The 72,089-nt window shown below is 41.9% G+C and overlaps 1 protein-coding gene across 1 annotated transcript; it reads right to left on the reverse strand.

The window, feature by feature from the left end:
* Positions 1-545: 545 nt before the first annotated feature.
* sall4 (spalt-like transcription factor 4) lies at positions 546-40,071 on the reverse strand. Its single transcript, XM_078555354.1, has 4 exons — positions 39,942-40,071; positions 11,942-14,563; positions 5,104-5,417; positions 546-3,248 (listed from the first exon to the last, which is right to left on the reverse strand). Exons 1-4 carry the CDS (start codon positions 40,006-40,008, stop codon positions 2,805-2,807), a joined length of 3,447 nt encoding a protein of 1,148 aa, XP_078411480.1. The 5' UTR covers positions 40,009-40,071; the 3' UTR covers positions 546-2,804.
* Between the last annotated feature and the right edge of the window lie 32,018 nt (positions 40,072-72,089).

Raw genomic sequence — 72,089 nt, forward strand, 5'->3', positions numbered from 1 at the left:
TCTTATTAGCAATAAGTACAGTCAGGTGTAACACTGATCCATTCAGGAAAGTATAGTTAACAATTGACTATTCATCCTGTGATCAACAGTCATCAAGGGCTGGTGAATGCTCTGAGAAGCAGTAGCTTACTCAAGCATGAGCTTAAGCATGTCAGTCTCCCCCTATGCAGTGATCAGTGCTGCTGACCTCTGAATGAACACTTACCTGTAAAAAGGTTATGATGTCCCACTGAATAGCCAAGTCATATTCCATCCTCACTTTATGGTCATTCATACATACTTTCCAGCAAGACCAACCAAACAGTGTTTGAAAAGTGCAAGTCTTTGCTAATTGTTGTCTCTTCCTTTGCCCAGAGACACTGAAGCAAACTAGTGTTCACGTAACTATTTCTGGCGAGATCAGGTCATGCAAAGAATGAAACCTACAACTTTCTACTAAAAAGATATCTTTACTATGATGATGTAATGGTGAGTATCAATTGCTGGTTTGAATGTTCTCATTTTGAGATCTGTAATTTTGTATATGAATAACAAGGATAACCAGATGACTGTGACAATGCTATCCTGCATTTATTCCCATATGCCAGAAAGAAAATCAAGTTTACATTCAGTAGATGTACTAGAGAGCCACTAACACATTCATGAAAAGACAGCATATTCAAGGCATCAGCAACACGTAACAAAAGATCCATTTTTCATGTAAACCATATGGATTCTGCACATTCAGTTACCATTGTCAGTCCATTTACATGTGAAAGCACCATGAAAATCCTTGTGGTAAACTGAAATCACAAAGGCCAAAGTGAAGCAGTCATTTCAGAACTTTATGAAAACACTGCATTGAAATGGTAGCTTATTCTTCCATGCTGGCATTGAAATTTTACTCCGGCTACCAGGTCCAAAGTATTCCATCTGTAAAGCAAGAGGCGGTGTCCATTTTTCCAGCACTCCAGTTATACATTCAGTGTTAAACTATAGCACGCAGAAATGTCCTTTTTTTAAGAAAACTGGTTATGTAATGCTGTCAAATCCCTGTCGACAAAAGCTTGGTCCATTTACTGATGTAACCATTGTCCAACTGCACAAGGTATCTACTTCAAGCCAGTTCATTTTACAAAAATGGTCAGATTCTACAAAAGTAACCAATATGACCAAAACAAAAAAACTAAAATTAGAAAGTGAGGTAGTTAACAAAATTTCTTCAAGTTCTGGGGCCCACCCTCCCCACTTCCCTCATATGCTACACGTGGGTCTCCTTTGGCTAAAGCATAAATGGTGTACCATCCACAAATCAAATAAGTAACCTGGTTAAAACCAACCAAGGTAGGCAATGTTTTAATCAATCAAGAATGCACTCTTGTTTTATCAGTATTAAGCCTAAGACAGATAATGCATCTTATTTAATGCTGCAACCCTTTGGGTTTTTTTAATGGACTTTAAAAAGAGTCAGAGTCCCATAGACATCATTCTTTGCAAGATGAGTGGTTTCTGAATTCTCCCAAATCTCAACTGTAGCAATTGTGAAAGTTGTTAAAGTGTCTGGGTTTATGAATGAGTTGCATCTCATTTCCCCAACCCCTCTCCTTCAAACCAAAAATATAGAGAACCAAATCTAATTTAGAATATTTAAGCCAGTATACTATTTTATTATAGAAATCCTATTTATTTGTTTGTCCTTAAAGCATCTATGCAGAAAGGATAATTGTGTTTTGATACAAATACTTTTTCCCTTTTCTCTTGCTATTTCTCCCATCTTCACCTAAAGGCATGAATTTGAGATGGATGATGATTCTTTTGATGCCTGCTGGCCTCTGTACTTTAACAGTTCTATCTACTTGTCTGGAAAGTTTTATAGCTGATGCCAATTCTGCTCTCACCCAATCTCTAACCATACTCCTTCCAGCAAATATTACTGCACTGTGATCAGGACTCATGACTGTTTTTAGCTGCCTCTTCAGCCCAGAGGCAATGAGGCCCATTGTTGTCCTGCAACTAGTACTACTGCTAAAAAAAAATCAGTTAATTTATTCCTCCACCACCCCTAGTTATTTGGTTTGAGTCCACAATTGGCAGAGCATTCTCAGCTGAACAGGAATCTCCAAATGTTTCATTGGCTTTAATGATCTTTGACCGAAGTTAATCCCAAGTAAAATTAAGCAATTTAATTCACTGAATTATAGTTCTACAAATTTATCTTTTATCTGGGATTTTACTTAAAACAAGAGTTCATTCCAGATTTTTTTAAAAAAAGGAACAGTTGTCATTAGAATTCTAAACAGATGGCACCAATTGACATTCTAGAACAGTTACCCGCATAAATGGTTTTAATGTATAAACAGTAAATACAATTACACACACACTCTCAAAGACAAATTTCTATAGTAGTTTATGGAAATGATTCATTTCAATTTCTACTCAATATTTCAAAACTAGCACTAATTACAGAATTTGTTTCAATCTTTGGATTCATAAGGATTTTGTAGTAAAAATTCATGAGAAAGAGGCTGTACACTTCAAATATTGTAAACTCAAGTCAATATTGTAAACGCTTCACTTTGCAAGACCCGCTTTATTATTTTATTCTTTTAGATAAATCCCAGAGTTTTATACAATAAATTTGCAAAGCAATGATTGTACTCATAACATAAATTCAGGAGGTACCCAGCAGTTTTGTTAGAGACAGCTACAGTAAAAAAAATCTATTTTACATTTTTGGGATTATATGAAAATAGTAGCCCATATTGAGGTCTGTGGTTGTTTTTCATAAAACCTAAGACTAAAATGTACTCTACTCTGCACATTTGCTACAGAATGTCATTTTTCTTTAAATTAACAGCTATTTTGCTTTCTTCCACAAAATGGGGGATGTGAGGCATAGCAACACTTTCAGAACTAGGTTTCTCTTCAGTGATTGCTGGACTAATGCCAGACTGGGATGCATCCACTTTGGAAACTGTAGTGCTAGTGCTCACAACAGAACCGCTTGCCACACTAACTGTGATAGGAGGAATACCACCATTTTGAATCACCGAGATCTCATTGGTTTTCAAAGCCAAGCCATTGGCAAGCACAGTGGTGTATTGGTTCCAGATGGTTGGTTCAATATTCGTTGCAGGAGCCATTAGATCCTTTGGGAACATCTCTGAGATCTTCTTTGGGTCATTGCCAATCAGTATCATAGGACTATCTAGTGAAAGACGTCTCCCACGTCTGGCTGAATTATTCCACATGTGAGTTCCAACATGGACCTACAATATGAAAGTAAAAAGTGATCAGGTTGTGCAAAAAACCTGAAAATCTCAGCATCAAGCATTCCCTGGTCAGGATTAATTGGAGTTAATGCAGCTTAAGCGTTCCCCCTGGACTGCAAAAATATTTTCTCCTCACTCCCCAATAAACATGAACAGAGGAGCTATTCCTATGTTGATCCATTTCCATATTAACTACATCAGTTACTATATTATAATTGACACTATGCATTACCCGCTCAACTTACACCAACAGGCTTTTTGACTATGGGACTGGGTGAGGAAAAGGAGGGGGTGGGCATTTCCAGGGATGAGTGGATGAAGTTTGAAAATTGTGTGACAAGGAATCATGTACACATCATAGCGCAAAGCAGAAAAGTCACTTTAGCCTTTGGGATCGGAAAATTATAGCACTTTTTATGATCTACAGTGAAATGCAAATGCTTCTAGGCCACTTCAGATGAGTGGAATTATTAAGCTTCAACTGGGTAGAAACATTAGTTTTCCCTTTCTTTACCTTCTATTAGAGTTAAGAGTATGAACCAATGCATTTGTAACTAATCACCAAAGTGACCTCAGCATTTCAGCATTCAATACAGTTAGTGCATGTAATACAGGGTGAAATTCATACTGGCAACAGAACATGACCTTCCTAGATTTATGTATGTGTGAAGCAAAGCAAAAGACCACAGAGAGGGGAAGGCAGAGATCAGAAAAGCATTTCAAAAGACAGAAATTCCATAATCAAAGTCAGAATTTTACCAAAAGGTGGAAATTTCTCATCCCTGCATAACATAGCTGAACTATAACTCACTCTACATCCACACAGGTACTTTCTAGCATTGATGATCAATAAGAAACAAAAACTTTGAATGATTCCTCCACACTGCCAAGCACTGGAGCACAGAATCAAATGTTGGTGGCTTTACTAAAACCACATTGGAGATCAGGTAATTCAGCCAGACCAGAGATCAAACCTGTGACTTTTTCTGTCCAAACTTTCCAGTATTATATTATATTAGGCAGTGCATTACCCACTGAAATATTGGCGTGAAATCTGCCAAAGATTTTAAATGAAAGCGTTGTTTCAGCAAGATGCAAGCTAACCTCACGCGAATCATCTGCTGCTGCAACTAGTGGCCTGGATTTTGCAACAAGGCCAACGGCACTCACCATTATAAGAGAAAATCTGACAGCAGCTTCTATAGTATACATATACGTGCTTAAATCAGAAATCCAGAAGTTACTGTCAGAGAGTAACAGTCTTTGCAATAGACTCAGCACTGAAAATCGCTAATAGAATGAATTTGGGGTACTTGCCCCCTAGTTCCACAGAAAAAACTAAGTTGGGTTTGGTGCATTCAGGAGTAAGTTACTTTTTTTTTAAAAAAAGATAGCGTGCAAGTGATAATTACTGCCAAACAACCTTTCCAGCCCTGGAAAATTTACATCTGTGGGGCTTCATCACTTGAGCAGTTAATTAACATGGGAGTTCTGTCTTGTATTTTTCCTTTAATCCACCTGTCTTTCTTAATCTTTATTTTGCTTTCTGTACGTGTTTTAAATCGGTTTTGCACTTTGTGTGCTTCAGTGAGGATTTTTCAATCTGATTTGTTGAAGAGCCTGGCTATTTTTTGTTCTGCTCACAGACGCCATAGATCCCCTGTAGAGGGCACCACATTGAATCAGGCGCTGGATTAATGCAAATCTACACTGAGAAACGTGGGCTTATTTTCTGGGCAGATGTCAGTGAGGTGAACAGCGATTGTCACCCCTTCTTCACTGACCACAAAACCCTGGTCATTACTTAGAATTTAAATGTACTGTAGCATTTTTCTCAATCTGAATAAGTTACCTTGAGATTTCCTTTCGTTGTAAAAGCTCTTCCACAGATGGTGCATGCAAATGGCTTTTCACCAGTGTGCGTGCGTTCGTGAATCTGCAGAGCACTTGCTGAGGAGAAGCTCTTTCCACAAGTAGGGCAGTTGTGTTGTTTAGGTGTACGACGGGGTGGAGGTGCCAAAATAGGTGGCATGATTGGAGCCACAGCTGATGGGGCAAGAAACTGTGCAGTGGTTCCTGCTGGTCGTTCTCCATGGTCGCTTACTTCCACTTTAATCAGACAAGGAGGAGCCCTGATAAAGGAACCTGCAGGAACTTGAACAGCACCTAAAAACATACAATGGTTTTTCACTGTTTAGTCTAATAGGGTTGTAAATTATACATGGTGGATCCCTTACTAGAATTAATTCTCAATTGCCATGCCAGACTTTACAACCTCAGCTCCAAATACTAGTGCTTTAGCAGCAGCTAGATGAAATGGGGAAAAGCAGCCAATTCATGTCGACTAACAGTTGCAACACACAAATCCACTCATTCATTCCTTCTACGCTTGTACCTGTCCTGGCAGTTGTTTATTGAAATGGACTGGAAAAAAAGTCAGCATAGAACACTTGCCTAGTTAACTGCAAAATTAGTGAACACCTGGGTACATTGCTTAACATACAGTAAAACCCCACTGAAATAAAAGAAAATCTGCCAACTTTGGGAAAATCCATAAAATGGTCTTTTAACAATGAAAGTGTACAAAAATGGAAATATCCATTAACTGATCATTGCCTATCTCACTGTATGGTCAGAAGCAAGCCTGGGAGTAAAGCTCCTTCTAAAAAAAACCCCTCCTGTTTGACATCATGAGTTTCTACTCTAATGATGTGACAAAATGACAAATGAGAAAGGTGAAGTTCTGCTCCAAGATATAAATTTGTTCTCAAACTGCCTATAGCCAGCACTTCCATAGCATCAAAACATGACAGTGGGCAAACACTGAAACATATGGAGGCATCTCCCTTCACCAGTTCAATTCTGTAGCATAATTCAGGCCCTTTAAGCACTGTATTAATACTTTGCATTGATCTGAGGCATGCTCGACTTTTACAGATAAAGCAATAGATTTGCAGGATACTGTTGGCATTCCACAACTGGATGGACTAGCCCTTCTCTAACAGGACTCACATTTATCCAAATTCACTGTCATCTATCTTTCACCTCCCTTTAAATGTAACAGGTCTGGCAGCATCGGTGGAGAAGAAAAGGGTTGACGTTTCGAGTCCAACATGACCCTTCAACAGAACTGAAGGATAGTTAGGAGAGGGGTGAAATATAAGCTGGTTTAAGGTGGGGGGTGGGGTGGGGAGAGAGAAGTTGAGGGTGGGGTGGTTGTGGGGACAAGCAAGCAGTGATAGGAGCAGATAATCAAAAGATGTCACAGACAAAAGGATCAAAGAGGTGTTGAAGGTGGTGATATTATCTAAGAAAAGTGCTAATTAAGAATGGATGGCAGGATACTCAAGGTACAGCTCTAGTGGGGGTGGGGTGGAAAGACTAACAAGGTATTAGTTGTAGATTTAAAAATAATGGAAATAGGTGGGAAAAGAAGAATCTATATAAATTATTGGAAAAAAAGGGGGGAGGGGGAAGAAACAGGGTGGGGATGGGGGGAGGGGGAGTTTAAGATCTAAAGTTGTTGAATTCAATATTCAGCCCGGAAGGCTGTAAAGTGCCTAGTCGGAAGATGAGGTGCTGTTCCTGTCCCCACAACCACCCCACCGTCAACTTCTCTCTCCCCCCGCCCCCCCACCTTAAACCAGCTTATATTTCACCCCTCTCCTAACTATACTTCAGTTCTGTTGAAGGGTCATGTTGGACTCGAAACGTCAACTCTTTTCTTCTCCACCGATGCTGCCAGACCTGCTGAGTTTTTCCAGGTAATTCTATTTTTGTTTTGGATTTCCAGCATCCGCAGTAGCTTTTTGTTTTTATCCCTTTAAATGTGTTCATCAGCATGAGAGAATTGGATACTTAATCATTTAGTACCCCACATCAGAATCAAATACTTACAGGTCAAGCTTATTATAGCATAGTCCTTTTAAAGAGTCCAACAAGCAATAGTGCAAAGTTTACATTTTTTTCAAAGAGCTATTTATTTGGCAATGTCAGGGACAATGCATCTAGCCACTGCACCACACTGTTGCTTAATATCTGGATCACAACTTTCTTACTGTCTGAAGTTAGTAAAAAGAAAAAAAAAAAATACAAAGGCTACTCCCAAAAAACTTGGTAACATGAACTTTGGTTGGTGGCAGGGTGGGAAAGAGGGAGGATTGGTGAATGTCATATTTTGGGATTTATATCTAAAAGTGAGAAATGGTTTTGATTTAATTTAGCTTATAATACCATTAAGTTAGATTTACCTTCCACAAAAATTAACTCCCACAAATGTACAAGCTCTTTAGATGTTGTTTAAATCATTTCTAGGGATGACACACCAGTCAACATAGTTTTGACATGAAGTTAAGAACCTGATTTTAGTTTTGAGATAATGGGCTTCATTAACAATGTTCTTGGATATTTGTGGCTATTATGATAGAATGATTTTCATTTATTGCATTCTGGAAGTGACTCAAATGGACAACAGAATTGCAAGCTTCCGACCCAAAAATTGAATTTTTGTCTTTAAGATGGTAACTTTAGCAGCCAGACAGACAAGCATTCCATCTGGAATGAGTCTCAGTGTAGCCAGTGAGAGGCACTGAAAGATCTCACTATCCAGACAGTAAAAGGAGATAAAAGATACTCCAAGCCAAGGTATGAATCTTGTAACCCATCACAAAAGGAATTCAAGGTTAACTAATTTTTGAGTGAGTTTAGACTCTTAATAGGGGCTGGGTGCCTAGTTTGTTATACAAGAGTGGCAGAAAACAGATGCATCTCATTCATACCCATGCTCTGCTCATTCATGCATTGCATGTGAAATAAACCAGTTTGTTTGCCAATCAGCTTCATCTCACTAGAGTGCTTTTTAGTTCTTCTGAAGTTGCAGAACACATATGGTATGTGCAACATCATAATAAGCATACAATAAAGGGATCTACTGTTATGATCCTCAGATTGTACCATTTTGTAAACAGTAAAGGCATGCTCCAGATCTTAGAGGAAAAAGTTTGTTTATAGAATTAACTGGTGATGCTGGAACCAAGTGAAAATCTAAATACAGATCAGTGAAATTTGCAACAGTTACGGAGAGCACAAGAAGCAATGGTCAGTAAAGTGATGAGATCAGACCAGGCTGGGAAGAAAATAGCAAAATTGTATGAGGGATGTCGCTTTTTAAAATCGGGGAAGATTTGACTTCATGTGGGTCATGAGGGAGGGCAAGGAAAAGGCAGATTAACAAAATGTGCTTGGGATTTCCATTTGTGAGAAGTATCTAAATCACTAGTTGTGGATCTGGGGTGCCCTATGTCAAAACGTTGGATATCTATAGTGCCCTATACCAAAATGTTGGATACCTATGGTGCTGTTATTACTATTTATGGCAGCACAACAGACTGATGATGTACAATTCAGGCTTCAGCTTCAGATACAAATCACTCTGCACTGTATTACTTGTTCAGGCAGAACTGCCAGAAATATCACTCCGTGGCAGAGCAAGAAGAGCGTACTTTTCTTATGGACCACATTGCTACATGGGTCAAAAGAAATAATAATTTGGTTCGTAAAGCTGAGTTATGGATTTTTAAAAATATATTCAAACAATTAAAAACATAGCCAAAATTATTTCAAATTAGTTCTGGGAATCAGTCTGGCATTACTGATCCAGCTCAGAAATAACAATCCCAAAATTAATGTAAAAGCTCCCTCCATTGGGAGCGAGAGTTTGTGGTCAGGGAGTAATAATGTGATCAGCAGTACAGCACTCCACTAATCCACATCATGAAGGGTGTAACAAGCAGGGTGTGTACAAATTATCTGAAGAAGCTAGATAAAAACAAAAAATATAAAATCTAATGGGATTTTATGGGACCACAATTAAAACTTGCATTCACTGCCAGGGAAAGAGAAAGACAATCTCTGAGGGCCATGAATGTTATGGGATATTTTTAAACTGACAATTTTTAAGTAAATAATGGAGTGTATTGATAAAGGAAATGCAGTCATGTTAGATACATATTTTATAAGGTATCACATAGGAAAATGATGATAAAATTGATTAAACTAAGGCGCAAGGTATCAAAAGACCATAGGTTCAAGCCCCAATCCAGAGACTTGGATATAATGCAGTCCAACACTTCCAGTGCAGTTTCATGGGAGTGCTGTGCCATCTTTTGGTTGAACCAAACATTAAACCAAGGCTCCATCTGCCCTCTCAGGTGGTCATCAAGATTTAATGACACCACTTGAAGAGCAGTAAGGGAGCTCTACCAACTTCTAGGCCGATGTTTATTCCTTAACCAACACCCAAACGATCTGGTCATTTAATTCTTTGCTGTTTATGGGACCTTGGTGTGTGCAATTTGACTGCCACATTTTCCTATGTTACAACAATGACCACACTTCCAAGGTACTTAAGGACATCCTGATGTCATGATAGGTACATACACTCAAGTTCTTTCTTTATAAAGGGGATTTGACAGCATGATTACGCACAGAAAACAATTGGGAGTAATGGGTGCATTTTGAATTGGTGTCATTCAGGATGCAGGGTGCAAACAAACAAAACAAAAAGAGGAGCAGAGTAACTTGGGACTTAAATAAGTTTCATTAAAAGTGGGAGAACAAGCTATTAAAAAAATATGAAATTCTAAGTTTTATAAATAGATGCACAAAGGAGTACAAATGTAAAGCAATAGAAAGAAAGAAGGACCTGTACTTATATAAACAACTGCACAAACTCGAAGAGGTTTCAAAGCATTGCAGCCAATAGAAGTACTTCTGAAATATAGTCACCATTGCAATACCAAATTTGTATCAACCATTAATTAGGCTGTAATTCAAATATTATTTCCACTTTTTGGCACCTTTCTTTTAAACACGGGGTTAAGGCCATGGAGGGGATGCAGAAGAGATTAATTATGACACCAAGGGTTAGGAGTATTAGTTGTGAAGAAAGAACTAGATAAAAAAAGGCACTTTTTGTTAAAAAAATCACAGAAGTCTAAAAACAAAAATCAGGTAAAAGGCTTCCCCTCGTCAGCAAGTCAGCAAGATATTTACATGAGGTTTAGGATATGGAAGACCCTGCCAAAACAGTGGTAAAGATAGAATCTATAAAACATTTAAATGGGAAATATGCAAGAGAAGAGAAATAAAGCTAAAAGGATGCAGGGAAAGACAGTGGAATAGACTAATTGGATGTACATTTACTGAACCACCATCGAGAGCAATCATTACTCACAGCGTGTTCGAGCACATATCAGAGACACCAAGAACAGCTTGCAACAATGAGCATCAGCAACCTTCAACTACAAGGGACAAGAGATATCTCAGCGGACCAAGGTCATCAAACACCCAAACGTATGCCCTTCCTGCTGGAGCGACATCAAAAGCAGGAGCACAGATCAAATTTCACCTAACTTAGGGGTACTGAAGCCAGTTGTGGCACCCCTAGTCTATCAGCTTCTGGCTGATATAAACTAACTCAGCACACATCAGCAATCAAGCCTCTGGCTTTAAGGGTTGTCAAATGTACCATTGGGAGGAGATGGGCAATGGGGCAAATTCATAGATTTTATTCTCTTGCTCAAGTACAAACCCAAAATATACTTGGGTCCTGATACTACTGCTCAGGCTAGCAATAATTGAGTACACCAACTGAAAGTTAGAAGAAAATTATGCAATTCAGAACATGGAATTTTCACATATGGAGCTCTAGCTCCATTAATCCCCTGTGGATTTGAATCAAGATTCTCTGCTGTAAGCCACAACGTTAAATTAATTATGACATGTGCATCCAGTTAAGAATATTTTTCCCAAATTTGTGTCCATCACCTTCACTTTGAAAAGCTACTGGGGACATGAATTAAAAACAGTGAACAAGAAGCAGTTCTTCCTTATGGCAGAATTGCAAATAAAGCAGTCAGCAGTTACAAGGCAAAACTACAGCTGAAAGAGGTTATTCATCACTGACCACAAAGTATATAGGCCAGACAACTGGGTAGCTGCATTTTGCAAAATTCTCAGGTTTAATCTCTGATCTCATGAGTTCACTGATCTCAGCCTACCCAGTGATGGAGGGGCTAAAGTTGGCTCTAAAGCCCTTGAGAAACTGGAGATAGGTGGACATAAAAAAGAAAGAAATCAGGCTCCTGTTCATTATCATCATAGTTCAGAAAACCTTTCAAGTTCATGTGCATAGCACTAGTAAGTGCACGAATAGCTGTGGACACTCAATAGGTTATACATGAATGTTGTCAATTACCTCCCCGACTCAGTGCCCATAAAACTCTACTTTGAGAGGAAAGGAGACGATTGTCACTCTTTCCCCTGTTCTAAAATAAAATGAGAAATCAGTCACTCGCTATTTTACACCATAGGCAAAGGTCATGCTTCACATATCTGAACTTAATCTCAACACAGAAGCTCAATGTATTTTATATCTGCTAAGATCCTTTAACTCTTTAATTCATTAAAAATCAAGTATCTCAAAATTATTTTTCTTTAAAGCTTCAAATAAAGGCTCCAAGTAACTATTACTAGGGTCTATTCTGATGAGCACTCAATTATTGCAAGTTAGTCCTTTTAGCTGCATTTATGAAATTGCAGCTTGAGACTCAAACAATAGACTGGAGCTGCTGCTGAGGTTATTCACAAGGTTTAAACTATATATATATATATTTTTTTTTCATACTTACTGCAGTCCCCATTAGTAAATGGTATACTAGGCACTTCTTCCTTAATTTTGCGATGAATATTGGCAGATGTTAAATCTAATGCACCGTCATTTGGTAGTTCAGATGTCTCAACAGGCTCAATTTTTGTTCCTGAATTTTCACAAGGAGCAGGAAATCCTGGTGACTTGGACAGATGACTACCATTATAGCTATTAGCAGGAGACGAAGCTTGGAACAATGCAGATTCTGAAGCACCTGGACTCCTATTATTCTGGTATTCTTGATCCCCTACTGCCGAAGAAGAATCATTAGCCATACCTTCACTTTCTGGGGAGCCATTCTCACTAGATTTCAAACTGCTCTGTCGTTGCAAGTTCACACTAGAGTTGATCATTTTCATCTGACTCTCCAAAGCCGCTATATTTGAGAATACTAACAAAGGAGAGTTAGCTGGCAAGTCACTGTAAGGCAAAACTGGTTTTGAATACTCAACTGTAGGCACCTTCGTACCCTTGTCCCCTTCCAACTCAGATTCATCCATATTTTCATCAGTAAAACTGCTGTCTAGTTCAGCAATTTCATCAGCCAAAGCTGGCTCTGGATCAGAACCGTCGTAATAGCCCTCAGGCAAAGGTGTATTCGGGATCTGACCTCCCATGTGCATTCTGATGTGCTGCTGAAGAACAACAGCATTGGTGAATCTCTTGTGGCAGATAGGACATGAATGCTGCACTCGCAAAGGTGGTTTTGCCCTATGTACCCCATAGTGAGTCTTGAGGTTGCCTTTTGTGGAAAAAGCCCTGCCACAAACTTTACATTTGAATGGCCTTTCACCAGTGTGAGTACGGTAATGCATTTTTAGTGAACTCTGGCAACTTAGTATACGATGGCACACAGCACATTCATTTGGGTCAGTGGCTGTTTTGTCTATATTTTCTACCAGCTGTTGTAGTTTGGACGTCTCAGATGCTTGGCTATTATCAAGTGTGTTACCAAAAGCTAGCTTAGGTTTTGAGGTTTCAGACATTATGGAAGTAGCCAAAGTAGGTGCACTGCCATTTTCATTTGAAGATTTAATTTCTAGGTTAGATTCATAGTTGCTGACATTTGATGACATAGAAGCAGTTTCACTTACTGCTGGAGATCGTCTTTGCAGAAAATCACTCACAGGTACCTTGTCTGATGTATCCTCAAAACTAGTTGACAGCTTCAAGCCAACTGAATTGGACAATGTTTGTAAGACAGGCTTAGTGTCCACCCAGTTTGCCGAATTGTCAACAGGTATTGACATGCCGTATGGAATTCCGCTGCTAGTTGGAATGTTGTCCAGATGTTCAGGAACAGGATAGGGATTCATTCGGATATGGGGATACTTCTCCTTATGACGCTGGAAATGGACCTTCAGATTGCCTTTGGTTGTAAAACGATTACCACAGATGTTGCACTTGTAAGGTCTTTCCCCAGTGTGGGAACGGATGTGAATCTGCAGAGCGCTGTCATTTCCAAATACTTTGCCACAAAACTTGCACTTGTGTTTGAAAAAGGACTCTTCTGAACTGGACTTGGTCTCAAATACTGCAACATTTGGAGGCTTGCCTTTCTGATTTCGTGCAGCTGAAGCTGCAGATAGTCCCATTAGCGGGCTGTGGATAGTTGCAGAATTTGGAGACTGAGGTAGCAAAGGATTTGGAAATCTTGCAACTGGGCTTGTAAGGTTGCCATGTTTGAGCCTGGAGGGGTTTTCAGAGCAAGAAATGGAATCAGGCTTGGAGGTTAATGAAGCTAGAGCACTAGTAGTTTGGAGGGACCCGGATTCAGAATGGTGTAAACTCTTGTTAAAATGAGTCGTACCAATAGAAGAATGAGGTAGCTGTACTGGTTTAAAACCATCTATAGTAAAGGTTTGGCTACCAACTTTCTGCCCAATTAAAGCAGCAGCAGCAGAAAGCTGTTGTGACAGGTGAGCCCCCAGTGTTTTAAGAGGGTCTGCAGCTGCAACGATGGAAGGATGCAGAGAATGAGGTGCCATCATTGCCACCTGAATGCGGATTTGCTCAGTTAACTGAATCTGCTGAAGTTGCTGCTGCTGCAAACAGACCAATTGCTCAAGCAATATAGGAATGACATTGACATTTCCAGTTGCATTTGAATTACTGGCAGGCACATTATCTGGAACATGCTGAGTCACTGCCACTTTAGTGTTCTGAATAGTCTCCAATGTGACATTAGTGTTTGGTATTTTAGATTGGGGGACATAGGTCACGTCAGAGGCTGGATGTAAACTTGAGGCAGCATTTGAGGCACATGATTTTTGAGATTCTACAGTATCAACATTCATCTCAGCAGTTTCACTTTCTTCATGCATTTTTTCTTCAGGGCTATCATTGCTTTTAGATTGATCGGTCAGTTGACCATTTGCAAAGTTATCTGGACAAGATTCTGGGCTGTCTTTTGGAGGCATTTCCCTCTCGTCTTCATTCATAATCAAAACTGGTGGGTTTTTAGTGCAATTTTTCCTGTGCTCAAGGAACTTGGAGAGATCAAAGAATTCTGCACAGCATTTCTTACAGATGTTGGTTTCTTCAGTCCTGCATTTCTTTGCATTTACTTCCCCATCTCCATCATCCTGACAATCCTGAGAACCTGTGAAAAGATTTTTAAAAAAGCACAGTAAGTACTTAGTGTAAAAGAATAGTTATGTAGATGCCCCTTGCAGTTTCTTAGCTCCACACAAATTGATTCTACATCTTGATCTTTCGATCGAAGATCCTCTCTCACTAATGTACTGATCCCATCCTTTATTAACAGTGCACAAATAGAAGTGAACAGATATATCGAATTGCCATTACAGAGAAGTGGCTGCTGGTTGATCAAGATTGGGAACTGAAAGTTCAAGGGTATTTGATATTTAGGAAGGATAGGCAAAAAAAAAAAGGGAAAGATTGGTAGGAGTTGTTTTTTGGCCACCAAATTATAGTGGTAATGTAGGGCATGGTGTAAATCAGGAAATTAGATGTGCATGTAACAAGGGTAACACAGTAATCCTGGGGGATTTCAATCTACATATAGACTGGATAAACTTAGTTGGCACAATTGCTGAGGACGAAGAATTCCTGGAATGTATACGCAATGGTTTCCTAAAGCAGCATGTTAAGGAACCAACTAGAGAACATGCTATTTTAGATCTAGTATTGTGCAATGAGAAAGAGTTAATTAATAAGTTTGTTGTAAAGGAGCTTTTAGGGAAGAATGACTATAATATGATAGAATTTTACATGAAGTTTGAAAGTCATGTAGTTCAATCTAAAACTAGAGTGTTAAATCTAAAAAAGGAAGGTATGAGGGGCAAGTTGGCTGAGGTAGATTGGGGAACTACATTTAAGAAAAAGGGTATGATGGTAAAGAGGCAATGGCTAGAATTTAAAGAACTAATATATATTGTTTACAACAAATTTATATTCCTTTAAAGTACAAAAAGCCTGCAAGAAAAAAAGTGATCCAACTAACAAGAGGAACTAAAGATTCTATTAGATCAAATGAAGAGGCATATAAAGTCACTAATAAAAGTAGTAAGCCTGTGGATTGGGAGCATTTAAAAAATTCAGCAGGAGAAACAGGTTAGTAAAGATAGAATGGGTCCATTGCAGGCAGAGAATGGAGAGTTTATAATGGGTAATAAGAAAATGGCACAGAACTAAACAAATACTTTGTGTTGTCTTCATGGAGGAAGATATAAAAAAACCTCCCTGAAATATTGGGGAGCAAAGGGACTAGTGGGATTGAGGATCTGAAAGAAATTAATATTAATAAAAAAGTAGTGCTGGAGAAATTAATGGGGCTGAAAGTTGATAAACCCCCTAGACTTGATGATCTACATCCCAGGGTATTGAAAGAGGTGGATGCGCATATAGTGGATCCATTGAAGATCATCTTTCAAAAGTCTGCAGATCAGAAAGTAGCAAATGTAACCTCACTATTTAAGAAGGGAGGGTGAGAGAAAAACAGGGAACTACAGACCGGTTAGCCTGACACCAGTTGCAGGGAATATGCTAGAATTTACCATAAACCATCTACCATGATAACTAGGCACTTAGAAAATAAATGGTAGGATTGGGCAGAGTCAACGTTGATTTATGAAAGGGAAATCGTGTTTGACAAACCTATTGGGAGTTTTTTTTGAGGATGTTACTAGCATGATAGATAAGGGAAAACCAGTGGATGTGGTTATTTGGATTTTCAGACGGCTTTCAATAAGGTCCCACTCAAAAGAAGTTAGTAAGCAAAATTAGAGCACATGGGACTGGGGGTAATATACAGGCATGGATTGAGGATTGTTTGACAGACAGAAAACAGAAAGTAGGGATAAAAGGATCATTCTCAGGTTGACAGGCTGTGACTAGTGGGGTACCGCAAGGATCAGTGCTTGGGTCCCAGCTATTCACAGGGCAGAATTTTACGTCCCGTGGGCAGGCGCAAGTCCAACCGGGCATAAAATAATGTGCAATGACGTCAGGTGATCGTCCTGATGTCATCACGCATTTGTGTGATGTTTCAGTCAGTGGGTACCCACTAACAATTAAGAGGCCTATAAAAGGCCATTAAATGTATTAATTGCAATTTTTTGCTGCCTGTCCAACGTTACATTTAGTGGGGGTGGGCAAATCAGCCATACGGTCTCTGGTTTTTAGAGGAAACCTCATCCACAGGTGGAATGAGGTTTCCAATATTAAATTTTAAAAAAAGTTTTGACAGGTTTTTTATAATCTATATGTTCATGTGAGGGAGTCTGATGTGTGGACAATTTTTTCCTGCATTTCCAAATCTTTATTTCATGGTATCAAATTCTTCTGCTCCCTGAGGCAGCTCTCTGCCTTCAGAGAGCTTTCATTGCGCACTCGCCCATACTGATTTCAGCACTTGCCCTCTTCCCGCCTCCACCCTGGCAGTGCTGAGCCTTTCAGCTCGCATTTCGCACTGGCTGGCCGTTAATTGGCCAGCCAGCGTGAAATCGCAGTTGGGGGCCAATTACATGCGTCAGCCTGTTTCCCAGTAGCTCCCGGGCCCACCCAGCGACCCGAAATTTCTGCCCACAATCAATAATCTGGATACGAGGACCAAATGTAATACTTCCCAAGTTTGCTGATGACAAAACTTGGTGGGGATGCAAGTGGTGAGGAGGATGAAGAGACTTAAAAGGGGATTTAGACAGGGTAAGTGAGTGAGCATGAACATGGCAGATGGAATATGATGTGGAAAAATGTGAAGCTATCCACTTTGATAGGAAAAATAGAAATGCAGAATATTTTTTTAAATGGAGGAGAGATTGGGAAGTGTTGATGTCCAAAGGGACCATGGTGTTCATAAGTCACTGAAAGCTAACATGCAGGTGCAACAAGCAATTAGGAAGGCAAATGGTATGTTAGCCTTTGAATACAGGAGTAAGAAGCCCTACTGCAATTGTATAGAGCCTTGGTGAGAGCACACCTGAAGTATTGTGTGCAGTTTTGGTCTCCTTACCAAAGGAAGGCTATACTAGCCATAGAGGGAAGGTTCACCAGACTGATCCCTGATATGGTGGGGTTGTCCTGAGGAAAGATTGAGCAGACTAGACCTGTATTTTCTAGAGTTTAGAAGAACGAGGTGATCTCATTCAAACATAAAATTCTTAGAGCTCAACAGGGTAGATGCAGGAAGGACATTGCCCCTGTTTGGGGTGGGGTTTAGAACCAGGGGACAGTCTCAGAATAAGGGGTAGGCTATTTAGGACTGAGAGGAGGAGGAATTTCTTCAGGCAGAGGGTGGTGAATCTTTGGAATTCTCTATTCCCAAAAGGGCTGTGGAGGCTCAGTCGTTAAGTATGTTCAAAGCAGAGGTCGATAGATATCTGGATACCAATGCCATCAAGGAATACGGGGATAGTGTGGGAAGATGGCGTTGAGGTAGAAGATCAGCCATGATCTAGTTGAATGGCAGAGTAAACTTGAGGGGCTGAATGGCCTACTCCCACTCCTATGTTCCTAACACCCATCATGCTTCCACATGAGCACATACAGGGGTCACAATAGGGAGGATTTGGTCCATATTTTCCCCCGGAATTGAAATGGTTAACCCTTTAATTACTTTGCTGCAAACAGCGTACAAAGCAACCTTCCAATATGATTTATCTTATTCTATTCATTAAAATTGGACGAAAAGGTCCAGAATATTAAATAGAAAATTCAGTTTTTTTATGGCTGAAACTGCTGGAAAATATAAAAACAGCTGTAGGGAAATTGGCAAATATAGCAAAAGCCAAAAGGGTAAACCATGCATAAGGAAAACATTTCATACTAGTCTTTTTTTTATTTCTAGGCAAAGACAGCATTTATTATTTGAATTTTTGACCTGGTTTTAGTCCTCTGATCACATGCCATACCCAGACCACAAGAAAAGACATGCCAAATAGGGTCAACTCTTCCCCAATTTGCCAATCAGGCAAAATTTCTATTCATTTATCATCATACTTGTCTCTAGTGCCACCTCTGGAGACAAACTTCTCAGATCAAGACCACACCATTTTATATTTAAACAGCCAGGAAGGGACAAACAGTGGTCCCAATCCTTACTAGCTTCTTTTGAAAAAAGACTGGCTATAAAACAGTTTCTCTTCTCTATTTTCCTTCCAGCTCCCCCTGCCAGTTAGATTAAAGAAGGTGATCAACAAATACAGGCAAGCTAAAAAACAATTAAAATTCACTTAAAAAAAAAACAAGCAATCAAACTTCATCACAGTTAATGGATTAGTTTCAATCTGCAAACATTGCAATGGCAGGAAGTTGTACTTAAAATTAAAATCTGTAATAAACCCAAAGTTGTTTTTCAGGAATTCAGCTCCCATCTGCCTGCTATAAACAAAGAATCAAATATCATTTACAAATCCTTTGTGGCACCAAACAAGATGTGCAAGTGCTCTCAGCAGGTTTGGCTCCTCAAAAATGGATAGTAGCATGTCCAATTGAATACCGAGTCCTGTTTCACATATACAGTGAAACAGCTAGCTATTTAAAGAGTCTTAGATATGGATGCAAAAGCTTCAAAGACAAATCAAAACTTAAATTTAAAATTCAAAAAGGAGAAAACTACATAAATATTTAAAGGGAGATATGACAAGAGGCAGAATCAGGCACTGCAAATAAATTCTTTCCACTTTCCTTCAGAACGATTCAAATAAATTAGGCAATGAGAATATACGAGAAGGAAAAAACAGAAGGATCAGTAAAGCAATTGAGTAGAAAACGGGAGGTGGTTAAATGGCACATGTGGTCAACATGAGAAACAAATACTTTCTAGCAGGGGTCATTAATGGTGATTCAACTGTAGCACCACTATCACCTGGCTGAAATCAACTAATTTTACACAGATGAGATGCTACCTTAGGCTCCTTCGTGCTCTGCTCGGCTCAGTGCTATCCTATCAATTTACCTAAGGCATCAGGAGTGCATTAATGCAAGTATAATCCCAATTAGAAAGGACTCCCGCTCCTGCCACCAGAAAAGGGGTAAAAACTGCACAAGCTTTCACAAGTCCCAATAAAACTCCGTCCCAAGTTGCATGCTTATCATATGCAGTGCATCATATATCAGAATTGAAATTGAAGTTAGCAGGTTCAGCTTGGAGTGTTTGAAAGTGGTTACAAATTCCTAAATATTTTAACTAATGGAATGCTTTTCAAGGTAAGTTTTACAAGGGATGACTGTTTCTGTTTACAACCGTTAACCACTTGCTTGGAATTTCATTCAAAAGGAAGACTACATGCCTTTAAATGGAAGAAACTAAAAATTAAAACGACAAACAGATCAACTTAATTACTGCCAGTTAAGTCCGTTAGGAAATGCCTGAAGGTATTGTCAGTAACACTAAATTAACCATCTGGGCATTTAAGTTCTTTATTCTCTCTGTTAGAAATGCCCATAGATCTTTTAAATTCTCTTCTCTCCTCACCTTTCTCTTCTACAAAGAAACACCTAAAAAGAGCAATCCCCCCATTTAACTAGCAGTTTTAACTTAGAACTTTAAGTTAGTAAGATCCTTACTGTAGAACCTTAAGTTAGTAAGAATGGCCAGCTGGTTGAAATAACACACAAACAGACAGAGACAAAGTCTCACCTTCCAATGAGAAACATAATGTACAATTTGCACTGAAGATTGCTCCATAGCCATAAAGCATTCTTGGTCAAAGCTTACACATGAATTAAAAAAAACACATGTGGACAACCCCTGAGATGGTACTCAACATCCATGGAATTTTATCCTGGCATGGGAGAAAAAAAAGAAATAGATAATCTGGTAGAAATCAGTTTGTAATGGACCAATGAATACTTTGGTTTGGGTGGGGGTGTGGGGGGCTGGTGTTGGTGTGTAACTGAGAAGCAAAGTGTCTAAAATGTTTAAAAAAGTTAAAAAAAAATGTACAGTGCAAAAAAAGTGAAGAAAAGTTTAAACGCAATATGACAGGTTTCTTTTTACTGCATTCTAGTCAAGGGTCCTTGCAGTGAATCCAAATGAAATTCTGAACAGCAAGATTTGTATTCCTAATTTACTGTAGAGGGAGCAGTAAACACGTTGGACTGGTTAAATTTCAAACAGCAGGTTAGCTACTAAATCTTTGAGGCAGAAATTAACTCATACAAACATTTCATGGTTTTTTTTATTCCTACGGCTGGGGAAGCAGTTGTGGTTCGGTGCTGAGGTCCATTCAACAGCTTTTTAAAAAATTATTCATGGTATGTGGGCATCGATGCCTAGACCAGCATTTATTGCCCATCCCTAATTGCCCTTGTTCAGAGGGCATTTAAGAGTCAAGCACATATGCTTCAACTGACGCAATGCAAACGCTGGTGATGCCACTAGGAATGGATTTCTCTGCACAGAAGTTCAGTATATCGGTGATGGTCTGATTTGGATGGCCACAATTTGAGCTGTTGCTCATGTTCCACTTGTGGAGCGAGTGGCCACATTTTTCCTGGCCCATCCTCAAGAGCTGAGGGTTGCCAGATTTTCAATAAGATTGAAACCTGGGACTTCACCATTCAAGTCAGTTACCAGGTTGCAGTTGGTGATGTTTGCAGCCAACTAGGTACATCATTGAGGGGTGAAGCGGTCATCAGTTTGTAGGGCAAGTGTGTTCCAATAGGGAAGGGATTTCAGACGAGTGGGTGCTTTTTTTTTGAGATCCTGCGTCAATGGGAGTATTTCATTCGCTATCACCCTGCGGTGTTCTTTGAGGAGGATGTTTTTCCTGCAGACATCAGGAGGTTCAATACATGCTAGCAAGCCACATGATCGGTGTTGGTCTCGATGTCCCAAAAATAATTTGCATGACTTCTCAAAGGTGGATAACTACCACATTTGTGGCGGAGCTCCTGAGCCAGGTTGAGCAGCAGTAGTCTACTGTTGGGTAAACCAGGGCAAGTCAAGCAGTGTGGAATGCGTTGGCTTTGCTGCCCCAGGTGGTATCCGGCAGTTTCTGTATGAGATTCACTCACAGCTTGACCTTGGCGGTGTTGGAGGTGTTGCTGCAAGTCAAATTAAGACCAAGAATGATGCCAAGGTATTTTGGGATGGAGGCAACAACCTTCACGTGTCTTACTGTTAAGTTTTTCAACCGGTAAACCTGTGATCTAATGCTGTCAAGAATGTGACTGAACTTCAGCTACCTGGCTCCCACACCATGCTGTAAAAACTCACTGGAAAATGGACTCATGGACTGAAACAAAGGGAACAGAAAAATTGTAAAATGATTGAGGTTAATTTAATGCCACCTGACGAGTTATAACATAGTTGTACCAAATTATCTACCATGATAAAAAGTAACAGTAAAAGACAAAAGTTGCAGTAAAATCCTGGATTTTAAGATAATTAGAGCAAGAAATATTTGGCTGTGAGGGTTAGGGAGTACTGATTTCTGTATGCAGATGCTCAAGAAGCTCAGCTCTGGTAACATGGCATTAAATAAAAGATGCCTCCCTGCTTCAGCCTTTCACCCTTCCTATACTTCAGCTCATCCAAAACTCTGTGCCCATATCCTAACAAGCACCAAATTCCGTCCTATATTGGCCCCTGGTACAGCAATCCCACAAAATTTAAAAATCATTATGGCTTCAAATCTCACCCTGACCTTGCCCATCTCTAACCTCCTTCATCCATACAGCAGCCAGAAGTCTCTGCACTCCCATCACCCCATCAGTACAGCTGCACCTTCAGCAGCCTACATCCTAAATTCTGAAACTTGGTCCCTCAACCTCTCTGCCCTTCTGCTGGTCCCTCCCCCTTAAAACCCATTACTTGGTAACCAAGCTTTTTTGTCACCTGCTCCAATATTTCCATACTGTTCAGTGTCAAGTTTTCTGATAAATGCTCTTGTGAAACACCTTGAATTATTTTATTACATGAAAGACATAACCCCAAACTTTTTAATTAAGGGATTGACAGCACCCAGATCATGTACAGTTTGCACAAGGAAACATCCACAACAATTAAATCATAACTGCCTTTGTATGTGGTCAGATTCAAAGCAATAATGAAAACAAAAGAAACAAGTAACAGAAGCCCACTTCCCAGAAATTATCCAAAGTGTAGAAACTGCATAAAGTAGGTCCATGATACAGAAGAAAGAGGTAAGGGTTGACTGTCAGTCACATCAATCAACTCTAGAAATAAATGGTGGCAGACTGTCAGGATGAGATAGAGGTGCAGAGAGAAAAACAACATTAGGCTCTGCTGTGATAACTCAGTCAAAAAGCCTGCCAACACACTGTCATTTGGCCAAGATGCTATATACTACCAAACACTTAAGTAACTATACCTCAGGAAGGGGAGGAGGGTGGAAAAAGAGGAATAAAAGAGTCAGTCCACTCGGAAATGTACAACGCACAGATCACAATTTTCAGGAACAGGAATGTGATAAAGAAAACCCCACAAATCTATACATCACACACGCAGTTTAAATATGGGACTACACTGAAACATTAATGTTAAATCAAATCATTAGAGAGTTTTACTCTGCAACATTCTTATCAAGGCAAATATTCTTTCTTGGGAGATGATGATCCTACATGAACACCCAAAGAGGGTTTGACATCAAAAAGGTCATTTCCCATGCACTTTGGATTTTCAAACGCTGCACTTTGACTCTTCAAAATATAAATAACCATTAGGAGATTCTGTTTGAATACAGCGCATGTTCATTGGATTTTAATTCTATCGGGAAGTGTTGCAATTGTGTGTTACCAAACTCTTCTCCCACCATCATTAGAAATCCACACAGAACCTGAATGAAGAAAGCCATCATATTACAACTCTATCTACCCTGGAAGTCTGCAGCCTCATCTAATCAACTTCTTTCTTTCTTTCTACCAACTTAATATCCCAAGGAGAGGTCTAAAGCATTTGAAAATGCTGCAAATACACAGGTCAGTCATTGTTTATAAAAAGAAAAAAATTGTTAAAACACTACAGATGTGCATGCTTCAGAGCAAAAAGATACACATTCACATGGTCAAAACCTATCTTTTTGCTCTACAGCATCTTGCTTTGTCTCTCTCTAGTGAAAAATGTGAACAGTAATCTCAAGGAAAGAGCTTGCATTCACAACCTCAAATGTTCCAAACACTACAGTCAATGAAACACTAAGTGTAATCACTTTTGTAATGTAGGAAATGCTGCAGCCAATTTGTGCACATCAAGGTCCCACAAACTGCAAGGAGATAAATGATCAGATCATCTGTTTTTAAGGAGATTGGTTGAAGGATAAACTTCGACAACTACCCTACACTTCTTCAAATCATGCCATAGGGTATTTTACATCCATCCAAGAGCACAGCCAGGGCTCCAGGGTAAGTGTCTGATCCAACAATGCAGACTCCTCAGTACTGCACTGAAAGTGGAAGGTTAGATTATATGCTCAGATCTACAGAGTAGGGTTTGAACCATTGTAAACAATGTGACCAGATTCCTGCATGTCTGCTCGGAGAAGATATCTACAGCCACGTGGTGGTGCTCTCCCCAGAGATTATTTCAGTAATTGTTTTGGTAATCCAGTAATTATGTTTGCAGTAAAGACAGAAGTACAATTAGCAATTTTTAAGTTTTGGTACAAAGTCAATTTCCTCCAGCTCAATTTTCTCTAAGAAGATGGGTTTCCTAATTGTGTCCTATTCAAAATGGTCATTACTCATATATATACAAATCTGGTCTTCAAGTATGAGCAAGTTATTCAAATCATTTGGGGGGGGGGGGGGGGGGGGGGGAGAGAGAGAGAGAGAGAGAGGAGGAAATAAAAGGGGCTTTATCAGAGTAGGCCCAATCCAGTCCTCAACCAACACCCATACATGCACACTTCAGCCAGTCAGTGTGTAGTGATCAAAGTGGTAATCCCTTGTAGATTTATTTTACTTAAATCCAGGGAAGGAAGCAAAACTAAAGACTACTGAAGAAGTTATTTTCTATGTGGACCTCTCAGTACAGCTTAGAAAAGCACAGACTGTAAACTGAATAAAGACAAACACCAAAATCCATAGCAGTAAGAAACTACCTGCAAAGTGTAAAAATAGTGGAACAAATTAGGTTAGCTTTAGTTACCAGTTCACAGCAATTACTCTGCAATTGATTGCTTTAATAGACCTGAATGAACATTTGGAAAATGACTGTGGCAAGCTACTTGGCTACTAACATTCCTATTCACAACACCCATGCTCATTTTCCCACCTTGCACTGAAAAATATACTACAACGCACCCAGGTGAGCTTCAACAACTTTGCAGTACAAGCCAAAATTACCACATCATGAAAATTGGCTTTATATAGCAACCTGTGCTTTACTCCAAATATACCGAGCATTTCATTTTTTGCTGAGGATCAAGAACAATTTGTTCACATGGAGAAATGTAGTAGTGACTACAAAGGACTGTAAGCAATGCAATGAGCAGCTCCTATTTGTCATCAGGCAAGTGTTGTGTGTTCAAATCTGGAACATTGTTCTTCACTCATTATAGTCGAATGACAGGATACTTAAGAGGCATTGTGGAAAAATAAACTTGATCGGAATTACAACACAAAATCAGGACCTCCAAATGAGGAGTGGTTCCAATTCCATTTGCCTGCTATGTTCAGATAGCCTTTTATGCCTCAAAGGCACCTATCTAAACTATTTTTTAGGAAGAGGAGAAACACATGCCCAGTAACATTACAGGAACCAAGTAACATCATAGGATGCCAATTCTTAGATTACTATTCTGAAAAAGTGTAATTTCAGAAACAAAAGCATCCTGTGCTAACTATTGCAGTCAGGGTTTAATGTAAATGTACAGGGTGTGGCAAGCGTTCCTCTATCATAACTCAATTAGATCAATTACTTTTACTGGGAAGAAAATGGGTATCCTGGGAAGTCTTTGAAGAATGTGCACATTACTTATCTGATTATAGAGATTTTCCCAGCTTTAGTACTCTATTTGAATAGTAACACTGAATCACAAACCCTGCACTGTTGCAGATCTTGCCGAATTCAACAACAAGGTGCAAAAATGTGTCCAGTTCTGGTTGGGCCATGTATAGACTGTGGACACGATAAAAAAAACTGAATCACAAAGTCAGATTTCATTAACAGATCCAGTAAAATGCAGATCGATTCAGGTTTCTCAGTCTCTAATATATCCTGTGTTACAACACAAACACACAAAGGAATTATACTCTTCCTACGTAAAAGGAGACCATAAGATGAAACAAAAACAGAATTACCTGGAAAAACTCAGCAAGTCTGGCAGCATCGGCGGAGAAGAAATCAGTCAACGTTTCGAGCCTCCATGGCCCTTCGGCAGTTCTGCCGAAGGGCCATGGAGGCTCGAAACGTTGACTGATTTCTTCTCCGCCGATGCTGCCAGACTTGCTGAGTTTTTCCAGGTAATTCTGTTTTTGTTTTGTTTTGTTTTGGATTTCCAGCATCCGCAGTAGCTTTTAGCTTTTTGTTTTTGAGACCATAAGATGCTCAAGGTTCAGCCTACAATTCACCATGCAGGATCTCAACAACCGTTATGGGGCAGCACACGGCAGCATTTCTATAAATATATGGCTAAAAAAGGCAGAGACAAGTGTAGATTTTGAAAACAGATCTTATATTTTGACGGTATATCCACCCTCACACTTCATTAGAAATTTGGTGAAGACCTTCATGGTAGAGTTCCTCCTTGGTAATGTCCAACAATGCTCAAGTTACATGTTCAGGATTTAAAATGTACGTAGAAACAGTATTCTTTGGAGTGGGAAATCCAGCCGATTTAATTTGGTAGCGAGGCCAGGAGATTTATATCTAACCATGGCCATACTATCCAAATCAGGCACATGGCAAAAAAGGTCAATTTAAAAAGGAAAAGAAACTTGCATTTTTAAAAAAAAAACACCTTTTGTGACCTCAGGCCATCCCAGCCAATTAAGCACTTCTGAAGTGCAGTCACTGTTATAAATGTAGAGAAACATAGCAGCCAATTTACACATAGCAAGGTTTCACAAACAGCAATGAGGTGTCAGAACACCAATAGAGCACTTCCGTTCCCCACACAACCATCCCCCACCCTTCAAAACAGGGCCATGGATAAAAAAAATTTCAGAAACACTTTCTACTCTATTAGAACCCCAAGTCCACACTGCAACAGATAGCATATCAGCAAAACCAGTCAGTCACAGCATAAAGAGAGGCTTTAGAATCAGAGAAATATTGAACAAATAATATTCTCATGCTTCTCTACAATAGTGGATTACACTTAAATGTACTTCATTGGCTGTAAACTGCTTTGGGACATGAAGTTGTGAAAAAGTTCAATATATATGTAACTTTTTTTTCTCTTTTCCTGGTGCTGGTGATTGGCCTTAGTGCCGCAATCTAGAAGATGACAAAGGCCATCAATACATGTCTCTAAAAACTAGTAAGATGAATATTTAAATAAGTTTGCTTGTTTAAAACTTTATCACTTACATGCTGCATTGCATTTGTGGTGGATACAGAACATAAAGACTACCTCTGGGAAGAATCAATTGCATTGCAGCCATGTATTGTTGTGCAAGCTCCACTAACAGCTGTGAGCTTATCCAGCAAGTAGCAAAATCACTCATAAGGTGCTTCCAAATTTCACTTTGCTCTGTGCTAAGAGATTGTCACAAAACTACACTTAGTCTAACATCTTTGCTCTAGCCCTGGCTAGGAAGAGAAAAAAAAAATTAGTGTTGTCACTCCTGATTGCTATCCAATAGATCTAGCTGGAATTATACATACATTGGCATCACTAGAGAAAGGAAATAAGTAATTCCCCTGCTTTTTGCAACAATTTCTCAATACCTACTGTCTTAATTTGCATGAAAAATAATGAAGTGCCAGAAGGTTCATGGAACTGAACCTAGTAATGCCCTCAAGAGTTGGAGGGCAGATTGGCAGAAAAAAAAAGTAGGCCCAGGAAAGGAGAGGACTGTTTTGCAGAACTTCCCTCGTACAAATATTGGATGTTACACAGATTTATGATCAGTGCAAAAGCCACAGTTCCCAGAGTACAGTCAAATTTGTGTTAAACAAATTGCCCAATTATATCTAAATGAGAAGCAGGCCATTTAGACGTGCAAGAGATATTCCAGCCATTGCAATAATAGCACCCTCTCTCTTCCTTCCACCACCCTGCCGGCAACACCCCTCCCACCCCACTCCCCAACCCCAAACAAAAGCTTTCCCATTCTGGCAAATAATTGTACCATTCAATAAGAGCAGTTAACACATCACCACATTCTCCACTCATACACAACACTGAAGTGGACCAATCAAACCTACTTCGTTTTAACCTCCTGTAACAAGATACTGTATTCAGGCCCTCAGTTCTCCAATATATAGACGCTTACAGACAGTCAAAAGGAAAGCAGCTGAACACTGTAAGCCAGTTAAAAGCCTGAGAAGAAACAGTTGTCTTTGTCTCATTAGTGAGGCTCTCTGAACTTCCTGCACAGATTGTAATCAGTGTTCTTACCCTCACTGGAGGCTGCTGGTCTGGTCCCTGTTGGCTTCAATTTCTCAGATAAGGTCAAATAAATTAAAGCACTTCATTGATTTGGAAACTGTTAAGTAGAACAGACAGACATATTCTGGTCTTGTACGGTATACATCAATCCAGTACATGGAGAACAGCAGAAAGTTTCACAGTGGAAACTATGTATCACAAGAACAGGGGCATAGGTTTTCAAATAAATTAAAATCTAGATTTGGGAGTAGTAGCCTTTTCCTCACAGGGAGTCTGCATTAGTAATCATGATAAAAGTAGAATAATACTGCTGTTGAAAAGCTCGTCAGCCATCTCTCAAAAATTATCGTATTGTTCATATCTAAAACCTTCCAAGTTCATGTCCAAATAGTTAGGCACCCTGGCTTCTATTTTTTTTAAAAAACAAAACAAAAGTTTGTATGTTGCTAAATAACTGAGCCTTAGAGACACTACCTAATTGTGGTGTATAGTGCATTAAGCAAACATTAACAAGGTTTCACAATAAAATCACCATGAGCTTCTTAAAAATTGTTATTTACAGGACAACTATTAAAAAAAAGCCAAATCAGGTTGAAAAAAGCCAGAACCAAAGAACACTTGTTGCTGTCATAAAGTTTTTCTTTTTTGGATGAGAGTAGCAGGCACAGCACAGCACTGACGAGTGTTTCATGCTCCACTTCACACAGAGGTCAAATGCCCTCTAATAATACAGGTTGCTTTCAGAAACTTAAGGAGCATGCCTAGCTTTAAACAATTAACCAGTAGTGCAATTTTCCAACAAAAAAGCAGTAATACCATTTTAACTATTAAAAACTAGAACAAATTAGCCCTACCTTAGACCAGGCCACATAGCTGTTACTCAGACATTATTGCAGTGGGGGGGTGGGGGGTGAAGAGAGGAGGAGGGCGGAAAAAAAAACAAGAAAAAAAACTTCAAATCATTGTTTTTTCCCTTATTCTTTTATCTAGATCCTAGAATTTCAAGAATGTAATCTCCAAGCATCCTGTAATCCAATAAATGTTGGGAATGCACCAAGCTCAGCAGGGAATTGAGATCCAACTGTTGCCAAATGGTATTAAGACAAAAAGAAAGCATTAACTGATTCCAACAGGGCAATGCAAAGATAAGAGCAGCATTATACTTAGTCAACTCACAGAACAATTAAAAAGATGTTCAAATTAACAGTTTAAATACCCTTTCAATCGCATAAACCTACATTTAAAATGCAAACAAAATGCCCTCAAGAAAGGGAAATAAGTAACCTTAGTAATTTGAGAACAAGAGGAGGGGGGGGAAAAAGGACACTTAAATATATGATGTACATAAACCAGATTACACAAACTTTCAAAGGAAACAAACTAGATAACTTAGGACATTTAATACAGAGCAGTAATTCCTTAAGTGATTTAAGTAAACCAGCAGTCAAAGATTGTACATTTACTATAGTGTACAATAATATTTCTAGAAGCACTTCATGATTGAAAAATTGTCAACTTTAATTAGGACTCAGCAAGCTTTTAGGCAAAGTATTAAGATCATGTCCAAATCCTTGACAGGAGAAAAGGTTATATTTCATTCATGAAAGTGGCAGCATTTCCCATTTGGAACAACAGAAAGCTCTCCTTCCAAATTTCCATTTATAATACATATTATTTTGCACCAGAATACCTGACCAATACTAACATTTGACTTTAATCTCCTGGCTAAAACGCAAGGATATAATTCAACCTCCCTTACTCTCATCACTCAGCTGTCTTACCTTTGGCATTAGTGAATAAACTACAGAACTTAACCGAAGACTTCTTTCTTTTAAAAAAAAATTAACATTTTGATACTTTAATTAGAACAAGAAGCACTTTAAGTGGAACATTCCAGTTAATGAAGGAAACATGACTAAACATTGCCTTAGGTAAATACAAAAGAAACGCAACACATTGTGCTCCAATGCTTGCATTTCAAACACACTACCCCTTTTCATTTTGAATTCTAAATTCTACCCATAGAACACTATGAAGAAAATGCTGCCCTTCCCAGGGGCAAACTAAGCAGAATTTAAGTCTGCAAAGTAAAACTAACATTAACACGCTACTTACCAAACTGATGCAAAAAGTTGGTATTGCAACTTTTAGCAATAAATAATTTATTTTTTCCTAAAAAAAAATTAAAAATTGTGGAAATACACTGACAAATAGCACATCCAATCTCTGTAAACAGAGACCGGATCACCTGCTGAGGGCAGAATTCTGAAATCTCTCTGATAAACATCTGTTTTACTGTGTGTCGCTTACACAATGACTGCAACTAGAAGGATTAACACAGGAGGGCACCCAAGTCAAGCAAACCGTGCAAAAAAAAAGTGTTCACAGGTATTGATATGGTCCTGAAATTAAAAACTACAAGCAGATATTGGTTTAAATTCGAGCTTTTCCATAACATCTACTCTTGCACAATGTTTGAATCTGGTTTGGGGCAGCATGTTAAATCACTGGCCTTTTACCCTGGGACAAAATCCAGCTTCGATTGATTGGATCAAAGTCTTCTCTGTCTACAAGGTGACAATGTGAAACAAGCTTGGACAGTCTCAATTTGGTTCCTAGAGGCATGGGTCTACAGCATAAAATCACCTCTAACTGACAATCTCACACATGATGCTGTAGGATGGCTGATGTGGAAACAGAGCTCTTCTTGTGTTGAAGCATATTGTTGTGAGTAAGGGCAACTGTACAAAATGTGCTGTACTGTAACTTGGGTGTGCCCAATCAAGTGACTCAAATGGGAAGACTTCTATTTTCTCACAACAACATCCTTCACTTCGATGAGTATAAAAATTTTAACAGGTGGGAGGGAAGAGAAAATGGGAGGGGTACAAAAAGAGAAATGGTGTAATCTTGTATATGGGAAAAATCACTGACGTTCAGAGCTCAAGCTTGAGTAAAAAGATGTACAATGCAAAAACACAAGTCGGGATACTCAATTATAAAGAGTCTCAGCAGACATTGCATAACACGCAAAAGCAGTCACTTAGATATCTTACAAGTCACTCAAGGCAAAATTATAGATATCACCATCAATGGGTTAAAATCACTAGACTGGGTAGTTATTCAGTGTAGAGGCAAAAAAATGGAGGAAATAATTGAGGTAAGAGAAAGCTCCCAAAAACCAAATATCTATTGCACTTTATTCACAGTATTCCTATGCAAACCTTTGGTCAAGTGTTAACACTTGAACTCAAGGTGGACAAAGTGTGTACTCATTTCATTTGAGGTTACAAGAAATGTTCCACAAGTAAGGCCAGCAATTCAACAACAGTTTGCATTTATATAGTGCCTTTAACACAGTTAAAATGTCTCAAAGTGCTTCCTAGGGGAATTATCAAAACAATATTTGACACCAAACCAAACAAGGAGATATCAGGAGGAATGACCAAAAGCTTGGGCAAAGATTAGGTTTTAAAGTATTGTCCTAAAAAGGAGAGAAGAGTAGAGATGTGGAAAGGTTCAGGGAGGGAATTCCAGAGCTTAGGGTCAAAAAGGCTAAGAAAGGCACATCTGACAATCATGGAGTGAATTAAAAAGAAAAAAAATTGGGAATGTGAAGAAGGCCAGAATTGTAGGAGCACAGAATTGTTGGTGTGTGAGGGGGGGGGGGGGGGGGGGGGGGTGCAGTGGGGGGGTGCTAGGGAGTGTTGTAGGGTTGTTGGAGGTTACAAGGAGATACGAGGCCATAGAGGGATTTGAAAGGTAGAATGAAATTTTTAAAATTGAGTTGCTGCTAGAAAGGGAGTCCTTGTTCATCATGGTGATGGGTGGAAGGGGCTTTGTGAGAGAGTCTGGATACAAGCAGCAGTTTTGGATGAGCTCAAGTATATGGAAGGTTGGAAGTTCAAAGTTCCACAACTTGTAGTTTAAATTGATTTCTTTCCTCAATTTGCTTACCTCTTCTTTGGTGCATTGACTCTAGCTGGGGCAAAGTTTCACAGCTGCCTTCAACACCTCATCCAGTAATTATTCTTCATGCATTACTATCACAGTGAGAGTCAGAAGGCTATGCAGCCAACGGACGAGCAGAAAAAAATGTCAAATCCAATCAGATGATGTCCACATTTTCAGTAGAATCAATGAATGGCAATAGATGTTAAGGCCCTAAATTCTTCCCTCCCAAGCACTAAAGCCAATTGTAGCACCCCTCAGTGTAGGGATAGCAGCACTGGTCAAGAATCAAGCTGGGGACCTTCTGGTCTGTATGGTGCAGTTGATGAAATGTAACATGTTGCTGAAGCAGCTCTTACACTGTCAGCTTGTTCTGCTAACTCCTGATGACATGGACCTCACAAAGCCAGCAGCAAACACAAAATAAATTTATTAAGTTGCCAAGGCTTGCAGCAGAGAAACAGCCTTTCCAACAGCCAGCTTCAGTGAACCCAGCAGGTTTACTGGGGCGGGGGGTTGCTTCTGTTGTGCAAGGATACACTTAACCCAATGTAAAAGCAGCTCAATTCATTAGGGGAGTGGACAGGAGTGAGTTTGATTTGAATTAAATTCTCATGCAGTTATTACTGGTGTGATACTGCAGAAACTGCTTGCAGTGTATGTTCAAAAATATCACAATACTTACACAATAGAGCCTACAAAATCACACTTTTTTTTCTTGCATTAAATATAAGGATTCTAAAACGAGAGCTTATAAATTTAGTAAAAGCTGCACAGCCAAAAGACTACAGCATCGAATTAATGATGAAAAGAAAATGACATTTCTACTCAGTGTGCAGGAAAGCTATTGCAGACTAGGAGGGATAAAAATGTTTTTATTATTGAATTTAGCAATTTAGTTTTTTAAAATTTAAAGCAGTTTGAAGGATCTCAAGTTAAGTCATTCAAAAATTAGTTACATCAGTACTTCAAATTAAAGATTAAAATCTAATTAATTTATGAGCTACACTTAAAAAGTTGCTGATGATATGAAAACTAACAGCATTTCTATGATTCAAGAGACCTGACAGTTATACAGCAACTTAAGGGCCTAGAAAAGGAAAGCCTTCAATAGAGAATTGAAAACAATGAACCCCTGTGCATTTCCAAATCTTTCGAAGGAAAAGTATTAGGCAGAAAGATTAACCCAGAGACTAAAATTGCACGCTCCTAGTAAGCGCCTCCAACAAGCTTTAGTTGGTAAACAGGCTATTCCAAGTCATGCTTAACACTACCATGGTGTTAACAGTAAACTAAACAACGCAAAACCCTGCTGCCAAGGTCAATTGCTTGGGAGCCCTAATTGTTAGCTTGACATCAACTTGCCACCCAGCAGGCCCAAGAAGGCAAAGGTTACATCAGCAGTTTCATGAAGACGTTGGTGCTCTTGTTGAAATCTGCTATACAGTATAACATTAAAAGACACATACACATGCAGAAGACGACTTGCCTGCTTACTTTCTTCAACAGAATACCGGCTCATCAAACCAACAAATACCACCATTGTTTAGCTCGTAAAATAGCAGAACATTGGATTTAATATGCAATTTGGACAGACTGACAGATTTGAGTTTGGGAGGAGAACTAAAATTAAAATCCAAACTAAGTAGATATCCTTTGAAAGAAAATCTCACAGATGCTCTTTTGGGAATTGCCAGTTGTAACAATTTTATAGGCTCGGCATAACCCAATTAGTTTTATAGACCATTTCAAACTTATTCACTGGTGCAGATCTGTACGGCAATTTTGTGTTGGATTAATTTGCACAGGAAGCTATTGGGGTTGGTTAAGGGGTTAGAGATGGTTCCATTCTATACATCCAAAATTAGACTAATCTGGACAAGCAAGCCCAAACACAGCAAAGTTAGCTACTGTACCAATCCACATAACTTCATCCCTATATCCATGTAGATTGAATAATATGGATATTTTAAACTCCATGTTCACATTCCTTTTCAGCGCTCAAAATCTAAGACTTTAAAATACAAAATTTCCATGAAGCATTGTCAAAAGAGCTTATGAAAAACAATTCTATTCACAGTACTCAGGGCAAAGTTTTTAAAAACAGCAATCATATCCAATGTTGGTCTACTTGAAATCCAAGGCTGCAGACTGCAACATTTTAGGCAGAACTGATGAATCACACATAGAAAGGCAAAGAAAACTGATGCATCCTTGACAGGAGTTTCACTCCCAGGATTAAAATTTCAATTTAGGATAAGTATGGGAAGTGGGGGAAAATACACATCCATTCTTAGAAGACATTTCCTGCCAGTTACAACCAGGAATAAAAGCAGAGGAAGACAATACAAGTTTTCCGGCAATAAACATGGGTCAATTTGTTTTTAAATATAGTTTAGTATGAAAAGTTTCAAGATGACAATTTTCTGTTCACTCTTCTTCCTTCCCCCACCCTGGTGGAATGTCCATAATCTACTTCAAACTATTAAAATTGTTAATAACAAAGGCAGCTACAATTTACAATGGTTTTTGTACACAACTGTTTAGATTCAAGACAAAATAATGCTAAACTCTAGATAAAACACACACCTTTCAGTCGGTTATTGCCACTGGAAGTCCCACAACCCCATAATCTTTTAGAAAAACAGTTAAGTTTTACATTTCCAGGCATCTCTTTACTGCATTGCAGCTGGATAGATACAAAACAATGCAAGGCTGATGCAGAAGCACAGTCTACAATTTCTGTGGTTTCAGAATAGTGCTTCTCAGATAAATCAGTCTTTACTGCCACCTGTAATATAATTGCTGAAGAAAAACAACACCCAATAATTTCACTGATGGCAATAACTGAATTTTTGAAATCCAGTTCAACTTCAGATTTTTGTTTTCATATTGCCCTTTCCCTAAAAGAGTAAACGTGAACAATAACAGAATTCTTTGGAAGTTAGTCCATGTAGCAAATATATATTTGTAGTAACAGAACAGGCACTGAAGTTTAAAAATGGCTGGGTATAAAACTATAATTGCTGGGCTATTCACATCGCCTAATAAGGTAAACTAGCTGATGGGAAATATTGTTTGTAAGCATAGGTTTCTGGTAAAGCTGTGATTAATATATTACTTTAATATTTGTATCTACTGGAGCCTGCTAGTAGTCTGAACACTGGTTGTGAATTGCATCCACTCACTTCAGCTTTGCAGAGTCATTTATCTTTCATAATTAGTTTTAGTTTGAAGACTTTGAATGAATAGTTCAAAACACATTTTGCTCTTTCCACCACCTTTTTTTTTTAAGTTCTCAATTTAAAATAAAAAATCCCTTTATCTGGATGTAAGTGAAGAAGCTAAAACTGCACACACACACTTGAAAGAAAGAGTTAACAAGTTAGGACATACCGAATATGACAAGAGTTATCTAATTCTACCTGTTGTCACCTCTTTTGGTCACTCTGGAGCAGTTAATTGCCCTCCAGGTGAGGGAAGGGATAGATTGCAAACAACATTGTTTTCTAGGGTGGGACTTTAAATTGTTGCTTTATACACATCACTCACATGATCCTGAGAAACCATCTAATATATTGGAAAAATCAGAAGCAAAAGACCTCTGCACAACAGCAACGTTTCAGCGAGAAAGTCAGAGGACTTTAGAATTATGTTTTTCGAACAAGCTATGCTCACTACACACCCAAATAGGACCAAGGAATCAACCTGGCAAAAGAAAACGATTTGAGTGAAGAGGTCACAATATTTCACGAGTGACTTTGGCTAGCTCCCTAAAAAACTACCACCCTTCTCTCTTGCTCAGTTAGTAAATTGAGAAAATGTTATGGATTGAGCAACAGGGGATTCTAAATTTATTTATACTGTGTGACTAATTTTAAAAAAATGCCAGTTTAACAAAGATTGGGGAGAGTTTAAGATATACATGCCAGCACATAACTGGGTATGAATGGATTTGTGACTACAATATAGCTGGTATGTAAATCATTTTCCCCTTCCTATGGTGTCCCAATGGATTACTTTCAACTATATTACAAATCCTGAGCTCTCTGTACAACAGCACAAATATTTGAATCATTTCCACTTGAATTTGTTTGTTCCAGCAAGCACAATATTTGACAGCAACAAGTAATCAACAAGATTTCTGGGATGTCCCAAGTTTCTATTCATTTGATGATGATACTACAGCTCTTCTTTTGTGCTAGGTTATGTGAGATTGCACCATGGGGTCTGGAGGTAGCTGGACAAAGCACATTTCCAGTTTACTAATGAGTCACTGTTACAGTAACTGCAGTTATCACTGCATAGTTTAGGATAATTTCCTGACCCACACAGCAGTATCTGGTACCTTAAATAACCTGGTAGTCAGCCAGAAAGACAGTCCCAAAGCAATTTACAGCCAATGAAATAAGTGTAGTCACTATTGTAATGTAGGAAACAGTCAAATTTCATCAATTGTCAAATTTATTAGTCTGCTCATTTTTAACCTTTAGGGAATCATCCAAAAACCAAAAATTTCATGAAATATTATAACCTCATCACTCTAGAAGCTGTTCCCCTCCCCCAACTGTATAGAGTAAGGTGACGCTAAAGAATCTGGACATACCAGCATGGAGACTTCCCAACAGGAAAATGTTCTGCACTAAACAAGATCCCTTTCTTTAAAAAAAAGGGGTTCAGGTAGTTCTTTAAGAAAATCTTGCTCGTATGGTTATATCCATCTCATATTGATGCTCTTCTTCCCGGAAGGGACAATGATGCATGCTTCATCAAAAAGTTAATATAATGTTCATGTTTAACATATTATTTCTTGCACGGCTTTTCAACCTACTACTGTGCCAAGCTACAGTAAGTGCATTTTTGGCATTACCTTGTTATTGTGTTTTAATGCTGCATGCAAATCCACTAAACTAGACCAGCCCAAAATTGACATTCATCCCATTTACACCAAAAACGCCCTTCAAAGTTGAATCAAAATGTATTCAATTTGTCATACAAACCATGGATACATTAAAGAACAAATGGGGTTCTAGTTTAAAAGTGGCTCAAGACCCATCAAGAATGATGCCAGAATGCAGAGCAATTTAAAACCAACCTGCTCCAACATAGCTCTAGGTTAACATCCAACAATTTAACACAGGAGACATGTACAATACAGTATGTCATGCCTCAGATCATCTTACACTTTTGTATCAAGACTCAGACAGGCAAGTGTTTTTCAAAAAAGATCTGTTGCTTTGCATTGACTATCCACTTGTGAAGTTGGTTGCAAAAAAAAATTCAAATGGAATCAGCATGTAAAGTGGAAGCAAAGTAGCAACACAGTTTTTAAAGGGAACATTTGTGCCTAATTTGCAAGCTTATGGGTTTATTATCAAATGTGACTGTTTGGTCAAAATTACAGACATGGCAGCGGTATTTAAACTGCAATGGCAGCAAATGTGACAGCTTTCATTATAACAAAGTTGCAGCAGGTATCAATAGAAATCAGAGGGAAAGAAACTATTTGTACCAATGTATCATCCTAAAATAGGCTTCACTTTGTGTTCACCCTTTCATATTTAAAATTAACCTCTAAATAACCTTACATATAATTGCTTGAAGTAACAAAATAATTTAACCAAATTAATAGCTGCATGGGGGGGTGAGGGGAGTGCTAAACAGAATAAATCATAAGAGTAAAGGGCTGATTACTTAAACCACAGTTCCTTCAATACAAGGGTCTCCCTAACTCTCTTTCTCAACAATATCCCCCCTTCCCTCAAGTATCCTGTACATTAATGCTGCTCATCCACACAGCAAAAAAAAAGGACACTTCTCTTGCTTGTAAAGCTGGCATGCAGATGAGCTTCTTTGTGATAAGCAGATACCCAGGGGTTTCACAAGCTTTTGTGCCATGTGTTAGTACATATACAGGCACTACCATTCCATCCCCCACTTGCACTCAAGATATAAAGCACTGAAGTAGAAGTTACAGAATGATTCTTCAGAGCACATTAACATTCAAAATGGTTCTTTGAGGATTTGCCACTGCAAACAATGGGTGGGACGTAGGACAGTTAAGCACTTGGACAATAACAAATGTCGGGGGGAGGGGGAAAAAGAGTTCTACCACCAGCATAATTGTTGTGCAAGTAACTCTGTTTAATTTAATTTTACAAGCAAATGACAAAAAGTGTGTTGGTGAGTCTGGCCATCCATGTTTCTTGCACACAACTGCAATTAACTGCAATACTAATGGGTTCCAGCTGTATTACATTAGGGAGATATAAATAAACCCCCCTCCAGAGGGAAAGAGGGGGTAAATGCAGCAATGTTTTACAACTGAAAAGAAATTTGTCGGAAAAAAAATGCCTAGTGCAAAGGTTCTTTAGAAAAAAAAACTGTGCACACTTCACCACAACAGAACTGCCATTAAGATAATTAATGTCAAACGTGGCTAAGATATTTTAATGTTCAGATACCTACTAACGCAAAAGTACCACCACGTGCTCCAAATTAGACCGCAATCGATCATTCATGATGAAACCTAATTTTACAACAATCTGCGGTTACAATTTTATAAATACCAATTTAAAAGCAGATTTGATCAAAATTGGATGCATCAATGATAAATGGCGCAACACCCTTTTTTAAACCAAGGTAAGGGGCGCAAAACATCAAGGTTGTGCGTGTGTGTGCCTTTTAAACAGTCTTTGATATTGTAGCTCAGTCCGATCTCACACCGATACACTTCAGAATTGCTTGCAGCGGAGTACTGTACCAGTCTAAAAACAAGGTCTTACTGTCTCACGAATTAAAGTTTGAATATCCCACCATGTAAATCCAGATTGGCATCAGTAGATTGGAGGTATCCCAGGTCTCATTTTTTTTTTAAACGGGTAGCATTTAACCTGAATCCCCCTTTGCAATACAACTGCAACTTCTGTGACATTTTTTTTAAATAGAACAAATGCGTCCATTGAGTGGCTGTAGGAAGTCGGAAATCAAAGATGGCTGTAGGTCATGGCTCGGAGTCCAGGGTGATCGCGATCTCGCCCTATCCTCAGCACACACAAAAAAAAAACCCTACCACCACCACCACCTTTGAAATGAAAAACAACCAACAGCTTTAAATAAAAAAAAAAGTACCAGAAAGGATCAGAAGCAATAAGTTTCTTTTAAAGTTTTATCAAAAATGTTAATTTTTAAAAATGTAAATAAAAAGCTATCTTGAACGTTTATTGCAAACAAATCTGAATAGTACAATCGCGAAACATGATAAGCGTCAACCTTTCCTTTTAACAAGTTGCAACATCAACTGGTAGCGGAGCTGCATAGAAAAATAAACGAAGCTCTAAATGATTACAAAATAATCGAGACAGGTAAAAAAAGAGGGAAATTAAATATATGCAACATAATTGTGACAAGATAAGATAGGATCTTCTTTGTGTTACATGTTGTAACTATTTATACCTACCTCGATCAATAGGAGTGAGTCACGCTAAGCGTGCGCACCAGACCCGTCCCATAATTGAGTCAAACACCCCCCAAAAATGATACTTTTACAGTAAATCGAGTACCACAGCTGGAGAATAAAAGTTTACATGAATTGAAATGCACGGGAACCAGCATCTGCTCTTTGATTTTTTGGGAGGGATTTGCAGTCGGTCAGCGGTCAGAGCCCGGGTCTTGCTCCCTACGGCCATGGCAAGGACACAAGCACCGGTCATTTTTTTAAACTCTCTCTCATCCCAACTTCTACCTTTTGAAAGGAATTGAACAACTTTTCTTTATTTTCACCCCCTCAATTTCATCCCATGTACCCCCCACACACCCCCCACCCAAAAAAAAAACCTATTCCGATCTTTTGATATTTTCATATCTGATAACCAGTTCAAGAGATGTTACGATCTAAGGGTCGGACCGGACACGCACTCCAGAGAGGGAGAGAGAAATTGGAAAAAAAAAACTCTTTCCCCCTATAATCTGTTGATCAATCGAATAAACCATGAGAGATGAATTGGAATGTTTTCTCTGATTTTCCCCAGAAATGCATCTTACCGTTTCCAACTATGAGCTGCTCATCCGAGTTGATGTGCTGGGGTTTCGCCTGCTTGCGACGCGACATGGTAGATGCATCAGTAACAAATACAAAAAAAATTCAAACAAATTCTTGGAGTTGCCAAATTACTCCATTAAGTGGAGTGCGCATGTGTCATGGTAATTATGATTATCAATAATGCATTGCGATTTATCATAGGCTCCTGACAGCTGATTGGCTTGGATCCAAATGCTCTCAGATTATTCAAATGAAGGGGAGCGCGCTCCCGCGCGCGCACGCGCCCCCGGGCCAGTGCACTCTGGGGACTGTAGTCCTGGATCCACAGCTGTCCCTCTTCTCCCTCAGGTTTGCAATTGTATTCCTAACCAGAATTACTTTTACAACACTGTCACACGTTCCTCGGTCATGGATTTTGTCAGAGCAAGTTTCTTGCAGAAATTCTATGATGTAATCTTTCACTTTATCTTTGTCCGACTTCATTATTTGCCTTCACATTTTTGTTTTGCACAAGAGGTAAAACAGAAAATGAGCCTTGGCAGCTATAAAGGAATGGATTGCTTACACGTTAACATTTCATAAATTTGAAGCATATTACAAATACTGCGAGGTGATAAAAACTGAGATAATCTCAGGTGAAGAGAGAAAATCAGAAGCCAGCAAAGCAGTCACATCCGCTCACATACACTAAAGTAGAAAGACAATAAATGTCCAACAGGAGAGGAAAAATTGAAAAAATGGAAGAGGTCAGGCAGCAAAGACATGATCAAAGAGTAGCACTTTGCTGAGGTGGTACGTCTAGAGAGGGAGCTGCAGATAGCAGGGGCATGGTGGTCATTATAGTGGCCACCATTTTGGCATAGAGGAGTTGAAGAACAATAAGTAGTTGGGTATCAGGGTGGCAGAAAACATGCAGGAACATATGGATAGAGAAGGCACGGTGCGGCAAAGCCAATTTAGGATTTGAAAGAAAGGATGAAGATCTTGATGTCAGTTTTCTGAATGTTGAAAGAGTAGGGTGCAGGGTTTTGAGTGAGAGAGCGCATGGCTGCACTGCTAGAAGTGTGTAAATCCCAACCTTTACCCTGTTTATTCAGTAAAAACTACGCATTTTTAAAAGTTGATATTTAAATTTGAGACATTAGCAGCCAATGTATGTCAGTGAGTAAAAGAGCGACGAGCTAGTGAGATTTGATCCAGGGTAGAATATGGGTTACAGATTTGTGAATGTGCTGAAGTTCATCGAGTTTAAAGGATGGAATGGGATGGAGTCCAATTCTGGTCTCCGCCTTTTAGAAACGATGCCATAATTTTGAAGAGGTTTAGGAAGTACAGATAAGATGTGGTATAATTAAAGCAGGGAAGAGGGACTTCAGTTATGTAAAGAGATTAGAGAAGCTGGGATTGTTCTCCTTTGAGGAGAGACAATTAAGGGGAGATTTAATAGAGGTTTTCAAAATTATCAGGTGCTTTGATGGAGTAAAAAAGGAGAAATGGATTCCACAGACAAGCGAGCCAATAATCAGGGGATACAGGTTTAAGATAATCAGCCAAAAGTCCAGAGAGGAGATTAAATTTTTTTTATTGCAGTGAGTTGTTATGCTCCATTATGTGCTGTTTGAAAGGAATGTAAAAGCAAATTCAATAATATCTTTCAAACGTTAATTGGATATGCACTAGAAACGGGAAACATACTAGGGGAAAGAGTAAGGGAATGGGAATAATAGGGCAACTTTTTCAAAGATTCAGCACAGACATGATGGCCCTAATGACCTTCTTTCATGATGTAAAATTCCATGATTTTGATGATTTTCAGAATATACATTTTTCCACTCTTTGGGAAGGAACAGATGCATTTTGTCCACACGAGTAGTCAATCACTTCTGTCACCCTTTTTTAAAAATCGTGCATGCCATGTGTTTGCTCGACATAGGACAGAGTCCATTGTTTGTTTTTCTAAGTGAAAGAGAATCATAAAAGCACTTCTGTGTATAGATGATACCTAGGTGAATCCATGTCCTATCTATGTCTTTTGTTTTCCCTTAAGAAAAGAGCAAGGCACACGGCAAACATCTCAGGTCCAGCCTGATTGTCTTCAGAATGCCTTCTCCACGTAACCCAGATGCTGATATCCCAGTGCCCATCTGTCTTGATTACAATAGAAAAAAAAATGGAAATCATCATCAAAGTTCACTTTGTTCTTGCTCAGTGCCCAGATTTAATCATCACTTGGACTTCCAATCTTGTACACTATCAAAAATGTGATCCATGAAGTTATCTTTAGAGTTATCAAAAGAACAATAAAATATATTAATCCACAAAAAAAAACCTCAGGAAAATACTCAGTGGTCAATTGGGTTACAACTATCCTTTCATCACAATTATTTACCACAGATCATCATTGGCGTTTATTCAAATATAGCTCCTTGTATACAATGCTATAATTAATTAATATAATTTTAGTTAAAAATGTTGGTGACAGATAAAACCCAAGCTCATGTCACGTGACATCATCAGAATTACATCTGAGTTAAAAATAACGAATGGAAAATAACTTGCTGCATTACACAGACACACTTCATATGTGGTATAAATTGTGGTTATGACTTTGGATCAGTAATTATAGATTAAAATGCAGATTCTCAACAACAATAAAGATAACTGAATTATCTGCACTCTAATAAGAGAAGACAGCACAGTAACACTCAGGACATGGGTTCATATATTCTGGCAGCAGTATTTTGCTGAGGTACTGTAATATTCAAAGCCAAATTTCCATTCTTTTTAATGAGCAAAAAAGCTTGACTCTATTAAGGGTAACTAAATCCATAACGTGACTGTGTGGCTTGAGAGGTCACTAACCATAATGGCTTTAATCAGCAATATCATATCAGCAAAAGTAGCATACAAAACCCTTGTTGCAATAATTGTGACACCAGTATCTTTTATTTTGCAGAGTATATCAGACGACAATTTTTTCACATGCTTCTGGAATCATGTAGCTCCCTTAATTGGGAAATATATGGAAAGATAGATTCTTCATGTAATACCTAAATAATCATTGTAATCATAGCAGTGAAATAATGGGCCCAATTTTAACTCTGTGCAATTGGATGGGTTTTCAGTACGTTAAAGTCTGCCCAATATATTATTCATTCAAACTGAAGCCTTTGTGTTTATTTCTCATCTAACAAAGAAAACTATGGAATTCTCAAAATCTTGGCGTAAACAATTGATGAACAATTACAAAAATAGAGGGCAATACATGCATCCCAGTAATGTTTTTGTCACCATTCTGGTCAGTATTTGGTTGATCCAGTTTTGTAATGCTCACGTCAAAATCTATATGTGGCTAAACCAGGTTTTAAAAATTAGGCTACCACTATTCTGTCCTGATGTTCAGTTTGATGGTCTCAATGAGGACAGATGATTCTACGTGGAGAAGTAATTCCTGAATTAAAACTATTTGGTTTGCTTCTTTATAAATAAATCATACAAAGAAAAATCTTTTAATATTTCATATATTTTCAATGTAGATGTCCATTAGCATCATGAAAAGTGTTTGTGATGGGAATTCCCCAAGTTCAGTTACATTATTTCTTTTAATTAAAGATGAAAAGGCTGACAGTCTAATTTAATAGGGTCTGGGCTGAGCTGCATGTGGCACAAGAACACAAGAGATAGGAGCAGGAGTAGACCATATGGCCCTTGGAGTCTGCTCTGCCATTCAATATGATCATGGCTGATCTTGGGCTTCAGCTCCACTTTTTCATCCATTCCCCATACCCCTTGATTTTCTGAGAAACCAAAAATATCTATATCAGCCTTACATATAATCAAAAATGAAGCATCTACAACCCTCTGGGGTAGAGCATTCCAAAGATTCACAATTCTTTGAGTGAAGAAATTTTTCCTAATCTCATTCCTAAATGACCAACCCTTTATCCTGAGACTATTTCCCCACATTTTAGATTCCCTGGCCAACCTGTCAGTGTCTACCCTGTCAAACCTCTTCATAATCTTGCATGTTTCAATTAGCTTTCTCTTTCCTCTGAACAACGGATAATATAGGCTCAATTAGCTTAGCCTCTCGTCATAGGAGAGACCTCTCATCTCAGAGACCAAAATTGTGAACTTTTACTACAATGCAAGATATCCTTCCTTAAATATGGAGAGCAAAATTGCACACAGTATTCCAGGTGTGGTCTCTCCAAAGTACTGTACAATTGTAGTAAGCTTTCTTTACTCCTGTACTCCAATCCCCTTGCAATAAAGGTCAACATGCCATTTGCCTTCCTAATTGCCTGCTAACTTTCTAAATTCCTTATGCAAGTACACCAAAGTACCTCCGAACATCAACATTTACAAGTTTCATACCTTTTAAGAAATATTCTGCTTTTCTATCTTATGACCAAAGTGAATAGCTTCACACTTCCCCACATTATACTCCATCTGCCATCTTGTTGCCCACTCACTTAAGCTGATAAGATATCTTTACAATCTCTCTGTGCCCTCCTCACAACTTACATTTCCACCTAGCTTTGTATCGTCAGCAAACTTAGAAACATTATATTGTAAGATGTGTGTAGTTCAGTAGGTCTCATGAAGAGGTGAGTCTTATATAGTTTAACAGTAAGAGTTTATTAACTACTCATCTGATCAACTACTCAGCTACTCTTCTTCTTATTTCCTACTTAGACCTGATGTACTCTGGTCATTTAAAAATTTTCTTCTCCAGGATGCATTAGTTTTGGTCCTTGCATGAGTCCAAACTGGTCTGGTAAGGTAGATTTTTAATGCGTGGTCATTTAAAATTAAAAGTGCATACAGCTTTAAACGCTGTAAGGAAATCCAAGATGGCACTCAGTACACTTCTTCACAATGAGGTTCCCCGCGCTTGTCAGTTTTGGCCGGCTCCCATAGTAATGGCGTTAGTGATTTCTGTGTTTTAAATTTTTATCAACAACTCCCTGAATCCACCTTTCTGGCTCTTAGCTGCAGTATCTAAGTGTTTTCAGGTTGGGAAACCATCGGTTCCTGGTTTTTGCTGGGTCCTTGCACAAATCACAACCCCCCAGTTCCTTTGCAAAATGGTCATTATTTGTGAGCCTTGGTAGAGAATACCAGCATCTTATTCAATTACTGGATCCTAAATTACAACAATGACTCAGATTCAGGAGTGCATCATTGAAGTGCTTTGGGATGTTCTAAAATCTTGAAAGGCACTGTATCAATGAAAAGGTCATTCAAAGGTCTTTTATCACAGCCAGGCCCAATGCTGCCCTCATCAAAATCATACTCAGATTTCTGACACTGGTCACCAGTTTGGGAATGGGAAAGCTGATTGATTACATCCCAAAACTAGAGCACTGAGGCCAATTCAAGCATTCCTACCTCCACTAGATTGTTCTCTGGGATGAGGGGGTTGTCGTATGATGAGAGGCTGAATAAATTGAACCTATACTCTTTGGAGTTTAGAAGAATGAGAGATGATCTCATTGAAACATACAAGACACTGAAAGGGATTTACAGGCTAGACACTATGAGCCTGTTTCCCCTGGTTGGGGAATCTAGAACATGGGGGCACAGTCTCAGGATAAGGAGGCGATCATTCAGGATTGAGATGAGGAGAAATTTCTTCATTTAGGTTGTGAACAAAAGGCTGTGAATATTTGGAATTCTCTACCCAAAGACTTGTGGATACTCCATCACTGAATATATTTAAGTCTGAGATAGGAGGGCTTTTGGTCTCTTAGGGAATCGAGGACTATGGAGACTGGGCAGGAAATTGGAGTTAAAGCCAAAGAGCAGCCATGATCATATTGAATGACGGACCAGGCTCAACAGCCCAAATAGTCTACTCCTGCTTTTATTTCTTATGTTCTTATGTTCACCTTGGCTTACCCAGCTAACCCATCAAAACTGGGGGCTGAACCTTTCTAATACTTATATATACTTATATGCTCATTGGATAAACTTACCGAGCTATCAGGGGAGTCTAAATTATCCTACAAATAAAAATTCCCAGGGACATTGTTAAAACTGAACAGTAGTAGTAATCTAAATTCACTTGTGTCCATGGTATTGTCTTTTTCACAAGAAATGTGATATTTACAGTTTAACACACATTACGCATCACAGAAAAAAAACTTATGAATATATTTCAGATGCAAATATAAAAAAAGAGAATAGGCACAGCATTGAAGACAGGAGCATTGATACATTCGACTCAATGAAAACAATGTTTAGGTATAACAAACACTGAAAATCAGCACAGGGTTAGGAATACAGTGCCACATGTCTGGCTGCAGAAGACAGCCATTAGAGAAATCAGAATGAATGATTTACATATAAAAACTTAAAGCTTTGAGTAAGGAAAGTTGTTCAAATAGATATGAATTAACATCCACCATTATTCCACCCAATATATTCCTTTAAATATTAACAATGAAAGTTTGAATACTTCTACTGTATTTTTTTATATGACTAAAACACATTAATGAATTGGAAATTGAATTAAATTGCCTGTTAAAATGTAGGAGAGATCACATTCATGATTGGGCCTGTTCTTACCCAACATTCGCACATGTGATTTCATAAGTCAACTTCTGCAGTTAGCACAGAGTGGAAATTTCCTGGTCAACATCACGTTTATTCACTGATCCACTTTTTTTCTATCCTCTGTTTTTTCTTGTACCATGATCATAGTTCTGTGGCTTCTCATTACTATCTGGCTGGTTAATAACCCAGGTCCCCTTCTCATAACTTAGAGCCATTTCACTTTCTATGTAGTTCTAAACTCAAACAGGGAAATGCTTCCATTGGGAGTACACGTCAGAGATTGTTGTAGCCCTAAGATCCAATGACACTATTTAAAGAGCAGGAAGTTCTCTCAGAGTCTCAGCAACATTTATTACTCTTCCCCATCTACATGCTGTCGCTTGGTAATGTTATCGGTGGATTGGGGTCCTCTTCAAATATATGCTGATGACAGCAGATCTACCATTGAAACTTTTCTCTTGACCCCTTCTGTCTCTGTGCTGCCTGGCTGCTTGTCTAATATCTAATCTTGGACCAGTCACAGTTCCCTCCATCAAAATATTGCAAAGGCCAAAACCAATGTCTTTAACCTCTGCTACACACTCTTGCCACTGATTCCATTCCCCTCAGCCAACCTTTCACTTCACCCTTTGTGAACTTCAGCTTATTAAAAATGTTATTACCCAATTCTATCCTGCCAGCAAACCCCGCTAAACCATCACATGTGTACTTGCTGACTCGCATTGGCTCTCAACTTTAAAGTTTTCCTTATCGTACTTCTCGTACTGTTTAAATATGGTGATCTGAAATTTAAAAAACCCACACCCTATTAAACATGAAAAGAATAGGCTGAATTTGTCAGTTAGAATAAAAAAAATACCCGCTGCTGGACTGCTTTTTTTGAAAGGCTATGTGGTGTAGATGAGAAAGAAAATCACCATCTGTTCCTGCAGTTTCAGTAGAGCTCTTTGTTGACATTCCCCAAGGGCTGTTATTAGAGCTGAGATTAAGAATACTTGGCTGAGTTTTAAAAGCTACAAAAGCACTTATCTCAGAGGGGCGGCTGAAGTCACATTTTCATTGACAATATAAAGAGGCTATTAAAGGATTAGCTGTTTTTTATGTGGTTACTGAATAGGAGTTTGTTTGTTTTTATAACAGATTGAACACTTGAGAGGACTTAAAATCTTTGAATCGGTTTCATGTATGAGAGATTTTCCATTTCAAGTGTGTATGAGTGAGAGCTCTATCAGATTGTTAGGAGATTTTTTTTTAATCTCCACATGGCCCCTGAAGTCGACCCATGGTGGATATTCGGTGAGTGGTTATGGAGGTGGTTTGGGTGTATGGGTTGGCATGGGGGGCCTGGGGAGTTGGTGGGGGAGTGTCGGGGTGAGGACTGGAGTCCCTAACAGCATCCAAAGCAACTGGGATAAAGTTCCAGAGAACTGAGGTGGGCCTTATAAGCATGCCACCTTGGCACTCGCCCACGCCCTTGGTCATCTACAACCTCCTCCTGGGCTCAGTGGGCCTAACTCTATCCCATCCCCATCTCCCCAGAGCAAAAAAATGGGTATAAAAGGGACTTTTAAACGAAGGCGGGTCTGCAAAGTCACAACATTTTCCAACTTGAGCTATCTGGCCCAGTAACGAAAATCCAGCCCCAAGTCTGATATGAAGTTATGTAAAGCCACAAATAACCACAATTGAACATCAAGAAGATTAAAGTCAATAATTTCAATCACCACAAGAACTCCACATATTCACTATCAATCTCTCTCCCTGGCTCATACCCTGGTTGAACATTAGTACATTCAGCCTCAGTGTTCTGTTTAACTCTGATGTGAGCTTTAAGCCACATATTCTTTCCAAACAGTAAGGCCGTTTATTTCCAACTTCACAATTTCGCTATATGTGGGCTTACTGCCACCAAAACCAATATCCACACCTTCATCACCTCTAGATTCATCTTTCCTAGTACCCTTCTATTTTTCACTCAGCCATCACGTGACCCACTGGCTTCCTGTTCAGTAATGCATCAAATATCTTATCCCTTGTTTACAAATTGCTCCATAGCTTTTCCCACCCTCCCTCTATAGCACTCTCCCACCTTACCTCCCTTCCCATGTGGTCTGATCCTTTGACTCAGTGTTCCGTGCATCTTTCTCCCCTTTAATGGCAGAGTTTAAAAACACTTCAGCATTACGCTACATTCTGTTGAAGAGTCATACGGACTCGAAGCGTTGACTGTGTTCCTCTCTGTAGATGCTGTCAGACCTGCTGAGTTTTTCCAGGTATTTTTATTTTTGTTCAGCATTACGCTTCTGGATTCCCTCCAGAATCTCTTCCACATTTAAATACCTTATTATAATACATTTCTTTGACCAAGGAAGTGATTAAGCACCTTTATATTGAACATTACAGTACAATCAGCACAATGTTACGGCTATCGGGCCAAACATTATTTTTTGCAACAAAAACAGAAAATGCTGGAAAAACTCAGCAGGTCTGGCAGCATCTGTGGACAGAGAAACAGAGTTAACATTTTGAGTCCGTATGACTCATCTTCAGAGACTCTTCATTATTTTTTGCACCTAGGTTTCAGTTGGAAAGATTGTTTAGCCTGGGTGCAAGCAGCAGTAAGGATTTATTTTATTATCAATTTACGATACCAGTTGATGACTGTAATAGTTTTTCATACGATAGGAGCCACATCTACTGCAGAATCTACTCCACAAACTGTAACAATCTAAACAATTACTAAATATAAAAACAAAAAGCTAAAAGCTACTGCGGCTGCTGGAAATCCAAAACAAAAACAGAATTACCTGGAAAAACTCAGCAGATCTGGCAGCATCGGTGGAGAAGAAATCAGTTAAACTAATTACTAAATATAGGTATTTATAAGAACTACTTTTCAACATTCGGGGCAGAATCTTCCCAGGTTTGCGCTAAGTGCAGGAGTAGGCACCGGCTGCAATGGCAACTTCTCATGCCGCATCGTCCCAAACCCGCTGCATTAATTATGTATTCCTGGGAAACACGCCGTTTCCATGGCAGGCGGGCTGTCATTCACTCGCCATGCCATCACCTCGCTGCTTCATCACGCCGGAAGCATTATTTAAAGTGCAGCCAAACACACACCTCTCAGTGCTTCCAGCCGAGGACTGCTACACAGAAGACATGGCCCCAAAAGGCAAAAAGACAGCAGCTCCTAGGTTCAATGGTGCGTCCCTCGAGTGCCTTTTGGACACGGTGGGAGCTCACCGTGATGTGCTGTACTCCCACTCTGGCAATAGGATGGGCAGCAACATATTTTTGTTGCAAAAAATAATGTTTGGCCCGATAGCACCAATCCGGCTTGGGAGGCGGTGGCAGGGGTGGTCGGTGCCAACGCCCTGCAAAAGATGACAGTCACCCAGTGCCAAAAGAGTATGTATAATCTCCTTCGTTCCACCAGGGTAAGTCACTCTTCTCTTCACTTTCAACTCACACACTCACAAACCCACCACATGTCCACAGGGCCCTCACACACTGCCAGTTCAAGGGACACCACCATTCATTCTCTGACACACGCCTTTATTGTCCTCATCCTGTCCTTGAGACCACTCACCACCCACACATGGCAGGCGTACTTATCAACTAGCCTAGCAGGTTTCCTGCTTACATTCTCTCCATTTCTATCCATGCAGGACAAGCTGGCACACAACAAGAGGGAGAGGTCGCAGAGCGGCAGAGGAATGCCTGAAATCAAGGTCCCCATGGGCTTTGAAAGTAGAGCCGTCCAGCTGGCTGGCGAGGGACTCGACCATTCCTGTGCAGACGGTGAGATCGGCTGTGCTCTACCAAGTGAGGATCCAGCAGTACAACATCCATCAGACAACCGTGCCGTGAGTGATGTGTCCTGTTCCACAGTTCCCTGCCGTTCATTAATTATCTCTCCTTGCTTTTGCAGGCACATTTCCCAAACAGCCAACAAAGTCCATGACCCAGGGCCTCCAATCAAGACCCGAAGAAACCTCTGAAGAGGAATCTGAAGGCACCTTCCTTGAGGTCCCGTCACAGTGCTCACCCACATCCTCCACCAGTGCAGAGACACATATCTCGGTAGGACCTAGCTTTGAAGTAGCCTTGGGATCATAATCTGGTGAGCACATTGCACTTTTTGATCCACAGCAGGTGGAGGCAGGGACTTCCCAGGTCCCCGGCACTTGGAGGACTGCTGGAGGCCAGAAATTTGCTGAGTCTGAACAGATAATGAGCCACTGAACTCTGTCATGTCACAGTTGCTGGAACTGCTTGGGATCATCAGGAGTGGATGTCCGCTTCATTCCTCAGATTACAAGTCCATCTGCCTTCAGGCTGAGGTGATAGCACTGGCCAATGCACTGAGGTCAACACTGGTAGGATGGCAGCCGCCATAGAGACATTGATCCAGGACATTACTCCTGCACTGCTGTGCGGGCTGACCACAGTGATGGTCCAGCCTCACATTCCCTGGACATATTACTGATGCCTGCACCTCAACGGTGTTTGTCATTGCTGCCAGAATGTCCTGGGCAGGCATCACAGAGTTCCATCATTCTCTCTGTGTGCTTTCAGTGCCTTTAAGGTGGGGCTGGGCCCCATCTCTTCACCATCTGTGCCCAGTGATGCTGTGCTCCTGAAGGGGTCAGGTGCTGAAGGCGGACAAAGGATCAGGTGCTTTTAAAGTTTCATGGCTGCGTCTCCATGAAATAACTCTGATCACAGAGCGCAAGCAAGCTGCCCTTGGCCAGACAGGAGTCAGACATTCATAGAAGCAATGCGAAGATCTATAGAGTGTCCTCACTGCATGTTGTCATCATCCTCCTGCAATCAAATGACGATTAAGGCCTCCACTGCATCTCAATGACAGGAGCATTATCACAGAGATTATGTGAGCTGCCATAAACCAAACTGGTGTCAAATGTTCATAGATACAATGTGAGGGACTTATGGTGTCTCCTCACTGCATGTTGTCCTCATCCTCCACAAATCTAGCAACTATGAGGGCCTCCCAAGTGCACCTGCCTCGCCTAGCTAGTGTGAGGGCCTCATCGCGGTTATCATCACCTTCGAGGGCCTCCTTGCCCTCATCACCATGGTCCTCCTCATCAGAGGAGACCTCCAGCTCCTGCATCTCCTCCTCAGCCAGCTCCTCTCCCCATTGCAGTGCCAGGTTGTAAAGGGCGCAGCAAATGATGATGAAGTGTGACACCCTCTGTTGACTATATTGCAGGGCTCCACCAGGCTGGTCCAGGCACCAGAACCTCATTTTCAGCATCCCGATGGTTTGCTCCACCAAGTTGTGGGTTGCAACATGAGCCTCGTAATACCTTCACTCTGCTGCAGTCTGAGGCCGCCGCAAGGGTGTTATCAGTCACGTCCTCTGAGGGTAGCCCTTGTCCCCTAGAAGCCAACCCTGCAGGCTCTGTGGACCCCAGAAGAGGTCAGCGATCTGTGACCAACTGAGAATGTAGGAGTTGTGGATGGTCCCTGGAAACTATGTGCAGCCCTGCAGGATGCCTTTCTGGTGGCTGCACAACAGCTGCACATTCAGAAAATGGAAGCCCTTGTGGTTGACGTAGTCAACTGTTTGTTGTGACGGAGATCTGAGCACCATCTGAGCAGTCTATCGCACCCTGCACCTATGGGAAACCTGAGTAATAGCAAATGCAATTGCTCTTGTGTGTGTACCCTCGTGAAGATAGCATCCTTGACCTCATGGATGCATTTGTGGGTGGAGGCTTGTGATATCCCACAGAGGTCACCTGTGGAGCCCTGAAAGTAGCCACTGGTATAAACATTGAGCACCATGGTCACTTTCACGGCCACTAGCAGTGGATGTTGTTCGCGGTGCCAAATCCTGCAGTAGTTGGCAGATGTGACGGACCAGTTCCTTAGAAATGCACAGTCTTCGGCAACACTGGTTATCAGTCATCTGCAGGAATAAGAGGCAGCTTCTATAGACCTTGGGTGTCGCTAGGCACCAGAGAACGACGGCTCGCTGTGGCTCATCAGTGGTGTGTGCTGCCCGTTCTTCCTGAGGGCGCTGCTCCTCCCTCTGTGCAGCCAGACCCCTCTGTCACTCTCCTCTCTGTCATCTCCGCTCTCTGTATGCCACAAGGCATACAGCCAGGCTCCCTGCTCCTGATGTACTCTTCCTGCAGGATGAAAGAGACAAGTGGGTTAGCCTGGGTATACTAAGGAGCTCCCTTGGCTAAGTCTGAAGGCCACTTAACACATCCCAGATGGTGCTGGTCACCACTTGGATGGCCAGAGTTTAGTGTGCTGCATGACTGCACAAAGCCCCACCCACCTCCACTCCACTTCACCTGACTGATTGGCAACAGCCTTGCTCATTGGTCTCAGCTCAGGTGCAGGCATTCTCATAACCCACACCGCAAGGCTGCACTGTTAGCTTGAACCATGAGGGTGACCGGTCCAAACTGGGATGATGACATTGCAAGGGGCTGTGAGCGTCTCCACCAGTGTCTGCTACATGGCCAGCTTTAGCAATGAGATTGTGCAACGAGCCCATTCGTCCAACCGTTCTGCAGTTGATTAAAATGTTCATTAGTTTTCAGTCTGTTTCCGAGGGGTGAAAAGCTCTGGAGTACTTGGTGCCACTTTCATGCCTCTGCGTTGCTTGAGTGGGCAGATAAGTTAGAGACCTGACTCCACACATGTCAATGTGGTTGCATCTGAACTGCCTCAGCTGCAGAGCAATGGTCACTCTATACAAGATTTTCCTAATTTGTGACTGCTTCCCTCCCGCCTGCCCGGCAGGTGCTTTGTGCACTACCTTCAACTGCAGGGCAACCCTTGCCCCTGCCCCCACTTCCCCAAGGCGCCTCAACCATAGGGCAGCCCTTGACCCCACCCCAAGTCGCCTCAACAGCAGAGCAGCCCCAGGACCGACCTTATAATGATATGCAGATATATTACAATGAGGTTCCTGATGTCTGATGGCAGGAAGCGCAGCCCGCCGAAGGGCTGAGTGGGCGATCGTAAACTGGTTTCACAACGTCGTGAAACGGATTTTTGGCTTTCTCACCATATTGTCGCTCACGTCGCTGAACACGCCTGCTCCAGTGGGCATGGAAAATCCTGCTCTTGGCGTGCCAAGCATTATTCGTTAAATTACATCATTGGCAGGTAACCATTTCCCAGATTTGTTTCAATGGCTTCTGTCTTGTAAGACGATGGTTTGCACCGTGGTGGTAGCGGTCAACTCTGTTAAGCATTGCCTGGTGTGGCTCAGGAGCCTCACTCTGACATGGCAGCCTCTGCCACATTTGCTGCAGAGGAAGACACTGGGTTGAGAAGGTGCACAATTCATTGGCCTCTGTTTTCTCTGGGCCTTCTTCTTGGTCAGCTGAACTTCTCGTTTCAGATCGCCTCTTCTAAAGCCCTTCAAAATCGTTTCAATAGATTTGTCTAATCTGTTCCTTGGAAGTGTGCATGAAAGACCTAAAGTGACACCATTTAGTTGCCTCCTTCTATCACTAGTGCTTGGAATGAAAATGCCCACTCTATGAATTATATCTGTCAATCTTAAACTGAAAAATTGCTTTATTTGGAGGCATTAGAACAAATCTATGTTCTATCATTCCATGACTTAACTTGCTGGCCATCCAAAAAGCTGTGCACCTGTAGCCTGATTTATCTGTATGCTTTTGTGTATTAACAATAGTATCAATCCTCATCTTATCCCGCAACCACATTGCATATTTGGAGAAGGAGCTCACAACCATAAATCCCATTACACTTAACTAATTTTAATAACATATTAGTGTTCAGGATGAATATTGGAACGATATGGAAATTCAGACAAATTTGACATCTGTTTTCCTTCTGGGTTATTAAAACTAGTCTGTTTATACTGGAGGGCATTTTCATTAACTAACAGGTAGAACAAAATCATGACTGTCAATGGGCGGAGTCATCCCAGATTTGCACAAAGTGTGGTAGCAGGTGGGAAAAAACGCGTTTTATCCACCGTCCGCAATGGCAGCTTTTTGCGCCGTATCCTGGTGCGTCCCACCTCATTAATCGTGCATTCACAGGGAACACACTGGCACAGATTTGCCCACCATGCCGTGATCTCAGCGCTTCCTTGCTCCAGGCGCAATATTTAAAGTTCACCAGAGCACAAGCCTACTTCACGTCCACAGACCAGGACTCCTCCAGGCGACAGGTGGCCCCGAAAGCAAAGAAGATGGCAGCCCCCAAATTTAGTGCTACTTCTCTGGGGCACCCGCTGGACGCAGTGGAAGGCTGCAGTGATATCCTCTACTGCCGCTTTTGCTGAAGGAGGTCCACCAGAGTCACCAATCCAGCATGGGAGGTGGTGGCAGCGGCGGTCAGCACCACCAGAGCATAGAAAAGGTCAGACATCCAGTGTAGGAAGAGGATGGATGCTCTCATGTGTTCTGGCAGGCTAAGTCAACCACCTCATCACTCTCAACTCACACACTCACAAACCCATCACACATACACAGGGATCTCACACCTCAAGGGACATGGACCGCGCCTGCGGCGATGGTGAGGTCGGCAGCGAACATCCACTTAGGGATCCTGCACCACATCATCCCTCTCACAACACAACTGCGAGTGCTCTCTCTCCTGCTTTTGACTCTGCTGCCATGCACCAATTATCTCTAGTTTGGTTCATAGGGATCTCTGCCAAGTGACCGACACCCTCAGCAAGCCAGTCCCTCAACTCCATCCAGGTCCTCACCTCCAGCCAAGAGGACACATCCTCCATTGGAGAGCTGCAAATAAGCAGCCTGGTAGACCTGTCACACACCATCCACCAGCACAGAGAAACACAGCTCGGTGGGACCTAGATCTAGAGCAGGCTTGGGTTCACACTCTGGTGGCCGCCACAAGGACACGTGTCTGCAGCAGGAGGAGGCAGGTTCAGCCGAGCTTTGCGGCACTTGGAGGACTGCTGGGGAAGAGGCACCTGTGAGGTCCAAGACAAATGACGAGCCTCTGGATTCAGCCTTCCAATTCATCGTGGAGAGTCAGCAGAAGGCAGGGGAACATCACACAGAGCTGTTGGAAGCCTTCACAGAATGGCATGCAGGTTGGAGAAGCGCATCCACCGGCTCTCTGATGAAAAGGTGCCCACATATGTGTGTATAGAGGTCTCCATGGGAAAAATGACGGAAGCCATGGAGACCCTAGTCCAGCAGAACATGGAAATGTGTGCAGACCTGCACTCCATTGCGGTAGTCATCAGTGAGTTCCTACAGTGGCAACGCAAGAGGGAACTGGGGCACCTTGACATCTCTCCAGGTATTCCTTCCCCTCAAGGAGTCAGGCCGGGCCCTTGGGCACCCGAAGGGAGGAGGAGTGGCAGATGGACACCCCTGGATCATCCACTCAGGAATCTCAGAGGCTGTCCTCTCTCTCGGAGTTCCCTTTGCCTGTGATGCCCTCAACCTCATCCCTTGTCACCATAGAGGGAGCAGCAGGCCCACAGGAGGACAGACAAAGCAAGCCAGGGCCCTCAAGGCCTCGGCTTTCCAGAGGACACATACCGAAGCCATCAGAGGCAACAGGGGCAACCATTCCACAGGCTGTCTCCTCACCCCTGCCGATGTCAGGGCAGCACCTAGAAGAAGTGGTAGGCTGAGAAAAGTTAAGAATTTCTGATCACAAGTGATTGCATGGGTGAACAGATTTTGTCACTTTATAATTTGAAAATATATTCACTTTCACTGAATAATGTGTAATGGTGTCTTTCAGCTTCACTTACAGGCTTTGTGAGTCCTGCCCCTGCATCCCCTGCCCCACTAGCACCCACTAGCAGTTGAGCTGCACGCAGTCAGATCATGAGTGTTTCTGGGGGAAGAATTACATGTGGAAGGGCCTTTTGGAGCCTCGTGTAAGCATTATCCCACACGCGTGGAGCTTTCCTCCATCACGCTCATCTCACTGTCCTGAGCATTTTCAATGCTGCCTGCTGGGGTTGCCTTTCAGTTGTCCATCTGAGCTGACCTGCATCTCCCGCCATCCACTGATCACACTGCCATGTGGCAATCCATGCTGGTCCAGCATGAGGCTTTGCTCACTTTTGATTTCGACAACCATGGTTGTTATTAAGTTGCTTCTCAGATAGCTGATCCTTTCCACCATCACTGTGACAATCCTGGCATCACCCTCCACCTCCTCACCGTCACCTACCAACCCACTCTTTCCTTTCTAGGATGTCCAGGTGAACGTGTATGTTCCTTACCTTCCTGAGAATCCCACCCCCATTCCACATTGACCTCCCCAACGTCCTCTTTCCCACCCCCCTGGTCTGTGTCTGCCTCCGAGTCACCACCAACCACCCTTGCTGTCCCTTCAACTGCTACCGTCGCACCCTCAGCCTCCCACCCTTCTGGTTCACTCTGCCCCCTCTTATACTCACCATTCCCTCCTACCATGCCCACCCTTAGTTCACTCCCCAGGAGGTAGTCATTGAATCCACAGACCCCTTCCTTGCACATTCACCTGGACATCATCCCCCACTTACATCCTCCTCCTCCAGGGCTCCCTCCTCCCCTCGGACTCCCTCCCCCCTCCGAATGCCTTCCTTACCCCAAAATTCTTCGTCCCCCGGACTCCTTCCCCCCTCCGAATGCTTTCCTCCCTACCGCTGGACTCCTTCCTACCCCTGGACTTCTTTCCTCCCCAAACCCCTTCCCTTATTCCCTTATACCTTCCTCAACCCTTACACCTACCTCCTCAATTGCTGCATTCTCCTTGTTACGTCCTCCTCCCCTTGTACTCCCTTCCTCCCTCCCAACCTAACTCCATTTGGGACCTTTGTTTCCTCCCTCCCAACCTCAGCCCACCCCCGGTTAACTTTCCTCTCCCACTCACAGCTAGACCCATCTCTGACACCACCCCCCCACCCCCACCCCATTGAGCATCCTTAGCAGCCCATGGCCAAAAACATGATGTTTCGAAGCAGACTCGAGACATCAATGGGGACCTCCCACCTTCTGTGAGCTGCTTCACAATGGAGCCATGTCCATGAGAATCCACCCAGCTACCGGGGCCTCGTACTGTAGGCCTCCAGCATCATCTGCTTCTTGGATGTCGGCGATCTAAGCAAGGCCCTAATGGTGAGTCCCAACTTCTGCATGTCACTCTTGTCAAGGCGTGTTCTGGGCTGGCATGTTTCCCCACCGATATAAATTTGACGTGGGTGGGGGGTGATTCTGGTGAGCAGGCAAGGTGATGCGATGCAAATGCATTGAAATTAGGTTCCTGACTTAGGACAGCAAGAAAGGCGGCCTGCCATTGATGGACAGAATGGTGATGCCTAACTGGTTTCACGACGACGTGAAACTGATTTTTGGCCTTCCCACTGCCAAAGTAGGTGGAAAAGTCCAGCCAATGTTCCAACAGCATCTTCTGTGGCATCTGTCATGTTCTTTTGTGAGTTGTTTATATGGTTCTGTAGTTAGCCGCTTTTGTACTGGTGAGTGCAAACAGTTGCAAATGGATAAATAAGATCAATAGAGTAGGGAGATAATTAGATACCCATGCTCATTAACTATTTTCCCAGTCAATTTTCTTCTATTCCCCCTTTCACATGTAACTTTAATATGGTTCCACTGGTGCTGAGTGTCTCTGGTGCTATACTCAAGTGTTCATAATTCTCCTGTGAACCTCAGCAGTGAGTACTGACAGACTGCTTGAGGGCCATCATAGCCATGTCAATCCTCTCCTTGCCCAAAAGCCACACAGTCAAACTTTCAGCATGTGTTATAAGCAGGAGGGGCCAATTTTCCCCTGTCTAACCCAGGCCATGGTGGCACCCATACCCCATTTCAACTGAAATCAGTCAACACACTGTGATTGAACCTGTGATCACACAAGTTTGCGTGGCTCAACTACACACAAAGTGATTTTGTGGGCTCGTCAAGGGAATGATAATAAATGAAAGACATCAGGCGGAATCATCCCAGATTTGCACTAAGTGCAGTAGTGGGCGGGAAAAAGGATGTTTAACCCGTTGGTTGCAATGGCGGCTTTTCATGCCATATCGTCCCGTTCCCGGTGTGTACCGCCTCATTAATAATTCACTCCTGGGAAACACGCCAGGTCGCAAGTGGGTCAGCCTCCAATTCGCCCTCCCCACCGTCATCTCAAACCTTCAGTTACCTGAGGCCAAATGTAAAGGCCGCCCCTGCACAGAGCTAGCACTCTTCAAGGACCAGGAAGCTGATGGCTGCCAAATGGAGGAAACATGCTGCCCCCAAGTTTAACTACACCTCCCTTGAGTGCCTACTGGACGCAATGGGGGCCCACAGTGATGTTCTCTATCTCAGCTCTGGGCAAAGACCAGAAAGCAAAGTCACCAATCAAGCATGGGAGGTGGTGGCAGTGGTGGTCAGTGCCAACACCCTGCAAAAGAGGACAGCCACCCAGTGCCAAACAAGGATGAATGATCTCCTCTGTTCCACCATGGTTGGTCACCCTTCTCATCACTCTCAACTCACACACTCACAAACCCATCACACATCCACAGGGATGTCATTCAGTGCCAGTTCAGGGGATATCACCATTCACTCTCTCACACGCACCTTCATTTGCCCTGCCGATCATGTCCTCATTCCATCCATGGCACCAATCACCATCCCACCACATGCCAGGCAGCCTTGTTATCTGGCCTGGCAGGTGTGCTGCTTACACTGTCTCCATCTGTATTTATGCTGGAGAAGCTGCAACCAACAAAAGGGAGAGGTCGCAGACTGGTGGAGGAATGCCTGAAATCAAGGTCCTCACGGACTTTGAAAAGAGTCATCCAGTTGGCCGGCAACAATCTGGACCGTTCCTGTGCTGACGGTGAGGTCAGCGGTGCTCAATCAAATGAGGATCCAGCAGTGCAACATCCATCAGACAACCATTCTGTGACTGAGGTCCCCTGTTCGTCAGTCCCCTGCCATGCACTGATTATCCCTCCTTGCTTACGCAGGCACATCTGGGAAGCAGCCAAGGGGGTCCACAAGCCAGGTCCTCGACTCAAGCCCCAAAGACACCTTAAAGAAGAATCTCATGACACCCTAATTGAAGACCCGTCACAGTGCTCACCCTCCACCAGCGCAGAGACACACACCTTGGTGGGACTTAGTTCGAGAGTAGCCTTGGATCACAGTCCTGTGAGCACATCACACTATCTGATCCACAGCAGGCAGAGGCAGGGACTTCCCAAGTTTCTGGTACTCGAACGATTGCTGGATGCCAGAAAGCTGCTGAGTCTGAATCAGATGAGGACCCTCTGGACTCGGTCATGCCTCAGTTGCTGGAGCTGCAAAGGCCAGCTCGGGAAAATCAGGAAGGGATGTCCGTGGCACTTCTCAGATTGTAGGGCACGATGGAGGAGTCTGTTCGCCTTCAGTCTGAGGTGATAGCGCCGGCATGCCAACACACTAAGATCAACACTGGTGGGATGGTGGCCGCCATGAAGACCTTGGTTCAGGAAATTGATCCTGTACTGCTGCGTGGGCTGAACTCTATCACTGACACCATAGTAGGCCTCCAACAGTGTCAATGTGAGACGGGTGCGGGGCAACTCGTTCTCACTCCAGTTTCCCCTTCTTCTCAAGGATTCAGTCAGGGGCTGTTGGGCACCCATAATGAGGAGGATCAGCAGGTACACACCCCGGGGCCATCCACTCAGGTGACTCCGGAAGTGTCTGGCCCCTCCGAATCCCCTCTTCCCGTAATCTGAGCAGCTCCAGCTCCACAGGTTGAGGACTGTGCCACTGCCACACAGCAGGAACCTGAAAGCAGGCCTGTGCCCTCCAGGTCTCGACCCTCCAGAGGATGCCTGTCAAGATCATCTCAGGGTGTAGCAGTCAGCAGGCTGCCCCCACCTCTGCTGTGGATGTCGGGGAGTATCAAGACGTAGCAGCAGGGTTAGGGAGATAAAGAAGATATAGTTGCACAACCTGGGCATGGGTATTAATCATTTGTACATAATGTTTACTATTATAGATAAACACCCAAGCATATCTCCCTACCTATGGCTCCTTGTTTCGATGAGCAGTGTTCGTATCACTCAGATGTGAAACCTTGGTTCCTGCACAAGATAAAGGCAGGTATCTCAGCCCAGGGCCTCTTCCCTGTGCTTTGTGCAACCTTCCCAGCACAGTGATGGTGCGCCTTCACTGTCACTGATCACATCAATCATGCCTGCAACTCAATGGGACTTATCATTTGCTGCCAGAATGTCCTGAGCCGGTGGCACAGAATTCCGGCATTTTCTCCTTGTGCTCTCAGCACCTTTGAGGTGTGGCTGGCCCCCCATTTCATCAGCATCTGTGTCCAGCGACAGTGTGATCCTGAAGGGTTCAGCTCATGAAGGATGCCATAGGATCAGGAGAAGTTAAATTTTCCCTGCTGCATCTCCATGATATGACCCTGTTTACAGAGTGCAAGTGAGCTGCCTTCAACCAGATAGGAGTCAAACATTCACAAGTGCAATGTGAGGGTCTCCTCACTGTATCTCATCATCATCCTCCACAAATCTAACAGTTATGAGGGCCTCCTGAGCACATCTGGATAATGCGATGTCCTCATTGCTATCATCCTCGCATTGAGGACATTATCCCCCTCATCCCCATCGACGTCCGCCTCATCGGAGAAGACGTGAAGATCCTCCATCTCCTCCTCAGCCAGCTCCTCTGCGCGTTTCAGCGCCAGGTTGTGAAGGGTGCAGCAGGTGACAACAATGTGTGACACCCTCTGTGGACTGTATTGCAGGGCTCCAACAGACTGGCCCAGGCACCAGAACCTCGTTTTCGACATCCCAATGATTTGTTCCACCAAAGTGCGAGTTGCAGCATGAGCCTCGTTGTACCTTCTCTCTGCTGCAGTCTGAGGCCACCTTGGTGTCATCAGCCACATCCTCTGTGGGTAGCCCTTGTCTCCGAAAAGCTAATTCTGCAACCTCTGTGGACCCTGGAAGACGTCAAGGATCCAAGACCTGCTAAGGAATGTAGGAGTCATGGAAACTCTCTGGGAATTGTGCGCAGACCTTTAGGATGCGTTTGTGGTGGTCACACACCAGCCGAACATTCAGCGAGTGGAAGCCCTTGCGGTTGACATAGTTGACCGCTTGTTGCCATGGAGATCTGAGCACCAGGTGAGTGCAGTCGATGGCACCCTGCACCTGTGGGAAACCCAAGATCTGCGCAAATCCCAGTGCTCTTCCTTGCTGGCTTTCCTGATCCCAAGGGGAACGCACAAAGTTGTGTGCCTTCGTGAATATGGCATCCGTGACCTCATGGATGCATTTGTCTGTGGAGGCTTGTGAGATCCCGCAGAGGTCACCTTTGGAGCCCTGACAGGTGCCGCTGGTGTAACAATTGCGCCGCAGTCACTTTCACGGCCACTCTCAATGGATGTCCTCCATGTCCCCGTGACGCCAAATCCTGCAGCAAGTTGCAAGTGTTCAGTTCCCTGGACATACACAGTCTTCAGTGACATTGGTTCTCGGTCACCTGCAGGAATGACAAGTGCTATCTGTAGACCTTGGGTCTAGCTAAGCACCAACCAGCAACAGCTCGCTGTGGCTCTTCAGGAGCCTCAGTCATCCCTTCTTCTTGAGGGTGCAGCTCCTCCCCTGCCCAGCCAGGCACCTCTGTAGCCCTCTTCTCCTTCCCCTCTGCTCCCTGTTAAGCCATGGGGCATAGAGCTAGGTCACCAGGCTCCATGCTCCTGATGTACTCCTCCTGCAGGATGAAAAAGAGAGATGCATGGGTTAGCCTGGGTGTATTAAGAACTTCTCGTGGTTAAGTCTGAAGGCCCCCTGACGCATCCCGGAGAGTGCTGGCCACCACTTGGATTGCCAGAGTTTAGTGTGATGCATGGCTGCCAGAAACCTCACCCACCTCCACTTGATCAATTGGCAGCAGCCTTGCTCACCGGGCTGCATGCTGTGCTCTCAGCTCAGGTGCAATCATTCTCTTAACCCGCACTGCAAGGCTGCACTGTTAGCTTGAACGATGGGGGAGACTGGTCTAAACCGGGATGAAGACATTGCAAGGAGCTGTGGAGCGCCTCCACCAGTGACCCCTCCATGGCCATCTTTTGCAAGGATAATGTACAAATTTCCCAGTCTTCTAATTGTTCTGCAGTCCACTAAAACGCTCATTCATTTTCAGTCTGTGCCCGAGGGGTGAAAAGTTCCAGAGCATTTGGTGGCACTTTCATACCTCTGCGTTGCTTGATGGGTAGATAAGCTACTCCAATCATGTCATTGTGGCTGTGCCTGAAATGTCTCAGCTGTGGAGAAATGGTCACTTTATTCAAGGTTTCCCTAATGCGTGGCCGGTTCCCTCCCAACCCCCGCCCCAGCATGTGTTTGTGCACTACCAGACTGTGTTGCCTTGTCCCCAGAAACTCCCCCAACCGCAGTGCAGCCCTTGCTCCCGCACCGCACTGTCAGCCAGCTGGGAAAAAGCGACTTGCCTGTGCCCTCACCTGAATCTGCGGCGCCTCTTCCTTGAAGTCGAACAGGAAACCCTCACGAGCGCTGCGCAACCTTAGTGTGCACTTACCTCCGAGTTCCTCTCGAAGTTCAGTTTGTCAGGTGCACGCCTTTTAAATGCTGTTGTGAAACACGCCAATGTGTCTGGATGATCCAGCATGGGGGGTTGATTCTGGAGAGCAGAGTTTATAATTATACGCAGATGTATTAAAATGATGTTCCCGTTGTGAGACAGTAGGAAACGAGGCCCGCCGTTGACGAGGATAAACGCAAACTGGTTTCACAACGGAGTGAAATTGATTTTTGGCCTTCTCGCCATATTGTCCACTCAAGCCCACCATGACACCTGATGCCAACGGGGATGGGAAATTCTGGCCAGCGTCTCATCACTAATACTACATAGTAGCCTCCACTAGTTAGTGTTAAATGAATTTGCATTTATATAGCGCTTTTCACAATCTCAGGATACCCCAAAGACCTTTGCAGCCAATAAAATACTTCTGAACTGTAGTCACTGTTGTAATGTACATAAACTGACTTGTATAATATTATAGTGGTGAAATTTCTATTGCCTTTATTGCCATTGGCTTGTTAATATCCTGAGTTTGGCTGCCAATTGTTGGATACACCGTAAGTGGCTTCACCTCAGGATGTTACACTGGTGACAGTGTATTGTAGCTGTTTATAAAAGCAAAAAACTGCGGATGCTGGAAATCCAAAACAAAAACAAAAATACCTGGAAAAACTCAGCAGGTCTGGCAGGATCTGCGGAGAGGAGCACATGTGCTCCTCTCCGCAGATGCTGCCAGACCTGCTGAGTTTTTCCAGGTATTTTTGTTTTTGTATTGTAGCTGTTTATTGGCTATATTTCACACTTGAAGGACTTCTATGAAGGACTTCAAAATATCTGTTACACAGTTAACATAGCAGAATATCATGTGCGTGAATATTCCATTTATCCCGTTCAATGGGTAGAAATTCCAACAGTAACAAGCATGAAAACTCACTTGCTAATGCACAGTAATTATTGTTATTTCTTCCAAATGATTATTTATGGTTTCAGCAGAAGTTTATCTGGCCTGACAAGGGACACAGGCACCTAAATTGTGCCATCATCCTTCACGTAAACTTGTTCTTCAATAGATAATTTCTCCACATTTTGTTAAACCTTTCTAAATATGGATGAGTGACCATTATGCTCTAATATCCACATTAGCACATGATAATCACAGTCTTTTAAACACTCACTTTAAAGGGAATGTTTCAGTATTATCACCTCATCCCCTTCATCTAATTCCAGGACCAGCCTTTTAAACTACAGTAGAAGCACTTAGACAACACACTAATTTAACTTAAAAGCACTGTTTATTTTGTCCTCTTCTATTGCCCAAGACAGCAGTTTGCTCCCTTCTCAGTCTTCTTGTTGCTTGCCTCTCCCTTGGTGCCCATGCCCAAAATTTTGATCAAAAATATACGGCAGATGTAAAACAAGAGGAGAGAGAATGGCTTTTAGAGGAAATTTCAGAGTGTTGAGTCCCAGTTTGTGGAGTCATGTACGGTTGGGTGAAGGGAGGATGAGGATACATGAGAGGTCGGAATCAGAGGGAAGGAGAGTTACAGAGGTAGAGCTGGAGAAGTTTCCAGAAATAGGGAGGAGTGAGGAGTAAAGCATAATGAGAATTTTGAATTTCAGGCATTTGGGAACGGAGAGCCAATGTGGTTCAGTGAGGACAGAGGCGATGGGCAGTCAAGACTTAGAGCTGGATGGGTAGGGTTGCTGGGTGTTGGATGAGCTGAAGTTTATTGTGGGTGAAGAATGGAATTTGGGCCATAAGGGCATTGAAACAGTTAGGTGTGAGGGTGACAAAAGAAGAGGTAAGCGTTTCAGTGACAAATTGGCTGAGATAGGGAAGAAGGGTGGCAGTGTTATGGAGGTAGAAGTAGGTGATCTTTGCAATAGAAGGTATGATGGACAGGATGTATGCATAAATATTCTATACGAATACTTGCATATATTACAAGCACATCTTCTATATTATCATTCAAATGAGTCAGTGGAAATATTTGACATATGTTATGAAACTTAATATATCGATCAAGTTAAATTATATTTAATTATAAAGCGTTATGACTTCTGGTGGTACTTTCTGGTTCAAACTACATGATTATGTCTATTCTTCTGTAAAAAATATAAAGCAATGGCCTCAATTGCTATTATACGTTTGTTTGTTTATGTTTGTACTTAGCTTGGATCAGTACTCACATCTCAGGCAAAATATTCAAGTGGTCAAAGGGCCTACATCAGTGAGAAGGATCTGGATTTGTGGGGAATAGTTTGTGGAGAATATAGTTCACCATTAGTTGTAGGAGACAGAGGGTGACGACAGAAGGATGCTTTAGTGACTGGAAGCCAGTGTCCAGTGGCGTACCACAGGGATCTGTGCTGGGTCCCCTATTATTCATCATTTATATAAACGACATAGATGACTATGTGGGGGGTAGGTTTAGTAAGTTTGCGGATGACACAAAGAAGGCTGGGTGGTTAACAGTGACGTTGAGTGTCTTGGGCTACAGGAAGATATAGACGGGATGGTCAAATGGGCAGATAAGTGGCAGATGGAATTTAACCCTGAAAAATGTGAGGTGATACACTTTGGAAGGAGTAATTTGACAAGGAAGTACTCAATAAACGGCATGACATTAGGACATTCTGAGGAAGAAAGCGACCTTGGTGTGTGTGTCCATAGATCTCTGAAGGCGGAGGGGCATGTTAGAGGGGTGGTGAAAAAGGCATATGGGACACTTGCCTTTATCAATCGGGGCATAGCTTACAAAAATAGGGAGATCATGTTGGAGTTGTATAGTTGGTGAGGCCACAGCTGAAGTACTGTGTGCAGTTCTGGTTGCCACATTATAGGAAGGATGTGATGCACTGGAGGGGGTGCAGAGGAGATTCACCAAGATGTTGCCTGGGATGAAACATTTAAATTATGAGGAGAGGTTGGATAGACTTGGGTTGTTTTTGTTGGAGCAGAGAAGACTGAGGGGGCGACCTGATCGAGGTGTACAAGATTATGAGGGGCAAGGACAGGGTGGATAGGGAGCAGCTGTTCCACTTAGTTGAAGGGTCAGTAACGAGGGGACATAAGTTCAAGGTGAGGGGCAGGAGGTTTAGGGGGGATGTGAGGAAAAACATTTTTACCCAGAAGTTGGTGACGGTCTGGAATGCGCTGCCTGGGAGGGTGGTGGAGGCGGGTTGCCTCACATCCTTTAAAAAGTACCTGGATGAGCACTTGGCACATCATAACACTCAAGGCTATGGGCCAAGTGCTGGTAAATGGGATTAGGTAGGTAGGTAGGTCAGGAGTTTCTCATGTGTCGGTGCAGACTCGATGGGCCAAAGGGTCTCTTCTGCACTGTGTGATTCTGTGATTCTGTGATAATATGGCGGAGGAGAGAGTGCTGCTTAGGTGTGGCAGTTGTGGAAGTGCGGGACCAATGGCATGGTGCTGGTTGGGTTTTGGAGTATTGGGAGCTACATATTGGAATATTGGAAGAATCTAGAGTGGTAGGGATGGTGAGAATTAGGTTGCAAGAGGTGAGAGATATGGAAGCTGGATGATGTGTTCAGAAACAGCTTATGGGGTGCTGAGCTCTAAGGGTATTGGAGAAAGAAATGTGCGGTTTGGGATCAGTGGCAAGTGTTCCTAGAACCTGGGATTGTTGGTAGGTGAGGAACTGTGGAAGTTTGGAGTGGGTGGGTGATTGGGTATGATGGCGCACTGAAGTGGAAGTTGAGGAGGGAGGGTCATGGTAAAAGGGCCTAGGATGATTTGGGGCCATTTGATTCAGAGGGGGTAGGGTATGAACTAATCAGAAGGTATCCGCCATATGGTAGCATTAGGAGATCCTGGGGGAAGGACATGTCAAGTGGCCTATTGAGTCGCGGTTGGAAATATGTCGGGGAGCTTGATTTTTTTAAATTCATTCACGGGATGTGGGCTTTGCTGGCTGGGCCAGCATTTATTGCCCGTCTCTAGTTGCCCTTGAGGAGGTGGTGGTGAGCTGCCATATGGTGTAGGTACACCCGCAGTGCTGTTAGGAAGAGTGTTCCAGGATTTTGACCCAGCGACATGGAGGAAACGGCGATATATTTCCAAGTCAGGATGGTGAGTGACTTGGAGGGGAACTTCCACATAGTGGTGTTCCCATCTATCTGCTGCCCTTGTCCTTCTAGGTGGTAGTGGTGGTGGGTTTGGAAGGTGCTGTCGAAGGAGCCTTGGTGAATTCCTGCAGTGCATCTTGTAGATGGTGCACATTGCTGCTGCTGTGCGTCAGTGGTGGAGGGAGTGAATGTTTGTGGATGTGGTGCCAATCAAGCGGGCTGCTTTGTCCTGGACGATGTCAAGCTTCTTGAGTGTTGTGGGAGCTGCATCCATCCAGACAAGTGGGGAGTATTCCATCACACTCCTGATCTGTGTGATTGATCTCTGAGAGTAATAGTACAATGGTTCACACTATCTCTTTCTCACGTTCTCTTTATTTTTCTTTCTCTGTTTCTCTTTTCCTCTCTCTCTCTGGAGTAAATATTAATTTCCCTTCCCCCACCCCCATCACCCCCAAACGACAGACAGGGGAAGGCTGGGAGCTTAAGAACCAGGAAACACACCTCCAATCATTTTTGTGCTTGACACCATTTTTACAGGTGGGGGTTATGTGGTATGTGTGTGCCCCATCTTGGAGAGGCAAGATACTTACATAATGCTGTTAGGAGCCTCCTTAAATTTAACAAATCCACCTGGGTTTTCTAGGGTTGGAAAATCCAGCAGCATAATGGAGGGAGGATCAACCTAGCAGGTTAGTGCTGTTTAGCCAAACACTTGTGAGCCAGAAGAAGCATGAGTACTCCCCATAACCCCTCAAGCAAACCTTTAGTCACAGCCTCTCCTCATTGCCGCATTCAGATCACCCCTCACAAGCTCCCTGGCCTGACCCGCAATTGGTATCACCCCCACCTCTTCAAACCCCCTCAGTCTTGCATTCCCTCCCTCCTTTGCTATTCCTGGGCTCTGACCACCACTGCCCCTCCCCTCCCCGCATACAAGCCCTGATCTCTACAAAGTTGTCAATTTGACTGGGTGTCAGTGAGAAACAGAAGAACAAAATCATAATGAGGTCTTGCTGTTAAATTCAACAGCACTTCCACATCATGGAAATTTCTAGATGTCTCTTTATCTATTGCAATCCTCTGCTCTCTCACCTCCTCTCTCTTATTCAGACCTCTGCCGCTTTTCTCTCTTTCTCTCTATTTCTTTGTATGAGATGCTAAATATTCAGAGTCCTCAGGTTAATGCTGAGGGTGAGAAGAGTATCATAATGCTACCTACCTTGTTGACAGCTGGCAGGTCTCAAAGGTAAATATAATAAGCAGGTGAGTTCAAGTGACAGTCATGACAAAATAGCATATTGGAAAAAGTGTGGTGGAAATGGAAAATGTTACAGAAAGTAAATGTTATACTGACAGGAAGTGCATGCAATATATAAGATGTTATATTACCAGCAAATTTTAGACAACATTGCAAATGGTGAATCAGAGATTATATGTAAAAGCAGAATGTTATGCCAAGAAATTGTTACGAAGGACATTTACTTTTCAGCATTGGGGAGTGCTAAAACTAGAATGGAATCTAAGGTCTCAGGATTTAGCAGTACTTAGGGAAGGGAGGGGGTATGGGAGTACTGGGAGGAAGGAGTCAAGTTCCAGTAACACCACAGAGATTGGTTGAGATGGTGGGATGAGAGTCTGGGAACTTCCTCTGGGCAATTCTGGGACCTGGAGGGAATAGGAGAGTGACCCTGAGGCATTGCAGAGGAAAATCACACAGTTTGAGAACATTTCAGGTATTTCTGGATTAAGAAAGTACTGGAGTTGTGGTCTAGGGATCAAGGATTTGTGAACACTGAGAGGAAGTAGTGAGATCAGAAAATGGGGAAAAGTCTTGAGAAAATGGGTTCCTGCCATTCAGTTGACTTGGTTGGAATTTGAGACTATCAGTGGCCAGAAGCTGGCAGTACAAGGGTGGGTGGTAGTTTACTGGGATATGGAAGTACTGGGTGGTCTAGGGTCTAGCAACCTTGTGAATAAAACGATGTATGAAAATGGGATCCAAACTGCCCGAGGCCTTTTTTCGGCCATCGGCTGAGAATCCCCCTCTTCACTATGAGCCTGTTTGCTAAACTGCTTCCTCAGCCACATGCCTTATTGCAATCTTAGGACACCCTGACCCCACCTATCTCAGTGCCTTTCCTACAATATCTGGTTCCTGTCTAAAAACATTTGGTGCACTATTACTGAGTTTGCCAACTGATATTTATCTTTAACAAACATAAACATACACAAAGAAACAGAAATGACCTCATAATATACTCTGAAGTACATTGTTTATGCAGCCTTCCAGTTTTTTTAAACATATAAAAATACTTTAAAGGCCCAAAAATAATACATAAGAGAATGATTTTGAGTGAATTTTTAACTGTGAAAAATATGTTTTGGTTTGCTTTTTAACTGTTGACAAAGAGACCACATATTCTGCTAATCACAGCCACGTTGATCACAAGTTTTGTCTAACGGAACAGTTCATAATAGAAAGTGACCTCTAAATAATGTTTTAAATAAGGCACTGACCTGCATTAAAGCTTCAGTCTACATTTGTTTCAAGTATTTTGAGAAATGGAAAGCTCACAAGGATGAGGGCCAATTATGTCAAAAAGCCACTGATGCATGCTGCAAAGAGCACACATTCATAATGCATAGATGTGGTTGGAACCTTCTTCTACTGTTCTGGTAGGAAAATATCTGGCTGAAATCCAAACTTTTGAGACAGGCTGGCCCACCTGGTGATGACCATGGGGAGCTTCACATGATCCATATCTTCAGGCAGGCAAGCTAAAATGTAATCTACTGACACCTGCAGCTACTATGCAGCATAGGACAGGTATTAACCATGACAGCTACAGTTAGCTGCAGTCTGAAACTTGGCTCCACCTCCTTACAGTAAGGTTGTCAAATTAACTTGGATTTTCAGTCCATTGTGAAGTTTTACTTGGAGCCGGTGTACTTGGTCACCGCCTTTGTCCCTTCCGACGCGGTGTGCTTGGCCAGTTCCCCAGGCAGCAGGAGGCGCATGGCGGTCTGGATCTCCCAGGAGCTGATGGTGCTGCGCTTGTTGTAATGGGCCAGGTGGGAAGCCTCATCCATAATGCGCTTGAAAATATCATTCACAAACGAGCTCATGATGCTCATGGCCTTGGAGGAGATGCCGGTATCGGGGTGAACCTGCTTCATCATTTTGTAGATGTGGATGGAGTAACTCTCCTTTCTCAACCTTTGCCACTTCTTGCCACCCTTTGCTGATGGTTTCATTAAGGCTTTCTTGGCTCCCTTCTTGGGAACTGGTTTCTTCTCATCAACCATCTTCAATATCAGACACAGAGGTGTTCCTGGAGGACTCATCACATGGCCTCCCACCCCCAGTCACCCGGTCCTGGATTCCATCTATCCTTGCAGCACAGCCTCTTCCCATGCCAACTGTAAAACAAAAAGGTTTTTTGTTACCTGATTGGATGATTCTTGTCCATCAAGTAAACAACTCAACTCCAATAACTAATCAACAGGAGTGTTTAAAGAAAATGAAAAAACTTTTTTTAATGCCCTTATGACTTTTCTCCTGGATTGTTTTCAGCAGTGTCCATGAAATTGCTCTTTCATTCCATGGGTTACCTTTGAGGGATTTTCTTATATGGGGCTTCTTGTAAAGAAATGGCTAAAATGGATTTTGCAACAATACAAATGAAAATATGTATCATCCACTTGACTATGAACCTCCCCAGGGCTATGAGCTCTCCCTCAACCACAATAGCTCTCCTTTGATCATGGTATTCCCTCCCTGATGATCTCTATGAGCACCCCCTGACTATTTGAGCCGCCTATCCATCCAATCGCACCCTGTCTTCCCTCTGTGCCTTGTCTGTGACCTGGTGCCTCAGGCTTTCCCAGACAACAAGCAAGAAGCCAGTCAGTCAGGCTTCCTGTTAGGTAGGAAACTTGGTGAAATGATATAGTTTCAACAAGATGTCCTAACTTCTTGGTTTCTCATCCAGAACCCCCTGCTCCTACCTTTCCTCCCAGTAACCTTGAGGCCAATATCTCTGCAGAGACCTGTTACAAATTTACAAACCAAACATGGTAAGAATTACCTACTCCTCCAAGCACCAGCTAACCTATGTGCTTCTCCTCTCCCCAGTGTTGACAGATCATTGGAACCTATCTGTGAACCAATTCAATCTCCCAATTCTGACTAACTTCAGGTTCCTCCTCATTATGCTGCTAAACTCCAGGCACCCCACCTGAGTTTTGTCAAGTCTAGTACCATTCTTCAGTGCTTCCAAAGCATAAGACTGTCCTATAGTATGGCTGAACCCCAGGGACCCAAGCACAAATGCCACACTTATTAAAGATGCAAAACAACCTTAAACCATTGGTTATTTCTTGAAATTCATAAGCTGATTCGAATCTGCAAAGTTCCCTGACCAAACAATACTTAATATGAACGTTCTGAACCTCTGCCTACTATACAACTAGAATTTGTGGTATTGAAAGGACACAGCTCAATTTTAACAGAATAAACATTTTGCAACATACCATATATGAGTAAATTGATACAACACATATGTCATACTTAGAAAGACCAATTGACTTTAAATCTGTGGTTCCAAAAGCTCTCCACCACTTTCCTCTCCACATTTTTGGTCTATTGTGGACTATCTGATAGAGATTGATTGCGATGATTTGTCAACAACTCCATTGTTGTTATATCGTGCGACTACCAGGATGGTAGAAGGTGAAGGAGATGAATCTTGGCCATTTTTCGCTAGCAATTCCTGTGTTCATGTACAGTGTGATATTCATCTGCTTATAAGAATACTGATATGCATTTCCTGTAAGCTACATCACATTTCTGTGTCATACTTCAGGTGTCATGCCTCCTAACTGGCTCAAAATCTATAGATTTGAATCGACAATAAA

This window comes from Cetorhinus maximus, chromosome 13 (assembly GCF_964194155.1).
Source record: "Cetorhinus maximus chromosome 13, sCetMax3.hap1.1, whole genome shotgun sequence".
In the NCBI taxonomy this organism is placed as follows: domain Eukaryota; kingdom Metazoa; phylum Chordata; class Chondrichthyes; order Lamniformes; family Cetorhinidae; genus Cetorhinus; species Cetorhinus maximus.

What these genes read in the sequence shown, in the direction of transcription:
- sall4 (XM_078555354.1), bottom strand. Translation starts at nt 40,008, where the DNA reads ATGTCGCGTCGCAAGCAGGCGAAACCCCAGCACATCAACTCGGATGAG. An exon ending in ATTTACTAATGGGGACTGCA is followed by an intron (nt 5,418 to 11,941) that starts GTAAGTATGAAA and finishes GTATGTTTTTAG; the next exon opens with GTGCTGTTCAAGTTCCTGCA. An exon ending in CAACGAAAGGAAATCTCAAG is followed by an intron (nt 3,249 to 5,103) that starts GTAACTTATTCA and finishes TTCATATTGTAG; the next exon opens with GTCCATGTTGGAACTCACAT.